The sequence below is a fragment of the Schistocerca piceifrons genome, unplaced genomic scaffold, assembly GCF_021461385.2.
Source record: "Schistocerca piceifrons isolate TAMUIC-IGC-003096 unplaced genomic scaffold, iqSchPice1.1 HiC_scaffold_2356, whole genome shotgun sequence".
NCBI lineage: Eukaryota > Metazoa > Arthropoda > Insecta > Orthoptera > Acrididae > Schistocerca > Schistocerca piceifrons.
The window spans coordinates 6,177,444-6,249,532 of record NW_025728290.1 but is presented as its reverse complement, the minus strand read 5'-3'; the positions used below and the strand labels follow the sequence as shown (position 1 = coordinate 6,249,532).

Sequence of the window (72,089 nt, the reverse complement as noted above, 5' to 3'; positions counted from 1 at the left end):
GCAGCGCCTTTAACCGCACGGCCACTTCGGCCGGCTAAAGCTGCTCTGGTCCCAGAGGTGGATTGAAGAAAGTCGCAGTCTTGCTGAGCCAGGCGAATCGACGCTGGAACGAGCTACTGCTGCAGCCCGCTCGGTTGCCACATCAAGCCAAAAACTACTAAAAATGTATACTATTTTCCCGAGGAAGGTAGCCCATTTTGTAGTGATTTAACAGGAACTCCAAGGTATAACTGCAATCAGTCACTTAATCTGTGTTGTTTTCCTGTAATTTTTATGCAGGCAATGAGACCGCTCTTTTTTTTTTTAATGTATGCCGACGGTAACAGTGTTGTTTGCTTTGGGGTTCTAAAAATCCTGTTGTTTGGCACTCATACTAAAAAAAAACACCCTTATATTCTTTAATCTTTGCTAGTGTACATTGTCGGAAGCCCTGACTTACCAAATAGATATGAAAACAAGTTTCCGTGAAATTAAAAGCGAGGGCAGTAATATAAAGAGTACAATGGGAATCCCACTGTTTGATGCAGCGGAGAGAACGGATGGGTCTCTATGACGTGAAGGACTTGTTTGATGACATGACAGAAGAAAAAAACAGGAGTTGATAGGAAAGAGACAGGGAATCAAATATTAAAATTTAAAAGAGCTTCCGAAGACTTAAGATCCGCACAGTTCCGAAGATAGCAAGGGCCGTCAAGTGCAACACTTACCGCAAAGTTAGCGCAACGGCTCATGCAACCAATTTGCTGGTAAGACTGATATAGGGGAGAATGTACAAACAAAATTGGGGATGTATTAGATGACAGTTAGTTGGGCTTTAGCGATGGTAAAAGCACCAGAGAGGGACTTCTGAGGCCGCATTTGATAATGGAAGCAGGGGTGAAAAAAATGAAGAGAAGTTCATAGGATATGTCGACCTGGTAAAAGCGTTCCACAGTGTCAAATGGAACAAGATGTTCGAAATCAATAGAGAAATACGGATAAACTATATGGAAAGACGGTACCATATACATCAGAACCTAGAGGGAACCATAAGAGGAGGGAGCCAAGAACGAAGTGCTCGGATTAAAAAGGGTGTATGATTCAATGCCGGAAATGAAAGAGAGGTTCAAGAGTGGGATTAAAATTCAGGGTGAAAGGATATCAATGATAATATTCACATTGCTATCCCCAGTTAAAGTGAAAAAGAATTACAGAATTTGTTGAATGGAATGAACAACCTAATGTGTATAGAAGATGTAGAACATGGATTCAGGGTAAATCAAAGACAAGAGAATACCGATAAATTGGTGATCACGAAGTAGACGAAGTAAAGGAATTCTCCTGTCTACGCAGTAAAATAAACCAAGACGGACTGAGATGTGGTGCTACATAAGAATTTTGCAAATTAGGTGGACGGATAAGGTAAGGAACGGGGAGGCTCTGTGCAGAATAAGAGAGGAAAGGAATATATGGAAAACACTGACAAGGAGAAAGGACAGGATGATAGAACACCTGTGAAGACATCAGGGAAAGACTTACATGTTACTAGAGTGAGCTGCAGAGGGCAAAAACTGTATAGGAAGACAGAGATTGGAATAGATCCAGCAAATGGCGCAAATGGCTCTGAGCACTGTGGGACTTAACATCTGTGGTCATCAGTCCCCTAGAACTTAGAACTACTTAAACCTAACTATCCTAAAGACATCACACACATCCATGCCTTAGGCACGAATCGAACCTGCGACCGTAGCGGTCACGCGGTTCCAGACTGTAGCGCCCAGACCCGCACGGCCACTCCGGCCGGCAGATCCAGCAAATAGTTGAGGACATAGGCTGCAAGAGCTACTCTGAGATGAAGCGGTTAGCAAAGCAGAGGAATTCGTGGTGGGCCGCATCAAACCAGTCAGAAGACTTATGACTCAAAAAAAAGTTAAATAAAGAATTTTTAAATGTAATACGGAATAACGACCCGCAAAACTGGTGGAAAAATCTCTAAATCCCTCTATACCAATGTATCGTCACTAGCTATTTGGTATCTTTTATCAGCCCTCATACCGCACATAAAATTAATAATGAAAACTAAAGATTAATTAACAAATTCAATTTTCTAGGTTATTTCCTGCCTCCTTGGTTTCCTATGTTTTAAGTACCGTAATTATTTTGATGTAATGATTTCCGTTACACCTAGATATTTTGGAATCACAGTGGCACATTTTTAAAATGCGGTGAAGTGCCTTTTAGCAGGATCGGAATAGCAAACCTAGATGCTCATAAAAGAGCTACCATAGCAGCAACCAACCAGATGACACTCTTAGTCCTGTTTCCTGTTTTGTTCATCGTTGTCATACCGCTCTGTCAGCGGCAATTACGACAGTATCCGTTAATGGCAGGATTGTAGCACTTCCATTTAGACCAGAGACTTTAACACACTCGAAAGTGACGTCTTAATGACGTATCACTCGATGCGGCAGACGCCATTTTTACTTTGACGTATTCAGCTCTCTTCCATTACAACTTAAACAGTGTACTATTTGAAGGCAACGACGCACTGAAGATTTATCGCAAACGTATCGCCCTTATAATTAAATATAAGTTAAGTGTGTATCAAGGATCTAATCCTAGAAGAGATACTAAGACACAAAAGTCAAAATCGCATGTCTTTGGCGTAATGTAGGGGATAAAGACGTGGATAAAGACGTGAATTACAGAGTGGAGGGTAGCAGGTTCGCGTCCCACTATAAGTGCTAATAGCTAAGGAATCCAGCGTTACCTGGGTCAGAATATATGGCATGGGAGAAGGCTTGAATCTGGTTCTAGATATGAGATGCGTACCGACGTACATCTCATTAAGGATATTGTGAATGCAGTTATTCTTCTAATACAACAGTCTGGTCGCGGTGAGTGGCATTGGGTGAGTGTGGTGGGCAAAAATCCGACAAAGATGGAGCAATAAGTGCTCTTGCATAAAGCTAATTAATAGATGGTTAGGAACTTAACCATACATGTGAAAGATTTTTTATTTTTGTTGGCAGATATCTCAGTACAATGTGAATGAATCAGTCAGTTCTCTTAGAAGCAGCTGTTCTCGTTAAGTGTCGCTCCTATTTCCTTTCTCATTTCGCTACTTCGTGCTAGTTTTCTTCGTTGCGTATTCACATAAGAGTGTGTAAACATAGTTTTACGCTTCGCCATCTTGTGTGCAAACGAAATTATGTAATTAGTAATTTTAAATCATCCACTGTATCTAATAGAAGTATGGCGAGGACACTATTTACGAAGAATAACGCAAAAGAGGAATAATCTAAGTGATTGGAGGAAACGCGCCAAATTATGAAACGAACTATACTCACGAAGACTAAGCGAAATGTTTATCGGAAATCACTGTAGTCTACCGTTAGATTATTCATTTGTTCGTTACGAGTATTTTTATCTTTAAGTCTATTTGGATTTTAAACTGCAACTCTCACAATGTTTATCTATACACTGTACAAAAGCGCATTAATTACAGATTCGAGACCACGACCAGAGATGTCGTGGAAGACATGACTTTTAAAATTATGTCGTGTGCTTTCTTGCGGAACTGACTGTATATAGACGTAGATAATTTTCGCAATAGGAAGATTCTTCAGGTATCACCTCAGCTGCTTATAAGAAGTGGCCAGACGCGTGTTAATGAGGCTTCAAAGAGGCCTCAACGTAATTGAGGAAGCAATCAAAACGTTCATTATTTGATGGGATTCCTGTAGAATTTTGTGTAAAACACTTAAGTATTGTAAGGAACATTTACTGGGTATTCCTAATGAAATCCGTAATGGTGTCAACATACCAGAACAACTTTTAAGAGCTTGCATCACGCCAATATTGGTAAATAAACACCAAAGTTACAGAAAATACGCCCAGTCACATTATTAACCACTGACTATCTACTAAGAGCTCGGTGCTTTTCTGGGTGATTAAAGCAAATAATAAAATCAGTCACTAATCACAGTAACATGTGCGCCAATCCGGAGAGAAACATATATGACGCATTACAGATGTGTATTCTTAAGGTACCAAACTGCTGATGCCATCGGTCCCTAAGCCTACACACGACTTAACCTAACTTAAACTATCTTACGACAAGAACAGCACACACACACCCATGCCCGTGGGAGAACTCGAAGCACCGACGGGAGGAGCCGCCAGGACCGTGTAAGACGCTTCAGACCGCGCGGCTATCCCTCGCGGCTAACGTATTACTAGTGTACAGAAATGGTGTTTCGTACGCAAAAACCGGAATAAAGAAGAGGTTTTATCAGCAGACTTTGAAAATGCATTCAAAAGGGTTAGTCATGAATCTGTGAAAAACGTCATGACTAAAATTAGCTTTGGCAACATGTTCACGAATGCTGTACAGGATATTTTTGGCAATACTGTGTCACAAGTCATTATTAATGGTAGATGAAGTGAGAAAATCTCGATCAACAGATAAGTCATACAACGTTGCCCATAATCTATGACGTTATAGAGGGTGTTCGGAAATCCCCCTAACAAGCCTCTTGGACTTGTAGAGAGGAGTGAGTACATAATAGTTTGAAAAGGAAATAATGTCCGGAAACGTACCGTTTCTGTGTTACTGCCGTTTCAAAACAAGTTCTCTAGGTAGATTTGGTACAGGTAGACATAGTGGAGAGTGCTTACGGCAGACTGGCTGACGTCATCTAACGTCTATCCTTCCACTCTCACCTAGTCCAGCCTCATTCACGCGTCTGTGTGGGTTAGAAGTGGTATGGAGCGTTGGAGGTGGTCTCGATGTATTTATTGCTCATCCACAACACACCAGACGGTGCTAGGAGCAACATCCATTGCACACGTAACTGCTCGTGCACTCACTGACGTGTTCTCTTCAGCACAATGCAGTACGGCCTCTTCTAATTCGTGTGTGCGATGTCTTGTCGGAACACCCAGTCATGCCTGTCGACGGTGAAGGTACCCTATTTTTGAAGCCGTTGCGTAATTGTGGCGAAAAAGGTCTGCGATGGAGTCGGATGTTGTGTATAACTATCTTGATAAAGGCGAGTAGCAGCTCTTCTATTACAGTAATCCCCAAATTTCAGAAGGATCATGTTAGTGGGTTCTACAAACGTGTACTCAATCATGTTGCTCTCACACTCACAGACACCTGAACGAGGCTCGTACCTGGTCAGAGAGGTGAGACAGACGTAAAACGACATCAGCCAAACCAACATAAGAACCCCCCAACCGTGACTATTATGTTGCAAAGCTGTCTGCCAACTATGTTTTCAAACGGCTGTAGCACGGAAACGTTTCGCGATATGCTCCTATTCAAAATATTATATAGTCACTCCCATTTACAAGTGATAGGAATTTGTAACGGGAATTTCTGAGCACCCTGTATGCATTAAGTTTAGATCCTCTCCTCTGTTCCATATGTTGTAAGAGGCAAGAAATTTCTAGAAGAAATGAATAGTGATGTGTAGAGCTTATGTAGACGACTCAGGTGTTTCCATAGAGATTTGGAAATATGTTGACATCTTACATAACATACTACAACGGTATGGAAAAGCTACAGGTGCCATTGTTAATAACAAAAAGATTGTATTGCTGCCAACTGCAAATAATAAGTGGATATGCAGAGGAACTGGTTCACTCCCAAAGATCAACATCAAATGTTAGGCGTCGTTATTTCAAATAACACTCAATGCATGGAGGCTCTCACCCTGACGCATGACGCTACGTAAAATAAAAGCGGCGGTAAAAATCCATGCGGACGCAGATTTAGCTGTGACAGAAAATGTCAATATAACCAGTATGCAAATACTTCGAAAAGCGTAGTATTTAGCTCGGGTGCTCCCGACGCCGAAAAAAAAAAAAAGGTTCAAATGGCTCTGAGCACTATGGGACTTAACGTCTGAGGTCATTAGTCCCCTAGAACTTAGAACGACTTAAACCTAACGAACCTAAGGACATCACACACATCCATGCCCGAGGCAGGAATCGAAGCTGCGACCGTAGCGGTCGCGCAGGTTCCAGACTGAAGCGCCTAGAGCCGCTCGGCCTCACCGGCCGGCAATATCACCAACACAAAAATTTCTCTACCCAGTTGGAAATGTCAGCTGCTTGTGAACACTGTAATTCAAAGGACGCAATCGCACAACATTTGCCCTGATGTGGATCTCAGCTATGGACACGGTTCGTCTGGTTAATAGAACTGGCGTGCACAATATGCAAATCCTAACGCCGTGATATCTGAAAAGAAACATGCAACAGTATGGATCATGGAGGACACAATACATACAATATTTGAACTGGCGTATTTATGGTATGAACATGAGCAAGGAAGTCGTCATCGAAAATGCAGGATTATACACGCGAATTCTCTCAAGATTCCAGTATGTAAGCATAAGGAAAATATTTTGACTGTAATGTGAATTCTGCAACTGTGTCGCCAAAGAAATAACACAATGTAAAATTTCTTACAAATTTCCGTATTGAAGGCTGAAATTTAACGTGTTGTAGGGCGTACATTCACATGATAAGAGTCATGGAATACCTCGTAACATCGTATCGGACCCCCTTTTGGCCCGGCTTAGTGCAGCAAGTCGAAGGAATAGGTGCTCAACAATTCGCTGGAAGTTCCCTGCACTTCCCTTTAGCCATGCTTACCTCTATAGCCGTCCATAACTGCGAAATTGCTGCCGGTGCAAGATTATTTCGATGAAATTACTTCTTGCTTATGTCCCAAAAATATTAAATAGGTGGCCAAAACGTTCGCTCCAACTATCCAGAATGTTCTTCAAACCAGTCATGAACAACTGCGGCCCACAGATATGGCGTACTGTCATCCACAAAATATCCGTCGTTGTTTGGGAACATGAATGGCTGCATAGATTCTTCAGGTAGGCGAACATAGCCATTTCCAGTCAACAACACTAGTTAAAAGATTTTAACATTTTTTTCTGCGTCTGGTTTGTAAATTGGTGGATTTACCTAATTTTTGGGTGCGGAATAAACGGGTAAAATTAGTTTTTCTCTATGATGTCACATTTCCTAGATATACAGCAGAATAAAAAATCGTAACTGCGAAAATTAACACAAATAAGTCAAACAAAAATACACATTCAGAACGTTCGAAATCAATACTATTTTGTATGTAAATGTGGGCTTGATGCCAAGAAAAGGTTCAAATTACTTCAGAAAGTAGTTTCACCTTCATCGAATTTGGTTTTTTAAAAATGCGACGATGGAACTCTTCTTTTGTTTGTCGTTTCACTACTCTCTCAACAAGTCCTCAGCAGTAGTCACCCACCATCGAAGGGTTCCAATGCCCGTGGTGTGTCATGGTAAGAATGTCTTGGTGAAAGCGTTCACCATGTTCATGGCTCACGGCTCCCAAGTTTTCCGGGAAGAAATCAAGGTGAAAATGTAAAAAGTGAATTTTCAGCGACATTATACACCCCTTGTTCTTATAGTTGTCCAACAGATCATTCACAGTGATAACATAGTTTTTGTCTTTTCTGTTACCCAAAAAGCCGTTCACAACTTCTTTGAAAGAAGACCAAGCAGCTAATTGGATATTTCTGAGTTTAGTATCAAAGATTGCGTCTTTCAGCAATTTTCTTATTTGTGGTCCAACAAATATACTCTCTTTCAGCTTTGCCTCAATTTGGGAAACTTTTCTTTTAAGTGATTGAAGGCCTCACCTTCTTTATCCAGACTTTTCACAAAGTTCTTGATACGGCCCAACTTGTAATGAATAGAAGGCAAAATGATTTTATCGGTCTCAAACAATGGGGTATTGTTCACATTTACGTTTCCCAGGAACATATGACTTCCTTATAAGCCATTCCTTGACTATATAGTGATTCTGGGTGTCACGGCTGTCCAAAAGACACAAAAAAAGCAGTATTTCGTGAATCCAGCCTGTAAACCTGTACAGAGTGCAACAACGTTTAAATCACAGCAAATCTACCATTCATGATCCTTATATTTGATTGCCTCTAGCAGCAAACCCATGGTTTCATATGTTTCTCTCACGTCTACTGCAAAAGCCAAAGGAACCGATGGAAATGCATTGCAATTATGTAGTAGCATTGCTTTCAAGCTGGCTTTACAGGAGTCTTTAAATAGTCGCCACTCCTGTGGCTTATGTTGTAAACCTAGCTGTATCATCACATCGAAGTACTGAGTGAAGGAGGCACCTCTTGATCTGAAACAGGACTTTTTGTCCCTGGAGCTAGAGGATTCCGTTGTTGCAGTACGGACCCCAAGAGGTGAGCTTGCGGTTTCGAAAGTTTTAAATCGCGAACCAAATCGTTCAGTTCCTTTTGATTAAAGAGCTGAGGCGAAGTGTCGTGATATTGAGGGCAGTACTCTTCTATATGTTCAATACTTTCTGATTCACTTGACATGGTATCTGGTTCGGTGGCTTTCAAGCTACAGACGGGAATAGACAGCCGCTCATCATGGTGCACAGGCAAAGGCACTGAAGATTCATTTGGATACTTTATTTTATGTCTAGTTATGCTTGAATGTTCCGAAATATTTCTAAGACAGAAGTAACAGTCTCAATGATGGTCTTTAAGCTCACTCCACACCATCCGAACAGCGAATGGAATGGCTCGAAGTTTTCCTTTAAACCACTCGGTTAAGGTTGTGGTACAGGATATGCAGGCAATATGAGCTGGAAAAGTTTTATGTTGATCGCTAACAGAACAATCAAAATACAATTTGTATACCTTCTTAACCAAATCAGTGACTGGCTTTCTTTAAGCATTTGGAGTGAATTTCCCAAACACGTAACAAAAGTTGTCGGGGTGGTTTGGACAGCAACGAGTTTTACTAGTTGCCATATTTCTTAGTGTAAGTTTTAAACACAAAAATGTTGGCACTGTCTTTCACAGGAGAAACTCACTGAGGATATATTTCACACCACTTGAGTACCACACCAACAATTTACTGACGATTTGTGGATCATCTAGCTCTCCTCTGCAAATCAAAAACAAACAATTAAGCATCAAAACATAATAACAGCAAAAAACGAAATACTGAACACGAAAAATAAATGACCTTATAAAAACTCAAAAATGGTACCTTCTATAACATTTTGAAAGGTATATTCGGATTCTACACAACTAAATACATACTACTTGATGTATCACGTCCTACATGTAAAATGACTGTTGACTAATGTAATCGGTTCAGTTGGACGAGACTCCCAGTCCGTTCCATGTAAACTCAATTTACATAATTATGGAGCCAACACCAGTATGTATAGCGCCTTGTTGACGAATTATGTCTGTGGCACACTCGAACCCTACCATCAGATCGTATTAACTGAAAAATCGGGACACATCTGACCAGGACAGGTTTTCCAGTGATCTAAGGTTCAACCGATGTGCTTCTCATATTGATTTCTGCGGTCCTTTCACGCAGTGTAGCTTGTATTTTAGCACTGACAACACTACGTAAATGCCGCTGCTCTTGGTCGTTTAGTGAAGGTCGTCGGTGCCACTGCATTGTCCGTGGTGGCAATGAAATTTGGTATTCTCAGCAAACTCTTGACACTGTGGATATTGGAACATCTAATTCCCTAACGACTTCCGAAATGCAATGTCCCATGCGCCAAGCTGCAAATATCATTCCGCAAATCCGTTAATTTCCGTTGCGCGGCCGTAAACACAACGGAGACCTTTCCACGTGAACCACCTGAGCACTGACAACAGCCCCGCCAACGCACTGCCGTTCTGTGCTTTGTGTACGCGACACTACCGCCACCTGTATGTGTGCGTCTCGCTATAACCTGACTTTTGTCACTTCTGTGTATACCTACTTTTTTTTCAAATGAATGTTTCTCTAAGATTTTCTATTTATTTTTGTTGTAATTAGATGTTCTGAAAAAATCGCCACATTGTCTACAAGAGTTATGTCGTCTATCCCAATACTGGTCGTGCGATAGCGTTCTCGCTTCCCACGCCCGGGTTCCCGGGTTCGATTCCCGGCGGGGTCAGGGATTTTCTCTGCCTCGTGATGGCTGGGTGTTGTGTGCTGTCCTTAGGTTAGTTAGGTTTAAGTAGTTCTAAGTTCTAGGGGACTTATGACCACAGCAGTTGAGTCCCATATTGCTCAGAGCCATTTGACCCATTTGAACCCAATACTGGTTTTTTCTATTTTGATTTGTTCGTCTTTTTTAAACTCAGATTTCTGTTTCGCCACTCTTAGACTACTTTTCCTAGGAAACAAATGAAACGTTATGGAGAGATTCCAATACCTTGTGTAACTCCTGATTTAATTTCAACATATTTTGATATTTTTCTTCTGAATTACCTCAGATTTTGTACTATTTAGTCTGTCACTAGTAATATCAGCGGTTTTGAAGTTCAGATATTGTTCTTTCAGAATTTTCAAGAGAGAGACTGATGGTCCTCTCAATCATAGCCTGGAAAGGTTTAAACTGTTTTCTTATTATAAAATTTTTCAGGCGTGAGAATTACTTCAAGGACGAAAATTTGTTCTGGGCCAGAAAAGTTTTATCTGAAACCTGATTAGTATTAGCCAAGTTTACTTTCGAGTTGTTGCTGTTCTCAGCACAGGATAGATTATTTCATCTGAGACAGGAAGTAAGGAAATTCCTGTGTTATCACTAACTATTTCTGCCTCCCTCCCACATACTGAACTGCAGTTATCGAGTCATTCGGAATTTTTCCAGGTAGACTTAAGTTTCCCATCATCAGTGTAGTTTCTCTTCAAGTTTTTGGGCAGCTGATTTCAGGAGTTCTGCAGAAATTCAGTCTTCATAAATGCTTCTTATTTTTCCACTTGTAATCTGATAGAAATTTGATTTTAATATCTGCTTGTGTAAGAGGATTTGTATTCAGAGGCATTTCTGATGGTGATCGTTCTGTAGGCTCGAAGCAAATTAAAGTTTTTGAAACTGCAGAGAATTTTACAGTTTTTTTGGTTGTTAAATGCCGATCGTCAATTCTTCTTCTTGAAGATGACCTAGTACCCATTTAGCTTAATTTTAAATGTTATACAAAGAAGCTGTGGTTTGGGTTTCTTGGATGCTTTATTCAGTTCCATATAACTGATATCTCATATTATCGTTTTGTTTGTCTGATTAATTTTACAGCTTCTTTTCTATATGTCATGAATGTCAGGCACGGTTTTTATATGTTAATGTTTCGTGTTTTGAATGCTTAGTGTTTCGATTTTACTGTGTGTTTAAAATCTTCGTTCCATCAAGGGTGTTCTTTCTGCTTTCGTAAAGGAATTTGGTTTTGGTACGTTTTGATAAACTCGCATTTCAGCTGTTTCCAGTCTTCATCTTAAGTTTTCTCGAGTTCGCTTGCTAACAGTAGTGGTTGGGTTTTACCAGCATCAGATTTAAAAATTTCTAACGTATACTTGATGGATTTTTGGAAATTTAAATTCAGTTTTAAGATGGTAATGTGGTGATGTGTGTCAACATGTTTTACTCCCTTTGCGTGCGTGAAGGTTTACAGTCTCCTTGCAAATTCTGCTATATTTCTGCCAGGAGGTCGATGGATTTAATTTAATGGATTGATAGTTTTTATGTTGAAACTTCTACACAAAAGAAGTTTTACTTTAATTAAAAAACTGGCTTCGAGAATTTGGCAGGAGTGAATTTTCTATAACTGTACCTATAGGTCCCAATGATTAATGGCATGCGATTACGTGGGAAACTGAATTTACGGTCTTCATTTTGTTAATGGAAGTAACAGATAAAAGAGCATAGATCGTTTTACTGATACTGTTGTCACCTGATGGTGGTGTAACTCAGCTAAATAGGAGAGCTCGTATGGTGAAACATGGTGCGTTAAGCTAGAGCGTTCTAGTATTATGGCTCGCATGACGGTGGAGGTAAGGCTCTCGGACGCATTTCGTATACCTGTTTCTCTATTCAGTCGTACAGCACAACGGTATTATAACAATGGCCTCCATCCACGATCCTGAACTCCACACATCCCTCCACTGCCATACTGGTGATTCTTTGATATGTCGTATCTATCTATTCCGTCATATAATTAAGTAGTGCTGTAAATATTTATACCAAATACGACTCAGTACCTCCTTGTTTGTTATTCGATCCACTTCTCTTATCTTCAGTGATAATGTGTAGCGTAATATTTCAATAGCTTCTGTTATCTACTTTTCTGAACAGTCAATCATCCACGTTTCACTTTCATGTAAGACTGTACTTCTCACAAACATCTCCATAAAAAGACTCCCTAACGCATAAATTTGTGTATAATTTAATGAAGTTTCCTTTTACTGAGGTGTTTTTCATGATACTGACAGCCGGCAGTTGATACCCTCTCTACTCTGAGCATCTGTTGCTTTGCAGCCTAAACAGCAAAACTCACCTACTACCTCTAGTGTCAAATTTCATAGTCTAATTCCTTCAGCATCGCCTGATTTAATTCAATTACACTGAATTACCCTTGTTTTACTTATGTTGTTATTCATCTCGTAGTCTCTTTTCGAGTCACTGCCCGTTCTGGTCAACGGCTCTTTCAGTCCTTTGCACTCTTTGACAGAATTACAATATAATCAGCAAATGTTAAAGTTTTTATTTTTTCATCCATGAACTTCAATTCGCTTTCCAAATTCGTTATTAAATTCCGTAAAAACTTGCTAAATATATAGGCTAAATAATATCGACGGTAGACTACAACTGTGTCTCATTGCGTCCTCAGCTACTCCCTATCATGCCCTTTGACATAACTGCAGTTTTGTTCTGTATAATTTTAAGATAACCCATTGCTGCCTTTATTTCTTCTCTGCGACCTTCAGAATCTCAAATAGGTTACTCCGGTCGACATTTTCAAAAGCTTTCCCCAAATATACAGAGGCTGTAAACGTAGAGTTGCCTTCCTTGATCCTGGCTTGTAAGATACGGCGTCGGATCTCTACTGCCTTTCGTGTCCGTACATTTCTTCGGAACCCAAACTGGTCTTCCCTAATCTCGACCTCTACCAGTTTTCCTTCCTCCTTTAAATAATTTTTGTTAGTACTTTCCAGCCATTACTTGATAAACTGAGCTTTTAAATTAACTAGGTGACTACTTTTTGAAATCATGAAATTCAGACGTAAATGAACCACCGACGTTTATTCACAATGTTAGGTCTATAGCAAACATGAGGTAAACGTAGGTCATATACGCTACTACACTTTAATGAAATGAGTATTAATCGCTTTTGCAGCATTCGCTATTTAACATTTTCTACACGAAATTGCCACGTAAAACTTGGTACACCACACCACTTGAAGAGAAACGCTAATCCATTCGCATCCAGAGCGCATGCGACTTTGCGCGTTGACGCACTATTTGAGACAAACATTACTCTAGTTGCCATGTACATTGATATAACTGCGCCCATGACAATGTCCTGTTTCAAACACATTTCATTCGAAATTTATCAGATCTCAGCATTATGAAAAGTGTTGTACGGCCCTTACTAAGGCTGGAGGCTTTGTTACTCGGTAGTAACGGGAAGTATCCTGCGGTGGGCTTGCTTTTTATTCGGTGTACTCATATTAGAACAATAATGTTTCGTCATATACACCAAAAAAAATTCCGTCTACTGCAGTTGATGTTTTATTTGTGTCTACCGAATATGTTGCGCCCATTCTTGCCAGACATCATCAGTCGTGTACAATATAAGGAATATCATTTAACGATACATACTTGACAGGAAATTTGTAGTTAACCTCGACAGCTCATTTCAGTTATCTAACTGTTTACATGTATCATGTTACAACACCCCGAGCTCAGGGGTTGTAATACGTCAGAACGACCGAGAGGTGTGGTTTAGGTGAGAGGGATGAGTGTGTCACTGACTCTATTACATCGGAGATATACTGCCGGCCTTGCCCGAACTCAGCGGTGGCGCAGTGCAGCATGCGTGAGTTAGCTCCATGCACATGCTGGAATCTGCATCATCGGCGTCCGACTACCCAGCCTTGCGAACCTAGCGATCCTACTTGGGCCACAGCGAAGCGCCCGCCGGATGCGTTAACAGTGCCCTTGGCCCAGAACACGGCTGACTGCTCCCTCAAGCGCGACTCGTGGACACCACGTAGAGGGCCGAAGAGAAACAGCCGACTGCCGTCGTTGTAGTGAGCCTTGGCAGCTCAGGCCGTCCGTCCAGGGCAGCTCGTTCAGTGTCCGCAGACAGCTCTGCATCCAGGAGGTCACACGTTCGTGCCCCGGCCCCGCCCCTGCAGACAGCACCTTACTGCGCGCCGGAGAGCGGACGCCAGCAGCCCTCTCGCTCCAAGGTTCGACGATCCCCGCCAAAGCAATGACTCGTCTGCGCAGCTGAGGTTGGAGGTGGTTTCAGCAGGCTGGTTGGCCACCGATATCCGTCACCACAAGGTCGTCGTGGTTAACCTGCAACTTGAGCAATCGTCATTCTCTCCGGTTCTAGACGCGGACAAAATGGCGACACGACTGCCTGCTTTGAGCCTCCTATGCCTCTGACGTATTTCCTCTGGAGGGGACAACTGGAGTGTTCTTTGATAATTCAACGTTATCCCACTTCAGCACTTACACACGGGTCACTAAACACTGTGTTGACTGCTACGTTATGGGTTCTTCACAGCACGTCAATGCCCTGTGGTGCCCTGATTACTTCACATTTGTACACAGTGCCCGCCGGGCCGTGCCTGCCAGCAGTGTTGTGAACCTGTCTCGCAGAATCGTTTGCAAAATGTCGACATTCCCAGCGCCTGCCATCCAATGTGCCAATCCGTCCCTTGCTTACTGCATTCCAGCAATTGCTGTTCGAAATTTACAAGAATTCCCCAAATCCACGTTTGCATTTATTCGTGACGCAGCAGTGAGGTAATGTACGTTTCATGTATCCATGTGTTCATCTGTAAGTATCAGATGCATAAAGTACAGGTTTCCAATTGACGGGCTATAAGTAAACATTTCACTGGACAAAAACGATACTGTAGTACGCTGCACATGGAGTTGCTCGCGTGATGTAGGGCTGACTCAAGAATCGCGGGAGCTGTAGAGGGTTGAGAGAAGAGTCATCAGAGATTGAGATATGGTGTGCAGACTGTAATAAGAATATATATATATATATATATATATATATATATATATATATATATATATATATATACGAATAGGACATAGAAATGAATGTATGCGTAAAATAACGATATATTTGGGCACTGATGTGCCAAAATATTATATAGCTTGTTAATCCATTTTGTTGGCAGGCATCTGGAGCTATGTAGTGTTGGTGCGTTCCTATGGGACTAATCTGCTGAGGTCATTGATCCCTAGGCTTACACACTACTTAATATAACTTACACAAACTCACACTAAGAACAACACGCGCACATTCATGCCTGAGGGAGGACTCGAACCTCCGCCAGGGGGAACCGCACGAAGAGTGGCAAGGCGCCGAGACCGCGCGGCTACCCAGCGCAACGAGAGCTATGTGGCATTAGATGTCTATTCACGTAACATGTAGTACACATAAGTAACAGGCCGCTGATTTGCATATGTGGTGATGGCGCCAGATAGCTGCCCAGATGTGTCCCTTAGGATTTACATCAATCGTGTTTCGTTCCCGAGACTTCAACGTGCGTTCAGTTCAAAGCTCCTCAAACTACTGTGGCACGGTTCTGTCTCCGAGACATGGACAGTTATACTGCTGAGAGATGACATCGCCTTCGGGGAAGACATCAAGCACTAAGGGGATGCAGGTGGTTCGCAGCTGTCAGCATGTCTGTAACATAACTGTAGTAGCAAGGGAGGAAAAATGGATGCTAATGTTAACGATATATGTAAAAAAATACCAAAACAAAAATTTCTGAAAACGCTGATTTTTCGTATTGAAATATGTACCTGAAATCAGTATTAACTAATTTGATAACTGTGTCTGATCGTTTTTCAGATGACGACAACAAATGGACTCGAGTTTCAAGCAACACAGCTCACTAAGAACTTACTCCTGGCGTGCAAACCATTCCACTTCGCGTGCAAGCTGTTTGGGCTCACGCCATTCACTATAGATGTGAGGACCACATCGCTCAAGCAGTCCAGATCGGATATTGCCATCCTAATACTCGCTATTATTCTGCAGCTGACATCTGCTTTCATATTTTTAGACTTTTTTTGTGGTATGATAAACACATTCTCTGCAGTAAATTATGTTGTAGTTATAGGTGCTTCACAATACCCAGTCTTATCTTTTACTGCAATAGTTACAGATATTTTATGCAATACACACAAATACATGGAAATATTACGGTTACTAACGTTATGTGACAGAGTTCTGATGGTCCATGTTGGGTCGGAAAAGACAAACCAGAAACGGTTCGTCAAACTGCAACTGTTTTTATTGTTTCTCTGGTTTTGTCTGTTTCTCACTGGCCCTTTTCGTGCTCGTGTTGGTTGGGGTGCTGTTGTAGGGGCAATATTTAGTCTGAACAGCTTGGGAGCTGGTATACTAGTTATTTTGAAATACATGGACTTGCAGCTCATTATCAGGCAAAGAGTTTCGCTCCTAAACATTTGCCTCCTCAACATGAGAGACGAGGTTTGTGGGACACCTTGCAAGAGAAGCTCGGTAACAAGACGGGCGTCACAAGTGAACAGCCAAAGCGCATGTTGCAAAGCGTCCTACTTGCGTTCGCTCAGGCGGGCCTATGCAGCACTCTGTGAATTGTCACTGCTGGTTACCTCCATCCATACCAGCGTGTTAGTGTTAAACTTTGCAATGCTCGCGCTGAAAATTGTAGTAAAGATTTATTTCATTCTTCGGAAACTGTCATCGCCAGGCACGACATTAAAGGAGATCATTAAGGAGTCGGGGATTGGACTGATATTCAAAGTGAGCGCGCTAGCCTTGCTGCTGCTGCCTGTCCACTGGACAGCGACCGAAGCCAGCGTCACACTGCGGCTCTGCTCGCAGCTGCTGTTGGGCGGGAGGCGTGTGGGCGGCGCCGCCCACCGCGAGCTGTGGCTGCTGGCGCGGCAGGTGTCCTCTGAACGCCCCGTGGTCAACCTGCTGGGCGTGCTCACGCTGGACCTGCGGCTCGTCGCAGGTTTCGTCTCCATCGTCACCACCTACAGCACCCTGTTCCTCACGTTCATGCCTTCAGGTAATCTAATCGTATCTTTCTGCCCTGTCATCGATTCATCAGTTTCTTTAGAGAGTGTGTCAGTAACACGCAGCTTTCGATTTGTCATGCATATTTACGTGTGGTGCGCGTACTGTAAGACTCTCAGTACACACACCATGAGATTATTTGACTTGTCGCTCTAACGACGTAGGCGAGTGTCAGCAATATGCCTCGTGGTCTTATCATGGCGTGTTTATCTTCTGCCGTTAGGTCAGACGATAGATATGCCACTTGCACGCTTAGAGTAGCAGATTGACAGTGACCAACTTTAAACAGAACTTGATTAATTTTCACACACATTTATTAAAATAATAACAAGCATAAAAATTACTTAACTTGGTTCTGGATGCTATTTGCAATTGACAATCTCAAGTTCCTTTGGTATTGGTACGTTAATCTTATTCTCACATATATCTCTGATACTCGGCAAAAGTGTCTATACATTTATCTTCATGGATATGTACAGGAATATGGTAATCTTATTAGGTGCAGACTGACACTTGACTATAGACTGGTAAAGACAAATGTAGAACTCGTACAGACTGTTGCAGACAAATGCAGACTGGTACAGACTAGTGCAGACAAATGCAGACTGACTAATCAGAGGTCTGTACACTCGTTATAATACCTCGCACGTTCATGTATCACTGCGCGAGTGTGATCCATGAGGAGAAAAGGTTCTACGTTAGCAGCAATCCCATTGGCTGCGTTACATTTTAATACGCAGATCAGCGGAAGCAGAATTTGGTCCGTCTCTATGGCAGCGCCATCTCGTAGTGTGGAGACGGACGAGCGCTGCGACTGCACTGTTGTGCTTAGCGGGGCGCGCTCTACTGGGAAAGTTGTGTACGCACTGACTACGCGGAACTGTGTACACAACATTATGCTATCAAATTTCAGCCTAAATTAAAATCGAAAATTTGGAGAAGTATTGGGTGCGGCAGCTACCAATGTGGCAAATTTTCTCATATATGCATGTAACTTTTAATGTTTATAGTTGCCAAATTATAACACCGACTTTTTCATGGAACTATGCATTTCTTCTGTAGCATGGACAGAGCCTTTTGAGAGGACTTCGATGGCCTAACATGCATGGTACTTGATCGAACAGTAATAAGTTAAAAGCGCCACAAATTCCTGTCCCATCGCCAGGAGGAAGTTGCAGAAACGTGTGCCATACTGCACCAAATGTATGTGGACACATAACTCGGTTCGGCTTTTGTGTTCGTTGTAAAGACTGTCATATAAAGTGCTCAGAATCTTGAGGCTGAGCATTGGTACTAGCGATAAAGCGGTTTCGGTCAGACAATGCTGCACACTGAATTTCATTTTCGTGTATCACAGCATAAGTGCGTGTTATACAAAATTTCATGCCTTCAGTAGTTGTATATGTTTACTTCTAGAATATAAGGGATCTGCAGTCATCAGTCAACTGAGGAGTAGTGTAATGGCGTAGCAAGATGGGGCTTATCGTATTGCTGAGCGTCTCTTTCTCTCACTCTCTCTCTCTCTCTCTCTCTCTCTCCCTCTCCCTCTCTTCCCCCTCCTCTCCCCACTGCCCATCGCCATGGACTGACACTCAGTAACACGTAAGAATTACACCGACTAACGCTGAAGTACATATTGTCAGAAAAAGTGATTGTAAAGATGGAATGCTGATGTTACGCATTCTCATGTACCACATCGACCAGTGGATTGCAGTGTGTATCATGTTTGCAGATTATAATAGTTCCGGCCGCTGTGGCAGAGCGATTATAGGCACGTCAGTCCGGATCTGCGCTGCTGCTACGGTCACAGGCTCGAAGCCTGCCTCGGGCATGCATGTGTGTCATGTCCTTAGGTTAGTTAAGATTAAGTAGTTGTAAGAATAGGAGACTGATGACCTCAGATGTTAAGTCCCATAGTGCTTACAGCCATTTGAACCATTATAACAGCGTGTGTCAGATTTCGGTGAATTTGACCTGTGCTTGGACATGAATAGACATGTATGATGAAGATGGTGACTGTCTACTATTCTATTTGATGGTAATATATTGCCTTATTTAGTGAAAACTTACATGAACTTCGTTACAGAAAACCTCTATTCCTTCAGTAAAATATTACTGACCATCCAAAATCCGACTGAAACAGATCCCCTAGCAGTTAAAACTGATCAGCTCTTATCCATTAGGTAACAGTCATCAAAATGAAAGGTTAAGCTCCTACATTATTCAATCACTAACAATAAAAAGTTTAAAATTATAAGGAATGTCAGCGTTGGTCGTAATATTGATGTTTATTGATACCATAATCGATTTTCGATCACATAGTGATCATCTTCAGTGCTGTACAAATTAAACTGAGATACTGGAATCAAGTTATCAATAACCAAAACTGAGAAACGATCACAATAACTCTATGCTATCAATAAAACATCAATACTATGACCAACGCTGACCTTCCTTTTAATTTAACATATATGGCCATTGTGCACACAGAACGCCATGGAGTTACCAATCAATAAAAAATTTAATCACAGGTGTTTCAGAAGCTCCAGTTTTAATTTTCGCCCCACACAAAAGTCCAGAGCTATTTGGTCTGGTGAGAGAGCAAGTCATTTTGTGTTTCTCAAATGACTGATCCAACGACCTCGAAACGTTTTGCTAAGAATGGCTGTCATTATCTGTGCTGATTGATCGGAACATCAGTCTTGCTGATACCATGTAGACTGCATTATGTCCAGCAGAAGGTCTTCCAATAATTACAGCAGCAGATCTCTAAGTATCCGTAGATAGTCGTGAATACTTGGAGTCCCTTCCTTAAAACAGGAATCATTGATGTCAGTCTTGGAAATCCCGTCCTGCACATTGACAGATCAAGGTTGTTTTCTATCCAGTTCTCACTGCCAGTGTGGATTTGTAAGTGGCTAGTAGTGCATACCGCGAAAATTGATGTGCATGGTTTGTAAAAGCTGCTTCATCTGTAAACAAAATCTGGCGCGCAAAAATCAACTCACCTACAGTCTCTGCAGAACTGTAACCGATTCTTAAAGTATTTTACAGGAAGCTGTAAATGATGCGAAATATGGAAAGAACGAAATGCGTTGAATTATAATATTCGCAGGTGTAGATTTTGTCATACTTCCACTACAAATTTAGCTGCATTTCTTTCATCAGCTGCTGACTCTTTTTGTGCGTGTATTTTGTTTTCCACAGTCTCAGTTTCTTTAATTTTTTGATAGAATTTGCAAAGGCAGGTTGTAAGGGCTTGGCAGGAGCAGAACACATTCTCGCTTACACCTTCACAACCCATCTAAAAGTTTGGTGACACTCGCCATAAACAAAAACCACATCCACTTCTTCAGCTGTTGAACCCGTTGAAAAGTCTGAGTAACCTCAAGGGCGGAGAAAATACTGGTGGGTTTCAAGTGCACAGGTAAATAAAGAAAGTGAACCTGAGTTAAATAGTTGGTCACATTTGAAACAGTAGGGAGATGTCTGTGGGACCTGTATTCCTCGAGGTGGATAGTATGCGGCGCTGTTATCCTCTTACTGTGTGATCAAGTTCCGTACATGTTATGTCGCTAAAGTCCTCTTCGCAGACCCTTGCTTCGGGAAAAAGGTATATAAATTCCTTTACAAAAAGGCAGTGTGATAATTTGACATTTATAAACGTTAAAGCAATGTTAAAAAATTGTCTGCATTGTTCGCCTTAGTTCAGTGAAAACAGCTGGTCTACAAAACTACTCATACCAGCCATGTTTTGAGTGACCTTTTTCCGGTGCGTCACACAGTGCATTGTGTGGCTAAAGGTCCCTGATCTTAGATCTATGGGGTGAAATTACGGTAATGGATATGAAAATGGAACCGATACAGGAACACAATGCAGGGTAAATCTACCTGTTTCAACGCATGCTGTTTGGAAATACTCGTGGCGGGGCACTGGACACACGTCCAGATCATCCGCTCTCAAAACTCCGCCATCTCTCTCCCCACATCCACCACTGCTGGCAGCTCACCTCCAACTGCGCAACGCTACGCGCTGTTAACAGCCAACTGCCCAACATTACAATAGCGAATATTACAACAATGCTGACCAGCCACAGACTGCTCACAGCACAGCCAGTGATTTTCTTACAGAGCGCTACGTGGCGTTACCAATAAAAAAACCTAAACAGCCTACTTACAGGATTCGCTGAAAGTGGTTGGAGGTGGCATTACTTCACACCATTGCCACCTATTGCAGTACTGGTCACTGCAGTTCGTGGACGACGGGTTGAAGAGATGTGAACGCCGAGTCGGACGTCTGGCCATCTCCACTCCGAGACATAACGACAATTTCGTCCAGCAAACAGGAGTCATCGGTTGGATGTCGACTGGTAGCCGTCGCCTACACATGCTGACCACCTGTATTGTGCTGCATTAAGCTACAGATGCTCAATCTGTAATCTAAAATTTCGGAGTGTTACACTCTGGCTGGAGGCAGCGACATAGGTGTGCCACGTTCATAATAAGTGAGTAAAGCGTCTATCGTCGGCGTAAAATTCGAGGTGCACTTGCTCTACCAATGGAAATTTTGAAGTGCAAAATTTGTGTAGCTGCGTCTCGAGCAAGTTTTCCTGTGGAATATCGGCTACAATTGAACAATTGAGTATACTGTAGACAAGCCATCGTAACCTCAGGGAGAGGGAGTTATTCAACAGCATGGCGCACAAGACCTTGTGGAGCACAGCACCACAGTAGCTAAAATGCGCGGCAGTAATGTAATGCGGCCAAGACCCACATAGCCAGCGACTCTCCCACGGACGAACACCAAATCTCGTGAGATGAATTTCTTAAAGAAAGTTCAAACACTATGATAAGGCTGCATTATCTTCTATCAGGTGTATCTATCGGGCATATAAGAGTATACACAGAAATGCAACCACAAGACTCTCATTAAAGTCAAAAAGATTGTATGTGTTTCTGCGTGTTCAGGTCCACGAGGAACTGACACAGCAGTACTTGGATACAGTAAAAAACGTTAGGACGCTGCGAAGGTTTTGGAAAACAGTCAAGATAGTCAAGAGACGGGTATAAAACTCTAAGCGCAGTGTTATACGTGTTTTAAAGAAAGAACTGTTTTAAAAAAGGGTAGCTTTGTATGTGCCAATACGGCGATCGTAACGACGCTATCTCACTTACCAACATACACCTTCATGCAATGAGCGTCGGGCCAATGTCTGGTATGTTACGGAAAACTTTGGTCCGTCCTCTGTCTCAGAGTTCTCAGAGTCGACCACGTACGTGCCTCACATAGGTTCCAAAATTGGTAGTGTTATTTGCGGTTGAAAGGATAAATAAATTTCTTTGGAGCAAATGATTAGTTTTAAATTATTTTCACTAACAAAAGCAACGTCAGCTTTTAGAGGTACACAGTTCTCCCATAAAATAGAAATAGTCAAGTTCTCCGAAACACTCCTCTGACAGGACAATCACTTCGTCATTTGAGCAGAGTTCGTTATCTGAAGCCATTTTATTTCTGGAACAAGAAGGAATCTCAGGAAGCTATATTTGGTGAATACGCCGATATAGCGGCAACCCATAATGCATTTCACGCAGTTTTGCAGTGACAGATCGATATAAATGTGTTGGTGCAGTGTCATACTGAAACACGACTTAACGTTATCCTTCGCCAAATGCGCCACGTTTCGTTCAGTTTCACGCAGCAGATGACAGATACCTCACTGTAGTGGTTTACAGCGATTGTTTCTGCTTTTTGTAAGAAGTGTATGAGTGCGACACAGTTTGCATCACAAAAAAAAAAATTGTTGCCACAAATTTGTGGCACTTATCTTTGGAGGAAATTGTTTCTATTACAGTTTGACTTCCTGGGTTTCAATTGTGATCTCACAGATGGTGACAACACGACGCAAAAAGTTCCTCGGATATAGTTACATTGCACCCAATTCCTTCGAAGTCAAAAGGCATACCCGGTTCTTGCTAGAAATCGCGGCAGTCATAGAGCCCGCAGCAGTTCATTATAAACTTGTCGTGTGAAATATTATTTGACGTTCCCATCAACATACTTACGGACTCCTACACCTCGCACTTTCGTTCTGGGACAGCGGAAACCATATAAACTTTTCAGCTGTTTCTTCGGCAACTACATTCGCGAACAAATGGAGCAATCCTCATCAAAAACAGATTTTCGATCACTTTCATCCAGTATCTAACCATCACCATTGATGACTTAAATTATACTGAAATTTTCTTTTATTTCCCTTGTCGTATGTTTTCCAAAAAGCGAATTGCTGAATAATAATGCACTTTTTCCACCTCAGTGAAAACCACATAAAACAAAGTACTGAATGGCTGCCAAATGCAAACTAAGCAATTGACCAGAGTCATTTTAGTTTCAGCGACGTCAAACAGTTGACGGTCACGTTGGTAACGCCAAGCTGCATTTGCAATGGCATCTGTCTTCAATTGCCGATACCAATCAAAACTAAGAAGAAATTTGTATTATACACGTTTTCACAGTGGTATCCAGCAGCAGGTAGTGGTACAGCATTAATTAGCCTTCTACTAGATTTCGCGCTATTCCTTTCTTCCATTTAAACCATCTACTCGTAATCATACCTCGCATGTGGGAAATCTCTTGTCTTCATAATCGGTAATCATGCACCAGCGTACCTACCCAATATGTTCCAAAACGCCGCGTATAAGAACAGGATTTTTCCGTCTCTCATACCTCGGAGCTCTGTTGGCGATAGAAAGATTGGATCAAGTGGTTTGGAAAGCCCTTGGGCTATGGTCCATTTGTACCCAAGAGAAATATCGTCTTACTCCAGCTTAACCAAATGGAGCAAATCGGTCTGATCTTCTTGGGTTGGATGTGCTCTACGGTGCACCTAGAGGGGCTTATGGGGATACCATTTGGTTCATGGGCGGTTCATAAGAAAACCCAAGAAACATGTTTTCTGGGTACAACATCTGAGCCACTGTTTCCATGACGGCAATATACAAAAAATTGCTATAATTTTTAAGATATATTCCTAAAATCCCAAACTCAAACTACCTTGAAATTTTTCTTGATTTCTTTACCTGTTTTTCGAGAGACTGAGGTTAAAAACTACCCCTTTTTTTACATAAAATACGCACGTAATATCCAACGTAAGGTGAAAACATAGTTTATAAAGCAACGTAACACTAAGAAATATGCTGAAAGTGTCTCCCTTATCGTGAGACTCTTCTGGGAAGAACATGCAGAATTTTTTGCACCCAAAATCCGGCCTGAGGTATGAAAGCATGTAGTTCTGCGTTGTTTCAATTCCCCATAAGTAAACTATAAAAATTTTGCTGATACGCAAGATTCTTTTGATATGAATGACATGCCCTACTGTAGCAGGGAAAAGAAGGGAAACAGCGGAAAAAGATTCCTATCAAAGCAGAAAAAAGGCGAATACGCTACAATTTATTGAAAGCTATCTCATAGTACCCTCCTCAGCACCTTTACAATTTTTCGCTAATATTTTGGATTGTGAACATAGTTGTGCCAGTGGTAGAAGGAAAGAGACAGAAAGGTGCCGAATACTGGAAGATAGCTTACAGGAGTTATGGTACAGAAAGAGCGAAGGAGACAATGACAGCGTTGGAGAAAGGGAGGGACACAGTGGCAGTTAAACATAGTTGACACTAACGGAAGAGTAGTAGGAAGAGTGAAGGAGACAGCGTCAATGGGAGACGATAAAAAGAAGAAGAAAGTGTATGGGGCTGAGAGCCATTGATAATGACGGACAGAATATATGTCAATGACAACGAGGAAGGCAGGGATAGTGACAGGTAGAAGAGACAGAAGCAGTGGAAAGGAATGAATGAGATAGAAGTAGTAAGAGAAGGGGGAGACAGTGAGAGTGAAATGGGACAGTATTAATAGGACTGAACGAAGGAGACAGTGGCTGTGAGATACGAGACAGTGGCAGAGAGACAGAAGGAGATAATGGCAATGAGTTAGGCTGAATGACTGAATGGGAATGGGCACTTGGAAGTGGATAGGTATGAGAGATTTACAACGATGGAGTAGTGGGTGTGAGCGAGATACAGTTAGTGGATGTTATAGAAGTGAGAGTTGAGTTGCATTTTAAAAAGAGTACGCATATTTTCTCATGCCAAAGTTTTGGGAAAAAATTTTAAGGTGCTGAGCAAGGAGGAATGAGGAAGCTGCTTCCACACTTTTCATCCAGAGTGTTTTAGTAAAGAGGAGAACATTCGTCTTTTTGTGCTCCGATGGCAGCATTTTTCCGCTGGTGATATTACACAGCACAGCAATAGCGACAAAGCATAAATTTATGTCTCTTATGCATCTCCTATGTGAAGCTTTATATTTATTAATAAACAGTATTTATTACCATCCTATTACGGTGTCACTATTGACTTCTAGCAGAAAATGCTAGTTTTATCCACAACTATACATTGTAGTCATGCATACGCAAAACGTCAATCACTGTTGTAGGCCTGCACTTCAGACAAAATTTCCCGTCCCAGGAATCAATTGAGTATATCCTTCTGCAGACACAGTTAGGATTTTTCTGGTACCTTTATTCTCATGATAGGGTCTGACATCTTCAACCTCCCAATCAAATGTTACAGGGATCATTTCACCAAGCAATTAAGTAACATTTGAGAATGAAACTCTCAAAATAGATTAACGAACACGTAAGTTCTAAGAGTGGTTGCAGAAGAAACATTCAACTATTTCAGCTATGAAACCTCAATTACTAACGTTCCTTGTACAAATGGTAACTGAAAGCGCTCCCAAGGACAAGAAATAAGTCAAACATCTGAAATACGTTTTAATTTAAAAGGTATTACCAAACTTCTCACAAACATGTAAATGTATAGGCACTGAAGTGCATAAGATGATGTCGATTTCTTGCGTAACAGGCGTGAGTTTATACATATTTGCCTGACACAATTTGCCGTAGTAATCTGATTTTACACTCATGCAGCTCTAAGACGTTTACGTGAACGTCTGATGCTCCCTTCGTGCTGCCCATGAACCCAATCCCCCTCCGCTGTCCTCCGCCTCAATCTCTAAATCTCCAACCACCATTTTTAGCATTTCTTCAAGGTCAAATCAGCGGCAGGTGTTCGCGGCAGAAAAATGTGCCTCGATGTTCCACACCTGTTGTCTCCTTCAGCAAATTAAGATGAATATCAGCGTCGTTCTTTGAAAGAGAGAGTATTGGCCTAGTTCGTCGATAGGTTATTAAACCCTAATTTTGTTATTCCTTCCTGATGACAATACGTAGTGTCTTCCAATAGTACACAGTGCAATAGTAACCTTCTTGCTCTCGCTCTTCCTTGCTGATTCAGTCTGTGTACTGGACTAGGTCACCGACCCATAACCGCGCCTCTGATGACAGGTAGTGATTCCTGCTTGGATAAGGAAGGGTTAAGCTTAATTTCACTAAAAGTATATATGCCAAGGAAATGATAACTTTCTGGTACCTACAAAAGACCAAATAATTTATATAATTTCTTTTAATATTTGTTGATTCATTTGACTATTAATTTTTTATTGGTACGCTCTAAGAGGAGATCATATAATGCGAACTACCAGGAAGGAAGTAAACAGGACCCACCACGCCAGAAACAACCAAACAACAAGAAAACCCGCAACTAACAGATACAGGTGCATCCTCACTGGGGATACAGTCTTCATTTGTGTCTCAAAAACAATAAATTGCTCTGGCTAAGAACACATGTCGTCTTCGAAGTAGCTGATTTGAAGAGATTTCTTAATCATGAGGTTCCGTAACACCGGTTGGCTACACCCAAATGCCCTATTTTTGAGGCAGTATATATATATATAATGAATCTTTCTTTGTTTCAGGTCTGGCTCGTCCTTTGCGTGCAGCAGGAACGAAAGTTTCTTCCCAGCTTTTGTCAACGTTTGACGCGTTATCGCTTTTTCATTGTCGCATGTCCAAGCGAAAATGTTGTCAGTTGACAGGAGAAGGCACATACTGTGCTTTGGTATGCGGAATTTAAACCCATTGTTATGGCCCAAAGGCAAGTTCGTTCTGTTTACAAGAAAGTGGTAACAGCCACCAAGAGGATAAAAGAATGGCGTAGGTAGCTTCTGGCCACTGGCAACGTTCTGAAGTGGCATACTAGGGGTCGATGTGTCTCTAAAGAGTAAGTTGATGTTGTCCCTCGAAACGAAGTCTACGCAGATTAATTCGTCAGGTTTCGTAGGAACTTCAGATGCCACGTGTAACTATTCCCAAGGTCTTCAAAAAGCGGTTGTATCTGCATTACACTAGGTGCAGATTCTGCAACCGGTAATGCCAGACGAGAAGCAACGGCGACATGGCTTTGCATGTGAAATGCTTAAACGAACCAACTGGAATCCTGCTTTCTTGTTAAGTGTAATAGTTCTTGATCACTCCACACTCCATTTGCCTGGAACTGAAAATGCACGTAACGTACGCATGTGAGAATCACAGGCTCTGCAAAGTATCAAGGAAAACGTGCGCGGTTGGCCTCAGGTATTGTTTTGTGTGGTCTCACATGCGACAAGGTAACTGGACCGTTCACCTTCCTGAAGAGACCGACACAGGAACGATGTTGGAGATATTTGCTTTTCCCCAGGCTGAGGACCTGCAACCAAAATTTGTTTTCAAAGAGATGGAACTCAGCGTCACCGATTGTGGGATGTTCGGACAGCTCTGAATCAAACATTCTGAAGTCGTTGGATTGGACGAGAGGCACCCGTGAATGGCATCTACGTTCTTGTGATATCACGCCATTAATATATATTTCTCTTTGGGACTACAGAAGGACAGAGTATTCACTATTGCAGTGAGGGAGCTTTAAGACTTCTGTACCTGGGTTGTGGCAGTCACTGTTACCATCCCTCCGGACATGTTGTAGCAGATCTGGATGGGTGTTGAATGCAGGTTACATTCTTCGCGACACCTCAGAGGCCCACATGGAAGTTATTTGAATTGACCTTGTAGCTTTATTTTGAAACCTTAACTTGACATACAAATTATTTTTGAGAAGAAAATAAATTTATTTCAATTAATTTTGTTTTGGAAGCAAACTGAAAAGAGGGTTTTTCTCTGTGGACAGCCTCTAAATTAGTTTCTATAATTTTTATTCTGTATTCGTTATTTGTTACTGTTTATCAGATATTCACTTGTACCTCAATAGTACGTGTTAGAAAGGGCAGATTTCATACTCTGTAAAGACATGTAAAAGCTGAATGAACAACAAGTGACAAACTGAAGCAAAATATTAGCTCTACCGCTAATGTCAGATATCCACGTAAACATGTGATGCTATGAGAATTTAACATTATAATTAAATTAAGCGATTGGCGATATCGAAATTTCCCTGAAACGTGTCTGGGTGTTCGACAAGAAGAATTTGTGTTTGCTCCAGGCAGAACAAGATTTCCATAATTATATATTCTGAACCAAACGTGGATAGACAGAGAGCTTCAATCACGAATATAACAACACAGCTCGCAGCACCTGAATAGGGCAACTGGGTTGTTCAACAAAATATCCTGCTCAAAAATGGAATCAATAAAACCTGATATCACACCATTTCCACTTAGTAACTGACAGGTTGTCATTGAGACAAAACGTTTCTGTTACAGGGAATCGAAATTGTGACAGAGGGTTTAAGTGGTCGCAGTTTCACTGTAATCGTTGGGAATTCAGTGTCTCGAATCGACTTATTTCTTGACCATGGGATGTTGATTATCGTATCTCCTATTATTATTTTGTGTTCCAACCCATCGCGATAACATCCGACGTAACGCATAGGTACATTTTATAAGAGCAAGAGTGGAAAATTTAGCGACGAAAAATTCGGAGGTATCCAGCATAATTGAAACACTGGTTCACACCACACAGAGAGTACAAGTATTAAGCGCGGTAATGGCGACGTAAAACAAAGCTATTCCAAAAGAAATACGGTGAAATGTTTGCTATATATATTGGACTCACTGAAACATGAACAAGGTAACCAGGAATCCTACTCTAGTAAACATACCAGATACGCCTTGAATATAGCCAAGTACGAAGTAACATTCCTACAAAATTCTGGCCATTAAGAAATACACATCTCAAGACGTCGACGCTAGTCTTCACATCGCCATAGGCATTACTAACGAAGATAACTCATCCACATACATGTACTATAATTCAGACACACGAATAATACCTGTAACAACATTATAACTATTAACGTAAAAGTTGTTAATATAAAAGGTTTCTGGCTATGGAGCAGCATCATATTGGAAAATATTTATCTCTGGATAAATAAAACGGACGTTTCAGCCACTGCTGTCGTTGATGTAACGTTAATTGTTTTCCCCAGGGAGAGTTATTTTACAGTTTGGCGTGGAAGTTAATAGATCCAGCGGAATGCTACTGCAGTTGTGGTGAAAACGTCGGTTTTATTCATTCTGAATAGTTGATTTACAACATGGATTGGTTCTACATCCAGACACGGGCTGCGGAAACAGACAAATAACATACTAACGCTAACTCTGATTCACCGGTTGTGTGAAGCATAGTGCTGAACATTCAGGTTTAAATATGAATTTCTTCGTGCTGTTTAATTAAATTCAGCAGATCTTCCTTTCAGCGCAGCACCCTTTCATAAGATTTACACTGACGTTCAATAATCTAAATATATTTTTGCTTGTTTTATATCCAAACTGTTGCCTGTTAACTAACTACAAAACAAAATGAATTCTATAGGTATTTTCAACTGCAGTACTTGCACGTAAGCTTCAGTTTTCAAGAATTTTGTTGAAACAAAGGTATTAGAACGTTTAACGGAATTTACCGTAGAATGAAATTGAAAATTCATGCAGTGCCAAACCTGATAAGTACATTATCTGATCGAAAGCATCCAGTCTCTTCCATGTAACGGGGAATTGACTACTTGATGTCACGAGAGGCCAACCCACCAGTATAAAATAAGGTAGGGAGCATTGTGTTGTCAGAGTGAATCGGTCAAAATAGCTCAGCGACTTCGATTTAGGACAAGTACCGTCTGAGTAACGGATCCATCAGGGACATTTCAAGCCTTCTAAAGCTGGCCAAGTCGAATGTTGGTGATGCGACTGTGTTGCGGAAACCAAGACTAGGCGCACCTCCATACTAGCTGAAAATAGATCAGGCATAGCTCAGGCACTGACGGACAACGACCATTGTGCATTGCAATGGTTGCTGTAAAAAATCGCACGAAATAGGAGAAAGGAATCACTGGAGAGTTCCAAAGTGCTACCAGCAGTCTAGCTAGCACCATGAGTGTGCACAGGGATTTGGAAAGGAAGGGGAGCAATGTTCGAGGAGCTCGTCATATGACGCACATTTCTATAGTCATTGCTAAGAAACGCATCAGGTGATGTAAAGAGTGATGCCATCCACTGGATAGTGAGCGACTGGAAACGAGTGATTTGAAATGATGAATCACATTATACCACGCCCCCCCCCCCCTAATCCGACGAGAGTGCTTTGACAAAATGGTAATGCCAACGGTGAAGCATAGAGGAGACGCTGTTGTGCTATGTGGGTATTTTTCGCGGCTAGTGTAAGGTCTCTTTATTGAGCTTAAGAAAGAGCTAAAAGCGGAACAATAGCAACACATTTACAGCATTGTGTATTGCATACAGTAGAGAACAGGTCTGGAGACGATGAATCTCTACGTCAGTATGGCAATGCACCCTGAAATATAGCAGCATCTGAGAGGCAATGGTTTGTGGATAACAACATTTTTGTTATGGACTGGCCTGTCCAGAGTCCCGACCTGAACCCAAAGGAACACATTACGGATGGCTTAGAACGTCGGCTTCACTCCAGACCCCAGCGTCCACCATCGCTACCATCTGTGGTTTTTGCTCTTGAAAATGAATTATCTTCGCAGACACCCAGAGTCATCATTGACAGTGCACCCGGAAGGACGAAGCTGCCACAAAGGCGAAGGGTGGGCACACCTCATACTGTGTCCAGATGCTTTTCATCAGATAGTGTACTGTCGACAACGATAGGTTACGATTTGAATAAATCAGTTCTTCAAAAATTTATTTTTAATTTTTAATTTATGGTTTGCCATAAAAACGGGAGTAACATTTCCTGTACTCACCTACTTGTGGTGAGTGGGCAAACTTCCACGTGGAGTGTCTAAAGAGCGGCCAGATGCGGAGGAAGGTGTGGTCCAGTATCTCACTATTATCGTCGGGCAACAGTCTGTCTCAAAGTTCTCCACTACCGACATTTCTAAACTGATATCGAAAATTCTTTCCTACTCTAACAGAGACCCTTTCTTTTGCAATTAACACTTCCTTTAGCACTTTTATTGCCATTTAAGTTTATAAACTATTTAATCACAGTAACGAAAATCAGGTTGTTGAAAGAGAAAGGATAATTTAAACAAAAATAGTATATCGGCGACACGAAGTTCTTTTATTATAGGAAAATGTTTATTTTACATCAGGTTGTGTTAGCTTATTGAGTTGTTGCATGCTGTGGACTGACACAGGATAAACTGATTTACTTACATTATAAATAATTTATTAATCTGGAGTAACATAAGAGTATCACATCAGTAAACTCAAGTGCGGTGTTTCTTCCTTGCAGATCCTGCAGATCTTGCGGTGGTGTGAGACAGTGCTATCAACAGCACGCTGGTTTTTGTTCAAAGCACGATGTTTTGCCATCAGATTTCACCAGCAAAAACCAACATATATCATCCCGTCTTTCAATCAGCCTTCAGTCAACAAAATGCTGCAATACTATTCCATTTCCCTTAAATGTCTAAAATTTCACGATGGTTCCATTCTGATTTGTTCGTCATTACGCATATACCTTAGGTATCATTAGTGAATCAGCAAAGAACATAGTGACAATTTATACATGCAAATTTGAGACGAGTGGTAATTAGTCATAGATTATAATTCATTTGTTGTTAATTTATACACAGTAAGTGGCGATAATGATTTCAGGAACTGCTCTAAGCGATACAATTTGTTTGCATGTCCTGACACGAAGTTATGGACACAAGCGATCTGTAATAGTTCACTATAAATTTATTTGTCTTGATCGCAATACAAAGAAGCAGTTACACAACCGTTTGCGATAGCTAAACACCGATCAAGACAAATAAATTCGTATGCAATATAATTTTTGCTTACGCTAAATGAAAAACAATGCACTAATTATACGGCAGACCTCTTCGCCACAATTTATTTGTCAGTTGCTTCAAAAAAAAAAAAATAATTTCTCCATATTGGCCGTTTGCATTTGTAGCCGCCTCTCTTTTGACGTGTCTTACTGTCTCACGGAAAAAGTTAATCTATGAATCTATTTTTCCCAAATTGAACACATAAACGTAAATCTGGAAAGTGTTCAACACCTTAAGGGTGACCCACGTCACTAAAATACCGTATGTTGTGTTAGTAACTCTGAGGCACTGTTTTTCTCAGATGGATCGTTCTCTATGGTTAAATGATTAGAGCTTTTCGTTTGGCCTTATTGCACAAACTATGGTCGTGATATTTTCTGTGTGGTCCTCGATATCTTAATACAAGAAAGTAAGTATGGTATATTTAACTGGCGGTTTGTACAAAGTGAGGAATTTGCTTGTTTCAGATTCTATGTAATGTATACTTAATTTTATAATGTTTTTATCTTTCAAATGAGTCTCACAATTTGTATTATTGGAAGATTTCTTTTTGGTCTCTAATACTATTTCATTACAGTTGTAATAATTAAAGTGAAAACAGCATTTTCTACTGGCTGATACACTCATAAAATATTTCTTCAATATAAAGAATTAATGTATATACTAACAATGACTTAAACTTAATTGGATATTAACTTACGCATAATCGTGAGAATATTATTTGGTATTAAAGGTTTCGTTTGTAGTTCCACATTGTAAATATAATGAATGATTATAACACCTGTTAACCAGAAAAGAAATAAATGCTACAACTGCAGGAATACAATACAGCGCATTTCTTTCGGAGCAAAGTGAGATTTGTTTTCTTTACCATTTAGAAACCTTATACTCACACATTTAATGCACTTCCATCAGAAATCGTAATTTAAATACGGAAACAGTAATATGCCCATTGTGTTAATAATTAGGTCAGGATCACTTTCACGGAATTTAGTTACGTGCAGACAAGTGGAACACAGCAAGCTGCACTTTTAGTGGATTTTTAGTGCGTATTATTACTAAGTGGTGATCGGTCTGCTGTCGCTGTTGGACAACTCTCACTCTACACAAAAAATGCCAGGTAGCACATCCATAGCATATCCATGGGGAACGGGTTGCGTGAATTCTGCAGTAATTAGCTGGAGTTCAGCCAGGTGCCCACTGGCAGTGTGTATGTTATTGCTTCAGTACACAGTTAGTCTTGTGGAATATCGCAGCAGAAATCAAATTGTCTGCCCTGAGGTCTTGCAGCAAAGAGTGTCACTCCAGGAGCACCTCGCCTTTGGCATTCTGGGAAACTGGCCGTACTCTGTGTGGCGCTGGAGACAGTTGGGTAGTGGATTGTGTTGGTGGAAAACCGTAACAGGTTTTAAATGCGTTTATTAATCAAACTGAACAAATGACAGCACGCGCACAAGATGATCATACGAAAATAATCCAGACGTCAATTTACAAAATACCAACCTAGTATCTAGCACAATAAAACACACGATGAAATCCACTGCTTTCTAAGTGTCTTCAGTTTTACGATAGGAGGGCACAAATGAATTTACCACAAATAATAGAGCATCCGAAAAGGATGACAAGAACAACCACAATAATCAAATCTGTACCCTGACTACAACTTATAAAATACACTTCACCAAAAGCAGACACTCAACCTAAAATAATTAATTAACAGGAAAAAAGAGTATAATTAGTAAATCACAGCAACCAGGTTACCACTGCTGACCACAGCCCAGAATAAATGAAAGAGTAATTGACTCATCTGCAGAAGTGAAACTACGAAAACACAGTAAACGATAAAGGCAGAAGATGAAGAAACGAATCAAAATTTGTGGCAAGACCAGGACTCGAATGCAGGTCTCCGACTTACTAGGTAGATATACTATCCACTAAGTTGTGGCTAGCACAGCTGCACGGACTACCCTAATCAAACACCCTCCCTAACACAAACTTCAATTCACTCTTCAGCTCATCTTTACTTTCCCCTTCTTAAATCGCCAATAAGTAAAAAAATTCAGACTCGCAGGGTTAAACACTCTATTTCCTTCAGCAGTGTAGCCACAAACACAGTCAACTGCGTGACTAAGGTCTGAACTGGTTACCAAGGGGGGGGGGGTGTCTAGACATGGGGGGGATGGAGTACCTTTAATACTTTGGAAGATGAATGGCAGCCAGAAAAAGTTCCACTTACGACCCTGTTATAAACCTGCACAGTAACAAGTTCTAAACTATTTTCTTGAAAGCAAACACCTGACTACATCTTTTTTTTTTCCTTTTCAGAGAGCTAGGGGTTGGGGAGGGGAGCGGTCCCCCTTGTCCCTAGTATGGGCACCATTGCTGCATACAACCTTCACAACCTGCTTTAACTATAGTAGGCAAGAATACACCAGAGCTAAAAACAACTTGTAGCTGGACGGCACCAGGATCCCTGTATGAACGGAGCCCAGCACAGTGCTCTCAACTAGGTGGGAACCGATGCCCCGTGTAGACAGCAGGCCATCACAAGCCCAGTCCAAGACTTTGCCCGGCTGCCTCCGCTGCCTTGTTGCATCAACGTCTGGTCCCCCTTTCCCCACCAGCTGCCCCATTAGATAATCGCTAGCTGTCTTGCCTTCTTCGTGGCAGTCTTTGTACTGCCGCCTCTCCTGTGAGGGTCCAACTGGTGACGACATTAGCCACCCTATCGTCCAAAACCAGGGCACACCTCAACCGGCTAACTCCACGAGCAAGTCGCACCAGAACATAAACACTTCCCTCGTAACCATCTATCCTCCCACTTCTACCAGCTCAATTACCATAGGCTTAGTTATGCCAGTCTCAGCAACGCAAGATCCACGAGTGCAGTGTGTATATTCTCATGCTTTGCTTCAGCTTCTTTTGATATTGTATATATTCACACAAGGATTAAAAGGTCAAAGGGTGCTGCAAATGAATCTGTCATTTCATCCCTTAACGGCGAACTAAAATAAACAAACAACAAGTACACCATCAATTAATCAAGTCGTGCGATGTACAAGCTAAACGTATACGATGCGCACTGTCTCTGCACTTGACATCACTGTTGAATCCATACCATTGTACTTGAACTCTGTCAGTCGCTTCAGAGTTCTTACCGTCACAATCACTGTGTTCACTTTTCCACCAAGCAGTTGTCAGTGTCGATCTCAAGCTATACGCAGTGCGAATAACATATTTTTTTTCTATTGTTTATTTGTTCTAACTACTTAGCAAAACCACATTTTTCCTGGTTGAATTTCTTCTATTCGTTTCCATATTTTTTGTGTTTTAAGAAAATGTACAAGATTTTATGAAGAAACGAGATGGCTCCATGGCTAATTCACATTCTGGAGAACTGGGGGTTAGAAATACCTGCTAGCCATCCACATGTAGACTGACCATGATTCCTGTAGTTCAGCTGAGGCGACTGCTGAGACGACCCTTTTCGATAGCCAATGATCAACTTCCTGTCGCATTCTTGTCCAATCCGCACTCCATCCCCGAGAACATCACCAGCAGTGGGGCACTGACATACGAGGCCAAAACGCAGACTCAGCAGCTGCCAGCAAATGTTTTATTTGCGGTGTCATATTTCAGCTGAGACAACTGTGCACGTCACATCAGCATCAGAAATTCCTTATCTTCAGTGACATCCCAGGAATCATTACATCACCATCATCACATCTGGGCACGTGCCAAGGCCTTACACTACACTCGGCAGCTGGATACATAAAACTGCAGCCAGTCAAACATGCATCCAACCAGAAATCTGTCAAATTTGCACCCAGTAACCTGGACACTACCAGCTCAGTACGTTACGGCCTACCTGCATCGGTAGTCGTCGCTCGCCCGCTCCCTGCTCCTGCTGTGGAGTGCTGTGTGGCCCTGCTCGAGCCGTGTCGACGCCGCCTTGCAGATGACCAACGCAAACAAAATATGCTACTGCCGGAAGAAGATCATGAGTGCCACGAATTGTCTGCATATCGTTCTGCGATATTACTGCTTAAATCGGCATATGGCACTGATTCTACTCTTTTTTTCGTTTGTATCCTACACTTCCTCCTTTTACGATGCATACGTACATCTACCTCTACGTCACTACTCTGCAATTCAAACTGAACTGCCTGGCAAAGGGTTCATCGAGTTACTTTCACAATAATTCTCTACTTGGTACAAACTTGAGCAGCGCGCAGGAAACGTGAACACCTGAACCTTTCCGTGCAAACACCGATTTCTCCTATTTTATCACAATCTTCTTTCTCCCTATGCAGCTATGAGTCAGCAAAATATTTTAGCTTTCAAGGTAGGAACTTGGACATTGAAATATCGTGAAAAATCCCGCCGCAACGAGAAACGCCTTAAAAAAATAAAAAATAAATAAACAATAACAAAGGGGGGCATTCCACACCATCTTACCCGCGATACTCTCATACCTATTTCGCGATAATATAAAACGTGCTGCCCTTCTTTGAACTTTTTCGATGTCCTCCGCAAATTCTATCTGGTAAGAATCCCAAGCGCACAGCAATACTCTAGCAGAAGACGTATAATCGTTATGCACGCAGTCTCTTTGGTGAATTTGTTGCATCTTTTAAGTATTCTTCCAATAAAATGAAATATTTAGTTCTCTTCCTGGATCCAGGCGACATTATCTATTGGAACACCAATTTAACTCTAGGACGCCCAAGCCTTTTTTTCTAACTTGGATGCCTAAAGGGGGCAGGGGGGGGGGGGGGGTTCGGCGAGCCCACGGGTATTAAATAAGTTTACTGACGAAAAATTACAACTTTCAAAATGGTTTATGTATCTTAACTAAGGCATCGGTTTATAAATGTTAATTGTTATAAATATTGGATTGAGTGAGTAAAAAGTTGACATATTACAATACAAAATACAGATGTGTTCATATACAATAGACTACCCTGAGTCCTCAACTTCAAGGCAAGAGACACACTTCACAATTTTTTCTGAATGTGTGTTACACACATGTTTATGACACTGTCCACAATACTGTTTTGGTTTACTTAGATTGTTCTACTTCTGCTTCTTTACTTTAGCTTCTCTTACACAAATATGACACCGATCTTTCCCTGCAGGAGGCTGACGTGCTTCTGTTGTCACTTCTTTGATTTTCTTTTGTAGAATAGTCTCCATTGATTGAACAATTTGGTTAGATAACCCTCTTGCATTGGAACTTCTTTCTTCTACCTCCAATTTCACTAGTTCCATCCCAGCTTGCGGAAGATAAAGTTTCCGTTTGTTGTGTTCCATTTCATTCCATCTTGGATGTTGCTGGATGAATATGGTGGTTGCACTGATAGCACAAATGTCGATGACAGAGTAAAATGCAGATAGAGGCCATCTCTTTGTTCCCCTCTTGCAGGTGTACATACGCGGTTTTATTTTTCTCTCCTCCTACAGTGCCTTTATTTTGGTGCATTCTTGACAACAACAGTAAAAAAAAAAAAAAAAAAAAAATTGTTCAAATGGCGCTGAGCACTATGGGACTTAACAGCTATGGTCATCAGTCCCCTAAAACTTAGAACTACTTAAACCTAACCAACTTAAGGACATCACACAACACCCAGTCATCGCGAGGCAGAGAATATCCCTGACCCCGCCGGGAATCGAACCCGGGCGCGGGAAGCGTGAACGCTACCGCACGACCACGAGCTTCGGACGACAACAAGAGTAAGTTTTTACTTGGTTTCGTTTTTGCTATGTAGGACACCAAAGTTACTAGAGGCCTACCTGTTGTTGGGTCTGTGAACAAGAACATTGATGAATATAGCTCTCGATTTGACGTGTTCTTCATTATCTCTGGAATATGCTTCCTGCTTGAGTGGAGAGTTCCTACTGTAGTAACTTTGTAGTCTTGGTATAACTCTTCCGCCAAATCCACCGATGAGTAGTATCGGTCTGTAGTAATATTGCGACCAGTATTTTTCACAGGTGCTACCAGATGTTTGACGACAGCTGCTGAACCTCATTCTTCTTTCGACAAATTCTGAACATTACCTGCGTAGGATTCCATATTCAAGGCGTATCTGTCAACTGCATCGGACATCATGCGTAAGAGGATGCCATACTTGCCTGGTTTATCCTTCATAAATACTTTGAAGGGGCAGCGCCCTCTAAAGAAGCTGAGCATCTCATCAATAGTGCAGTGGACCCCTGGTTTATACAGTAGTGGAAACCTATCGTTCACTTCGTTGAAAACATCACGGATTGCTGTGAACTCGTCTGCTTCCCTTCTTATCTGGCGGGTACTTTTGTCATTGCAATAAGTTCCTTGAAACGTTCTCTTGCCATAATACCCTTGTAAACTGGTCGACCGTTTAGGTCTGACCAAATATCGTGTACACTGACAGAATTGTCCTTATTTGCCTCCATAAGTATCAGGATTCCTGTAAAGGCATACAATTCTTTCTCGTTAGTCAAAGTAACATTTCACCTAACAGCCTCTTGATTTGAATGTTTTACTATAATATCCATGATGTCAAGTGTAAGAAGTAACTTCAAGGCTTCTCCAGGTGATTGGAAAACACCAGCTGGAGTTACTGCTGCCTGTTCTCTTACTATTTTAGCAACAGACCTCCGAGGAACTCTAGGCTGTGTGGTTACGTACCTGCTTCCAGACTTGGCTACAATAACGTCCTGATGGTTACTGCCTAAAGCTGCGCTATCTTCATCTTCTCTAACATCCACATCACTTTCCCGATCCACATCATACTCCATAACACCATCCTCATATTCACTTTCACTCCCCGAGTCAGAATCTTCATCTAAAATTTCATTCAGAACTCTTTGTAAAGACGAGTCACGTATTCTTTTAGTCATTTCTAAGTCTGGGTGTGAACAATAGGTAACTGCACTAACTCAATGCAAGTTTACAAGATAAATAACAGCTGAATGACATCAACAATCACTTCGTCTGAAAGTAAACCGATTGTTGTGAATACCAAGAATACCAACCAACAAGAAACTAACTTGCGTTGTTGTAGAGATGGGAAATACAAAATCCTACTAAGGGAAATTTTCTATAGCATGGAAACCTGATGGAGGTGTTTGTTGGACCCATAATAAGTTTATTAATTTTTTCTTTCAAAGCAGGAATTTTCTATAAAATATATTGACACTAACGTTTCATAGAATAGCCAACAAACAATAACTCAAAGGGAATATGTAGTATGAAAGTTACTTGGGCAAAAGCAGGGGACATTACAAAAATGTGGGTTCAGCGAACGCCTCCTCCCCACCTTAGGCATCCTAGGGTTCAGTTGTTCGTAACTCTTACCCCTGGATATATCCTTTACTGACAGGCTGTACATTTGTGTGATTTATCGTATAACCGATATTTAGCGAATTCCGTTCAGTAATCATATGGATGACATACATTTTTTATCATTTAGAATCAGTTGCCACTCTTTGCCCCATACAAACATTTTGTTTAAGTCATTTTGAAATTTATTTTGATCTGCCGATGACCTTATTAGACGGAAAATGTCAGCACCATCTGCAAACAATCTAAGATGCGTGCTCAAATTGTTTCCCAAATTATTTATGTAGAGTACGGATAGTAAAGAGCCTTCAACACTTCTTTCGGGAACTACCAATGTCATTTTTGTTTTAGTCAATGACTCTCCGTCGATTACTACGAACTGTGACCCTTCTGACAGGAACTCACAAATCCAGCCGCGCGACTGAGACGATGCCCCATTGGCTCACAGTTTGATTAGAAGTCTCTTATGAGGAACAGCATAAAAGGTCATCTGAAAATTTAGAAATATGGAATCAATTTCAGAAGTCCTGTCAATATCACTCACAGCTTCATGAGAATAAAGTGGTAGCTGTGTTTTACAAGACCGATTATTCTGAATTCGTGCTGACTCTGTGTAATAGATCGTTTTCTTGGAGGGAATTCATACTGTTCGAACACAGTATATGTTCCATAATCTTACGTCAAATCGACGTCAATGATACAAATCTGCAATTCAGTAGATTAGTTCTGTTTCCTTTCTTCAGCTCTAGTGTGACGTTTGAAACTTTCCTAGTCTTAAGGTGCTGATCCTAGGTCGAGAGAGGGGTTGCATATGTTTGCTAAATAAGGAGCTAATATATCAGCATACTCTGAAAGAAACCTAACTTTTATTCAGTCTAGACAAGAGGAGTTCCCTTCATTAAGTTACTTAAGGTGCTTCGCCACAATTATGATAGTTACTTCTATGCTATTCATGTTGGCAGCAGTGTATGAGTCGAATTCTGGAATATTTACTTCGTGTTTTTTTGGTGAGGGAATTTCGGAAAACCATATTTAATAACCCCGCTTTGTGGCCCTGTCATCGGTAACATTACCACGCTTATTCTTTCCTAACACGAAAAATCGTTATGCTTTGTCACCTTAATTTGATTTTGTTATGTAAGTTATTGTGTTATTTCAGTTGTGATGAATACTTTAATCTTTTAAAGTGTATCTCACTTAATATACATTTAATAACGTTCTTGTATCTCACACTTCGCAATAACGGCAGTTATAAGCTGAATTACCTAGGAATATGGCTCTTATATAATTCTCGCACCACAGCTGTCTGTGGTGTATGGAAACCTGAAATCGCTTAAATGTAACAAAGCTTTAGCACCCGAAAGAACTCCTACGAGATTTTATACCATATTTCCATCTAAGTTAGCCCCACTTCTAACCGTAATGTATCATAGATCCCTCGAACCAAAAACAGTGTCCAGGGGTTGGAAGAGAGTACCAATCCACTAGAAGCGTACCAGAAGTAAATCACAAAAATAGTATCCATTATCCTTTAGATCAATTTTTTTTGTAGAATCTTAGACTACATTCTGAACTCAATAGTAATGTGTTATCTCCTCCATGCAATACAACATGAATTCCAGAAATGTCGGTCATCTGAAAGCCAACTGCCAGTCTTCACACATGACAGACTGAAAGCCATGGGTCAAGGCAGTCAGGTAGATGCACTTTCTCTCGATTTCCGAAAAGCATTTGCCTCAGCACCTAATCAGCACTTACTGTCAAAATTACGATCGTATGGGATACCAAGCGAAATTTGTGACTGGACTGAGGTTCTTTAGCAGGAAGAACACAGCAATTCATTTTGCTTGGAATGTCATCAACAGAAATGGAAGTGACCCAGAGATACGAATGGAATCGATGACTTACGATCAGTCTTAGATATAGCAGGTGACAGACTTCAGTTCAGTGGTATGATACGTGAGAAATGTAATCAGTCTACAGAGAAGACTGCATACAAAAGAGTCGGGAGACTCATCCTGGAATGCTGCTCAAGTGTGTGGGACCCGCACCAAATAGGTCTAACAGGGGATATTCAGCGAAATAGAAAAAGGCAGCACTAACGTTCACAGGTTTGTTTGACCAGTGGAAGAGTGTCACGGAGATGCTTATGAAATTGAACTGGCAGATGTTTGACGATCGAAGCAAACTGTCTCGAGGAAGCCTAGTTAGCAAATTTCAAGAACTAGCTTGACCGCGATGACCAGCACTCCTATAATTCTGAAGCAGCAAAACGTAATAGCACCAAAGGATCCAGTTTTTCGTGGGTACCTATACACAGATGCAAAACTGCTGTGTTGGTTGCCGTTTCCTGTACTATATGCTGTTCCACGAGTATCGGCCATATTTTATATTATTCTTGTAGAGTAGAAAACACGATTTTTAAAATCCGTGTTAGTAATTCTGTTTTAATGTTTTCATGCTTGTTCGAGCATCTCCAGTTCTCTTCACCAGCTCACCACGTAAGGGGCCTGAACTCTTCTACCTGCCGGGCTAGTGGATTTGGGTCGGGGGCGAATAGTGCATCCTTCCTCGACCTTTCCAGGGTGCAGATATTACTGGATGCCAATTTCAGTGGGTGCCGTTTACAGGACACCCGGCAGCCAATGGTGTGCGTGTTCTCGGCACGAAACACCCGTTCCACCTTGAACACGCCCACTCTTGGCAGCCAGTGGCATACAATTTGCACGCATGGTGTCTTACGCTGCCCGGCGATAGCTTCAGCGCTGTGCTCACGCGTTCGAGAGAGCGAGAATCGATTGTAGTTCGCATACGTATCGTACTTTGCCAACATCAGCATCAGCGCTTTCTTACCGTTCCGGGAACCCAGACACTACACGCCCGCTCCCATGCCCTGCCTGCCCGCCAGCCGACGCCATCGTCGAACAATATGCTCTCCATACTAGCACAGTCCTCAAGTACTTGTTATAACAACAAATTGATTTACTATTGCCTAAAAGTATTTGAAGGATCTTATGATGTCACACACACTTCTGTGTAACAAAAGGACATCGTCGATAAGTAATTTAGTGCTCAAAAGCTACCATGTGCTGTTGCTCTCCATTCGAGGTGTCGCTGTGCAGTGAGGAGCAGAGTAAGATAATTTATCACTATGAAATAATGACATCAGTGAATACCCCGTAACAAAAAAAAAAAAAAAAAAACAAAAAAAAAGAAAAAAACGAAAAACCGGAATTCGTCGAATGGCACCAAAATTGGAAATTGGTGATATCAGCAGTTTGGTGTGACCTCAAATCCGGAATAAAAGTAAACAGGCTGTTGATGATTCCACCGCAACTGCTTTATGTACATCGAGCAATAGGGTCTTCATTCTATAAAAAATGTTCGAATGTGTGTGAAATCTTATAGGACTTAACTGCTAAGGTCATCAGTACCTAAGCTTACACACTAATTAACCTAAATTATCCTAAGGACAAACACACATACCCATCACCGAGGGAGGACTCGAACCTCCGCCGGGACCAGCCGCACACTCCACGACAGCAGTGCCCTAGACCGCTTGGCTAATCCAGAGCGGCTCTCCACTCTAGCTCACTGCTCGGGTATTTGTTACGACACCAAATTAATTTTATTTTGTCCATAAAATATACCAAAACGATAGGACGACATCTCACGCAAATCGGCGTAACGTCTCATCAACGTCCGAAAGTTCAAATGGCTCTAACTATGGGACTTAACATCTATGGGCATCAGTCCCCTAGACTTAGAACTACTTAAGCCTAATTAACCGACGGACATCACACACATCCATTCCGGAGGCAAGATTCGAAACTGCGACCGTAGCAGCAGCGCGGTTCCGGACTGAAGCGCCTAGAACCGCTCTTCCACAGAGGCCGGCCATCCGTAAGTACATTACTGGCTATTAAAATTGCTACACTAAGAAGAAATGCAGATGACAAAAGTGTATTCATTGGACAAATATATTATACTTGAACTGTAGAACTGACAATACATTTTCACGCAATTTTGGTGCATAGATCCTGAGAAATCAGTACCCAGAACAACCACCTCTGGACGTAATAACGGCCTTGATACGCCTGGGCATTGAGTCAAACAGAGCTTGGATGGAGTGTACAGGTACAGCTGCCCATGCAGCTTCAACACGATACCACAGTTTATCAACAGTAGTGACTGACGTATTGTGACGAGCCAGTTGCTCGGCCACCATTGACCAGACGTTTTCAATTGGTGAGAGATCTGGAGAATGTGCTGGCCAGGGCAGCAGTCGAACATTTTCCGTATCCAGGAAGACCCGTAAAGGACACGCAACATGCGGTCGTGCATTATCCTGCTGAAATGTAGGGTTTCGCAGGGATCGAATGAAAGGCAGAGCCACTGGTCGTAACTCATCTGAAATGTAACGTCCACTGTTCAAAGTGCTGTCAATGCAACAAGCGGTGACCGAGACGTGTAACCAATGGCACCCCATACCATTACGCCGAGTGATACGCCAGTATGGCGATGACGAATAGGCGCGTCCAATGTGCGTTCACCGCGATGTCGTCAAACACGGATGCGACCATCATGATGCTGTAAGCAGAACCTGGATTCATCCGAAAAAATGACGTTTTGCCATTCGTGCACTCAGGTTCGTCGTTGAGTACATCATCGCAGGCGCTCCTGCTCCTGCAGCGTCAAGGATAACCGTTGCCATGGTCTCCGAGCTGTCAGTCCCTGCTGCTGCAAACGTCGTCGAACTGTTCGTGCAGATGGTTGTTGTCTTGCAAACGTCCTCATCTGTTGACTCAGGGATCGAGACGTGGTTGCACGATCCGTTACAGCCATGTGGATTAGATGCCTGTCATCTCGACTGCTAGTGATACGAGGCCGTTGGGATCCAGCACGGCGATCCGTATTGCCCTCCTGAACCCACCGATTCCATATTCTGCTAATAGTCATTGAATATCGACCAACGCGAGCAGCAATGTCGCTAAACGATAAACCGTAATCGCGATAGGCTACAATCCGACCTTTATCAAAGTCGGAAAGCTGATGGTACGCATTTCTACTCCTTACACGAGGCATCACAACGTTTCACCAGGCAACGCCGGTCAACTGCTGTTTGTGTATGAGAAATCGGTTGGAAAGTTTCCTCATGTCAGCACGTTGTAGGTGTCGCCACCGGCGCCAACCTTCTGTGAATGCTCTGGAAAGCTAATCATTTGCATACCACTGCATCTTCTTCCTGCCGGTTAAATTTCGCGTCGGTAGCACGTCACCTTCGTGGTGTAGCAATTTTAATGGCCAGTAGTGTAATGTAGTGCTCAAAGTAACTCTAGCATTTATCAACCATTCGGGGCCTCTGCACTGTAGTGAGAAGCAGAATAAGATCCTCTGACAGTATAAAGCAATAACTTCATACAGGTAGGAAACGAGCCCTTCCCCCCCACATAGGAATGACACTGCAACGGCTAGAGAATATTTAAAATTACTTTAGAGAAAAAATGATACCCTGTAGCTGATAAACTGGAGACGAGTTTTGCGTTATTATTAGTACACACCATCAATACGAAGCAGCCTCCTACGAGAGAAGCAATGTTTTAAAAATGATTATAAATATTACGAGGTATGGTACTTCAAAACTGCAATGTGCGTGTGACATCATGGCAGTACTGGTTTTCAGAGAGACGATAGGTAATTTCGTCGAAATAATACACATAGACAGAGATGAAATAATGCAGGTACAGCAGCAATACTGCTAGGGAATTGATAATAATTGCTGATTAATGTAATTAAATTCCATAAGAAAGTTGTGAATTGACCCACCAATAGGCATTGTCTATGAAAATTTTTGCCGTAAGTATAACTGTCAGCTTCTAGCAGCTAAAACCCCTATAGAAGCAGGTGGGAGAAGTGTTTCAGTATGTACCTACATTAATAATAATAATAATTATTATTAAAAAACCTGTACGCAACCCAGCTCTGTGGCATTAACATTTACGTAATTCCGTGTCTCACAGTGTCTGTCTTAGAAGGATGCGAGGAATGCTGGCTGGTGGCACACTCAGTGCAGCACACATATGGAGAGAACACCCACACATGCTCAGCGACCGAAGGCAGGCGGACTGTTCTGTTGGACAATAGCTTCCCACAACATCTCTGTCACTGCTGGGAAATTATCCAGTTAGAACTAGTTCTTTCGGAGCTTTAATGCACTCCTCTTCACCTCACATAACCGCTAGTAATAATAATAATAATCGTGTTATATACATCACACGCTGATTATTTATTCGGTGTTTTATCCAAGTCCTCTTTGCTTCACTCACAGCAGTGAAACATCCCACATTATTCTATCACCACAAAGTAAAACACAAAGTGGGAGAGTAATGCAACAACCCTCAGACGTAAAGCGTACACGTCTAGCACAGTGTGCTCAATCTATTCTAACAGTGTACAGTAGTGCTTCTACACTCCGCACGCCAACCTAAAACTGACGAGCAGTTCACAAGAATGAATCTGACGAGCTTTCTGTAAGCTCCTCCTTCACTACTGAACTGTGTATCTTGGCAACTCTTCCAATGAATCTGTCTGTCGTCTGTCTTACCTGTGATTAGTTTTATGTCGCAGTTGCACCTTAAATCACTCCTTGAGCGTAAGCCTAGATAATTTTCGAACGTACCTGCTTCCACTGATTGTTCAGCAATCAGGTAATCATACGGTAATGGTCGATTCTCTTTATTTCTCACAATACATTCAATTTTTTTGCATTGGGGGTCAACTGACAAACCCCCCACCAACCGTTCACCCTCTGCTTGTCTTCCTGAATTTCGCCACAGTTTCCTACCGTTGCTTCTTGTCTGTATGCAACAACATTATCCGCGAATAACCTTCAGATATTACCTGCTCAGTCATTTATCTACTGAGAGGCCACAAAAGTCGTCGCTTACCACTTAATATCATGTCGAACCTCTTTCCGCACGGTGTAGCGCAGTAACTCGACGTGGCAGGAACTCAACAAGTCACTGGATGCCCCTGAAGAAATTCTGAGCTATGCTCCATCTAAAGCATATCATAAGTGCGAAGGTGTTGCCGGTGCAAGGTTTGTGCACGAAATGACCTCTCGATTATATCCCATAAATGTTCTATGGGATTTAAGTCGGACGATTTGGATGTCCAGATCATTCGTTCGAATTGTATAGAATGTTCTTCAAATCAGTCACGAACATTTGTGGCTCGGTGACATGGCGCATTGTCATCCAAAAAAATTCCATCGTTCTTTGGAAACAGAAGTCCCTGAATTGCTGCAAATGGTCCTCAAGCAGCTAAACCTAACGACTTCCAGTCAATGTAAACATACTCGTAGCAATACGGAGCCTCCACCAGCTTAAACAGCGCCTTGTCAACAGTCTGCCCTTATTGCTTTGTGGGATCTGTACCACAGCTCGAACCCTGCCCTCAGCTCTTACCAACTGAAATGAGGAATCACCTGATCAGGTCATGGTTTTCCAGTCGCCTAGGGTCCAACCGATATCATCACCAGGCCAACGGAGGACCTCCAAGCGACCTCGTGGCACTGACGTCGCTCGTCTACAGTGTGTGAGGTAACGAGCGAGTTGTGGCGCCCTGCAAATATTCTAAATTCGGAGTTGGTGTGGCCAAGGTGGGACCTCTCGACGGGCCGCGGCTCATCGCCGTCCACGTGGTGCCGAACGTTTGCCGGGGTCCAAGGAGCATGTGGCTGGGAATTCCTTGGTGGAGCCGTACCAGTGAAAGAGACTTGTATGCCGAGAGTGCCAAAGATGGCGGACTTTGTGAAACCATCATGGCAGACATTTCACAGTTAATGTAGAAATCAATAGTAGCCAGATGAATCATGATACCTCAAAAAGAAAGATGTACATTACCATTATTTGCACGAAAATACTGATGGTGTTATCAGATTTTCAATATCTTTTTTAGTTTAAAGCATAGTATCTGACTGTAAATTATACAAGTAACATCCAGCAACGAATTTCGAAAATCTAAAAGGTTCATTCGATTTCAACGATCGACATGTCTTAAGAAAGCTATTTGTGTAAACCTAAGTTGGCATGAATTGCAGGCATGTAACTTGAATAGTGCATGAGTTGTTAGAGGTCAAAGTGGCCGATTACTATCGATCGTGTCAGGCCATAAGTACTTCACATATACACGGAAAAACGGTAGCAGCATGTTTATCAACATATTTATTCATCTATGTCTTTCTTTATATCCGATATATACTATTCATGAAGAAATTGGTCAATTATTTACTGTGTTTTAGAAAGCACAGAGACATTAGGCTACTGGCCTACCTTTTGTTGCTATTCCTTTGATATATGTTTATTTAATTTGTTTATGTATTTAATAATGTGTTTTAGAGCATTACGGGAGACGACACGAGAATTAAGGAGAGTGCGGCCTGAGGGACAGTGGCAAAGGACGGAGAGGCTGTGACAGTATGGCGCGACAAATGCACGGTTGCGAGAGAGACTTGGAAAGTGTGGAGCGGTTTGCGTGTGGTCGCGAGTGATAGAAATACTTCGGAGTGCCGACTTCTGAACTTGTGAGATTTCCGAGGCTTCTACAGTGAAGACGTAGTATGCGTCTAAAAGTCAATATCTCGCGAGTTATGTTGTCGTTCATAACTAATTACGTGAAGTAGGAATCTATTGTTTCCCTGTTATTCAGCTTATATTTTATTTAACTGCTAGACCATCGACACCAATAAGTGTTTTGCAAAAATATACCGCGTTCTCAAAAGTACTTCTACTATCGTTCTCATCATTTAAAGTCGTTAAGATAGTACCTGCAATTTTATTTAATTGTAATCTGTTATTTATAAATTTCTATGTTACATTCGCAATTTCCAAGTGATGGGAAACTTCGACCATTCGATTCATGTGTAAATTCATATTCTATACTGTAGACTCATCAGTATTTGGCTTGTAATGCGGCAGCTACCTATCCCTGCCCCTAGAGAACGAAACCAGCAAAAACTTTTAATATCTCAACTCTGAGTCAGTGGGTACGTAGTTGAGGGCCACATCACACCACCCTCATTTTCTTTTGATAGCCCGCAAGCAATAGTCCTTTAAGGACGAATATCGCCTCATGCCCTATCAAATACGTTCATAGTACGTCTCACATTGATTTCTGCAGTTACTCGTATTTTGCACAGTGTCGTTCGTCTTTTAGCACTCACAATTCCACTCAAACGTCGCTGCTCTCAGTCATTATGTGAAGGCTGTCGGCCACTGAGTTGTCCCGTGGCGAGAGGTAATGCCTGGAATTTGATATTTTCGGTATACTCTTGACACTGTGGATCGCCGGAGTATTCAATTCCCTGACGATTTCCGAAATGGAATGTCTCGTGCATCTAGCTCCAACTTGCGTTCAACGTCTTTTAATTCACGTCGTGCTGCCATAAGCACATCGGAAACGTTTTCACATGAATTACCTGACTACAAATGACAGCGTCGCCAATGCACTGCTCTTTTACATCTCGTGTACGCCATACTCCTGCCATCTGTATACGTGCATATCGCTTTCCCACGACTTTTGTCGCTTCAGTGTATATTGTGAAATGTAATGGTTCAAATGGCTCTGAGCACTATGGGACTCAACTGCTGAGGTCATTAGTCCCCTAGAACTTAGAACTAGTTAAACTTAACTAACCTAAGGACATCACAAACATCCATGTCCGAGGCAGGATTCGAACCTGCGACCGTAGCGGTCTTGCGGTTCCAGACTGCAGCGCCTTTAACCGCACGGCCACTTCGGCCGGCGAAATGTAATAATTCCATAGCACGTAACATACGGAAAAGTTTTCTATTTACGGAAGAAGCTCAAAATGTCGACCTCCATGATCACTGTACAGTCTACAGTGATGTCTTACACGCTCAAAACTACCAGCAGTGCTGCTTTCGCGCCTGCGACAATTACGGCAACCGATGTTAACGTCTTTTGCCCCATTTGACAAGTAACAACTACTTTAATGTGTGGATGAACAGACACTGATGGCGATATACAGCCGTCTGAAATTAATTCAAAACAAATTTGCTGAATGCGAATAACATCGCGTATCTCTGACACAGCTGAGGCCAGGTTAATCGCGTTCAGCGAATTCATTTAGAACTACTTTCCGATTGCTGTATAATATCATCAATATCTGCTCATACAGACTTGCAGTAAATATTTCTTGTCAGCGTGTGAAACAGACGATAACGTGATAGGTGTTGATTCCTCAAAGTCTGCCTGACTTATGGAAGTTTAGATCGGTTCAGGAGGTGCGCACGGATAGCCTAATAGTTAAGGCTGCCGCTGGTGATAAGCGGAAAATCCGGGTTCGAGTACCGGTCCGACACAAATTTTAATATGAAACCAGTAGGTGGTACATCTATCGCTAACGCAGCTGAGGCGAAGTTATTCACGTTCAGAGAAGTATTTCAAATTGGTTTCAGAGGTCTGTGTATCATCATCAATACCTGTTAATCCTGACAGTAAAATAGATAATTCACTTCTGTTAAGAATCGAATTGATCTAATTCGTTCTGTTAAGGATACTGATACGATTTCGGAAATGGGAACAACTTGGTATGCCGCGTGGGATTAACCGAGCGGTCTAGACGCTGCAGTCATGGACTGTGCAGCTGCTCCCGGCGGAGGTTCGAGTCCTCCTTCGGGCCTGGGTGTGTGTGTTTGTGCTTAGGATAGTTTAGGTTACGTAGAGTGTAAGCTTAGGGAATAATGACCTTAGCAGTTAAGTCCCATAAGATTTCACACACAATTGAACAACTTGGCATAAGAACTGGATCACCGAAAGGCAGGTAAAGTCCAGCATTTGGTAATTATGAACAACGGATTAATTGACCTTTAAATCTTTTACCGCACAAATTCTTGTTTAGGCCGAAACGTGCCTGGTTTCATTTTGGAGAGTGTCCTTCGCCCTGTATTTGGTGCTTTAGTCAGCCGAGATCTGTTAGATGTTAAGGACAAAATGTTAGCTCCTCAACAGCAGTCTAGTACCAATTCAGTAAAACCCTCCAATGAAAAGATTGCATAATAATATTCAAATTACCGTTACTAAGCACACTGTTTTTATGGTTCTAATTATAAAGCAATTCATTACACATTTCAACACAATTCGTGGTGAAAGTAGTGTAGTACTCGCAAGTTGTTCGAAAGATTACATGCTGTGAGTGCCTACTTAGATTTGAGCATCGTATTGTTAGCAATTCATACCAGATTATCAAATGCTACAATTGATACTGCTCATTTAAGAGCAAATCTACCGAGAGAGGTGGCGCAATTGTTAGCAAGCTGAACTCGCACTCGGGAAGACGAAGGTTCAAACACGCATCCAGTCATCATGATATAGGTATTCCGGATTTCCCTGAATCGCTTCAGGCAAATGCTGGGGTGGGTCCTTCGAAAGGGCACGGCCGACTTCCTTTCCCATCCTTCCCCAATCCGGTGGGACCGATCCTGCTGTTTGGTCCCCACGCTACGCTAACCCCCCCCCCCCCCCCCCCCCCCACTGAATCAACCAATCAACCTAGAGCAGCCCCAGAAAGTATCTCAAATGACAGTAGCCTGCTATTGCGTTCAGACCAGTTCTTACAGATTACTTGAAGGTAAGCTAGATTCAATATCTGCTGTGACTTAACCGGTTAATTTTTACAAATTATACGTTTGCTATAATTTAGCTACCATATACGCTGTAAAGGATGAATATGAATTAACTGTTATGGTTTCTATACCCATCGCTAAATGGAAGAATAATTTTAAATGTATGAGATGTATACTTAACCTGTGAGGTGACAACAGGCTGGCATTCATGATGTCATGTATGGACTAAACGACTATCTACTGATCTATAACAATTGAAGGCATTTTGAATGAACATGATATTCATGTGTGAAAATTACTCCCAAGTTAATCTGCACAGAATCGGCAATACTCTTAGATCCAGCTGTGATACCGAATTGCGTATGAATGAAGCTCCAACAGATAACTGTCCGGGAATTTTAATGTTCATTTATAAGTCATTTCTTAAACGATGTTCTGAAGGAATAATTTAGTTTTACAACTACAGAGGGCTAAGTGGAGACACTTCTGTGTGAAGTCAGGATATATGTTGGGAACCTGTGTAGCATCAGTGTCTCCAGTGAAGCATTATTACAGTTCAGTTATTTATACACAATGTTTACAAGTTGTCGTTCTCCTGCAGCAGCCGTGGCTGTCGCCAATTCAGCAGCGTGTTGTATTCTAGCTGACGTCCGTCGAGTCAGCTCAGCGCTTGCACGGCCAGGTGTAACATCCCCTTAGGAAAATTAGTGAATTACTGTGCTGATAAACCACTTACGTTATTTGATTTTCAAACAGCTGAGCAGAACTGAACGTACTGACATTTCTCTCTTTTTTCTTATTATGATCAACACTAAACTATTTTTACCGCAACGCAGTCTGACTTTCAATAATCCTTACAAAAGAATGGCCCTGACTAACAATAACCTATACCTTTCATGAATCACTTACCTCGCAAAAATCTTCGTTACTAGAACTACTGCAATACAGCGATCGCCAATACCGCCAGCTAAATAAAAGACTACTGAAGGCACTAACTACTGATAGGGATAGTTAGCAAATGAAAGATTTTGATAGAGAACGAACAATGTATTTACCTTAATAATATCCAAAAGTCATCATATATATATCAGTTCATGATATACAGTATTATAATTTTACTCTTTCTGATGGACACACGTCCAGATCGTCCGCTCTCAAAATTCTGCCATCTCTTTCCCCACATCCACCACTGCTGGCGGCTCACCTCCAACTGCGCTGTTCACATCCAACTGCTCAACACTACAATACCAAAAATTCCAACAATGCAAACCAGCCACAGACTGCACACAACGCAGTTAGTGATTTTCATACACAGCGCTACGTGGCGTTACCAACATAAAAACCTAAACAGCCTTCTTACACAGGAGGTGATGTCAGCGGCTATGGCGGTGCGAAGGCTGCCATCGTGTTGCAGCAAACTACCCAGCGCGAAGTGGTTCTCGCGCTGGCTGCCAAGTATCGGTAGCTGGCAGTCGTGTGGTCAGTTGATAACCTCCCTACCACTGGTAGGTTTCGGCATCTGAAGACAACTCACAGTCGAACAGGAACGTGAATCCCAACAAGCCGTATTACTGACTTTGTTGTCGGAAGACAGTTTCTCCAATCAGTAGGTGGTAGGCGGCCAGCAGCATGAAATTCATCCTCTAGAGGCCATTATCTTGAGTACAAATTTGACTATTATACACTATTGTTGAGCAGTGCCGTCGTTAAGGTCGTCGCCTGCATCTAAATTCTCCATACAAAATTAAATCTAATACTAATCTTCCAAAGTTACGGGAACTGAGATCCATGGTACCGAAATTCAGGAAATCATATTTTCCATAAATTCTTTCATTATATAACACAATTTCACTTTAAAACTACACAACACGTCTTATCACCAGACATGAGAAAAACGAAAGGTAACTAATACTAAAACTAATAAACGAAGAGCGTAAAACTTTCTTTGTTAGCCGGTGTTAAATACTTTCCAAGTGTATCTTTGGTGCGACAGTCGATTAATTATCTATACATTTATCAATAAGAAAAATTATAAAGTTCCTTTATAGTCTCCTGCGGTTTTCCACAGCCACGCACAGTCGACCTTTTCCCATACACTACAGCGTCATCAGGAATCAGTCGCAGACTGGTATCAGATCGCTTGTGTACGTAACGAATAAGAGAGATGTGTCACACTTCCGAAGGTCACTTTTGACGATACCTTTATCTTCAATCAAAACTCGCCGTCCAGGACAAGATGCTATATATGGCTGACAGATTTCACCACGCCAAAATAGGATAACTGTAAACTAAATCTATATAATTATATTGTGTTTTCTTCCGTATGACAACGTAGTTCGACTGTCAAATTTCTTCCAATGAACTGGATTACAGGCGTAATTCTCATAGTTGTTACATGAAAAGAAATTCCAGTTATTTCCTAAGTGCCACAGTAGCTGTCACTTAAATTAAAGACCTTGGATATTTCGTTCTCTTAGCGCTCTGCTGGCAACAGCCGCTCCAACCTCTGCCTACGACGCCACTGCTCGGTAAAACTGGGTTGCAAACAACTCACCAGTGATTTGCCAGCCATCAACGTCGGCACCGAAATCGGAACTGCTACTTCTCCGTTAGGTAGCACATCAGTTGTCAGCTGGTGACTGGAATGACTCATATCTAGTCTTCCACCACGGAATATTGACGTGACAGATACTTAATCCTGTCTATGGCCGGGGGGTACTCTAACCTCTCAATCACTGAAGCAGAAAATTCGCATTTGTGAATTATAGTCCACTTCAAGCAGTTGTTATGCATATAACAAATAAAAACACATTTAATTTGTGTGTGCGCAAATAAAGGTGCTTTCAGCAGAGACTTTTTTTTTAAGTTTGCTTCTCCGAGATCCATTACATTGCTTGATACGACAGTGATTAACAGTAATGTCGGCCCTACTGTTAGATGCTCTGTAGTAGCCACCTTTGCAATCCAAACTAATCGCCTTCTGGCCACATGTGAATGTAAATCGCCAGCGAGATTAATGAATTTTTATATTCTTTCTCATAAATAATAAATTCACATTCCTTGACACATGTTGCAGAATGGTGGTTGGCACTTGTTTGTTTTTGAAATACGCGTAACAATTTTTCTTTATGAAAGGACACATTACAGTCTTGAAAAATGCTATCTCATTATGGGAACAATGCTTGTGTCACTGAAGGAACGTAATCATCAATATTAATTTCTTAAACCTAAAGAAAAGTAGACTGACTGGGACATACTAAGTGTTCATTCGTCGGATACCTGTTGTATACGTTTCTTCTAATAAGAACTCTTCTTTGCGTTTACCTTGTATACAAGAATTTTCGACAATAACAGCTCCACTACAAATCTTTCACGTGTTATGTACATGTCATTCTAAGCCTCAGCTACAGTAGTATCTCACCTAAAGATGACGGCCAGGTGAACCGTGGATATATTGTGTCGACCTGACTTATAAATACGGCTGCATGCCGATGAATCACAAGTTATTCTAACGAGAAAGTTCACGAATTCACATAGTTTGTTTCCAGCTATTTTCCAGAGAGTTACTAGAACGACTTACAGTTTCTTAAACAGAATCAATTTAAATTACTGTCATTGTATTAACAGAGCTTGGAGGTTTAACGCTAATACTGCGAAACTCGTGTTTTTATTTGTTGAAACTCGTGTTTGCATTTGTCTGGTTGGTGTCCGAGAAACTGGTAGAAACTTAATCTAACACTGAAACATGTAAATCTCAGTGCAGAGAAACAGAATTTTATTAAAATAAATTTTGAACGAAAGTATGAGAAGCTCACGCTACACGATGTGAAATTCACAATAGCTGGTAATCCGCTTTCAATGAGATTTATATATTCTATTCGACTGAAAAAAAGAAAAAAAATGATTCGGATTTAAATGTTGGCACAGAATGTTGCTAATCTTTGTCTTTAGTCGTGCTAACAATCACTGTATCAGAACTGTTGATGTCATTACACAGTAAATGACCATATAAATTAGCCGGCCGGGGTGACCGAGCGGTTCTAGGTGCTACTGTCTGGATCCCCGCGACCGCTACGGTCGCAGGCTCGAATCCTGCCTCGGTCATGGCTGTATGTGATGTCCTTAGGTTAGTTAGGTTTAAGTAGTTCTAAGTTCTAGGGGACTGATGGCCTCAGAAGTTAAGTCCCATAGTGCTCAGAGCCATTTGAACCATATAAATTAACACATCTGACTTCATGATAAACTACTTGAAAACTTACGAGATAGCACTTTTTTGAAACCTTTTACTGATTTTAAACCTCTGAAATCATGTGATATCTTCCAAAATACATTTTGACAATCACTATAACTTACAATGGACATGAACTTGGAAGATAATAAATTTTTGGCGTGCCTGTGAGCACGGAACGCTCATCTGTTCTGCAACCTATTACTACTAAGATAATGACGCACCTGTCAAAAATCTAATTTCATTTACTTTACTTGATATGAGCAATGCAAGACGGCATCTTATCACTATTCATACAAATACTTGTGCAGTACACAACTCGCTATGTGCAACGCGACTATAAAAACACATTCATAAAGTTAAAGAATGAAAAAGGGGGAACTGAAATTAACGACTGGTAAATGAGAACAAAGAATCCAAGTATATCTATACATAATTAAGCATAACCACAATATATCTTTTCATAAAGTTCTCTTAACTGGGGAAGTTAGCAAAATATTTCTTAATAACTCTCTTGTTCAGAGTTACTTTCCTCAATACTTGTTACAACTTCAAGACAAAGCCGTACCTCACCTTATAAAATTTCTACTACAGCCATGCGAACGTCCTAACAATAAGAAAATAAACAGTTATAAATATGAGAAAACTGAATTACATTAACACTTGCGTTTGTTATGCTTCCATTAATATTTGCTCAATATCTTCAATATTCCTGAAAAACATCATACTACAAAATCCTTTTTTTAATAATGCTGCCTCCACAACACGGCATGCCAGCCTCCGCCCTTTTCAAATCAAGTTCGCCACCAGACTGTCCAACACACACTGACTGCTACTCTCTTCAAAAGAAGTAATCTCTCCGACCGACATTTGAGGTCTCAAGAACAGATGTACGAAGAAGTGGTGACATCGATACGAGAGAGGTGGAGTAAATTTATCAAATTCACAAATTCATTTGCATTTATAGTCAAAACTTCTTGAAAATAGTATTTGCAAATAAGAGGGCTACCTTTCAAGCCAGAAACGTTCAAACTTTTAGTGGTGGACCAAGCATACAGTACATAACTTGCTGTGTCCAGAAGATTTTCTGCTGGCGGAATTTCCATTTATGTGAAGTGTTCAAACGAGCGCCCATTTCCCTAAAGCAAACTGAAGCCACCTTTTATTAAACGATCTGCTGACCAAATGTGAAGTCATTGGTGTCACGGAGTGACAAGCTTACTCTATGAGCTGTTAGAAGTCATCAAGTGATGTGTGTTTGGTGACATAAGCAGGATATCCCCGTTAAAATAGGCGACTGTGCAGGCCTTAGGACCTTGGTAATGTAAACACTGCCATTATACCTACTGTTCAGTCATTGCACAAGATGACATGCAGATTGGACTGGATGACCACCATTCTGCATTTTCATACGACCTCCAATATCCAGACTAACATTTTCAGAGAGCGCATCTAAATTTTCGATGACAAAAGCTCGATACATCTCTCGGTCAGACGAACGATTTTATCTCGAAGGATTCCTGGATTCCATACTAGGCGTTAAGAAATAACCTCTATTGAACATGTATATCACACACACACCTAGGATGTCCTATGGCCCAGTAAGGCAAGTTATGAATTTGTGAATATAGATCCATCAGAGATCATAACTTCTTGTCAGACGTCCAGAGTGAAATTATGCACGGACCATTCGCAGAAAGCAACTCTCTGACTGCAATACAAGATCTTCCCAAGCAGCTACTGTGGCAGTGACAGGTGGTACAGGTGGAAATTGTGACCGTGTACTGTTCGCCACACACATCTATGGCTGTTACCAGTGACTGAAGCGACTTCTCATAAACTGATGTGAGGGCAGAAACTCTTGGAAATTTAATGAGAGAATCACGTTTCTTACATTTACCCAACATAATAAATGTTACTTCCACCTATTAATTTGGGATCTACAGAGAACAAATGGTTCAAATGGCTCTGAGCACTATGCGACTTAACTTCTGAGGTCATCAGTCGCCTAGAACTTAGAACTAATTAAACCTAACCAACCTAAGGACATCACACACATCCATGCCCGAGGCAGGATTCGAACCTGCGAACGGAGCGCTCGCTCAACTCCAGACTGTAGCGCCTAGAACCGCACGGCCACTCCGGCCGGCTACAGAGAACATCATTTTGTCTTAAACACCGTGTATAACTGACCGTACTCCCTCTTAGACCTTCCACGTCATTCCATCGACTGTCAGGGGCTACTGCTAAATGTATGTAAAGCTTTGGATTTGCCTGATAGAAGTCATTGTGCTACCAGATGACTAACCATCAACTTCATTTCAGAACAGAGTATTTGATTTGCACTAATCTTTACCTCCCCCCCCCCTCCAACAGTTTAATATATGTTTTTTCCAGTTAACATGGTAAATTATTGTGGTCTCACATCAAGACATTCAAAAATCTCAAAATAAGAAAGTGCTGCATGTGAAGCAGCGAAAGGCAACACAAATGTCTAAAAAATTAGATTGATGGACAGACCAAACTGTTTAAGTAAGAATGGCTACAGAACAAGGGCAAGGTATCTGCATAAGTAAGGGAAAGACAGATGTTACGAATACAACAATTAAAGAGAATTTTGGAGAAGAGAGAAACACCAGCATGAATACCAAGAGCTCAATGAGTGAACCAATATTAAGCAAAGAAAGGAAAACCGAAAAGTGGAAGGAATATATAGAGAGGCTGTACAGTGGAAATGTACATGAAGACAGTATTACAGAAGCTGAAGAGCAGTAAATTTAAAGACTTCAGTTGAATCAAGGAATCTGGAGTACACGACATTCCATCAGAATTATATAGATACGTGGGAGAAGCAGTCACAACAAAACTTTTCCACCTGATGTGCAAAATGTATGAGACAGGCGAAATTCCCTCATTCCGTAAATATAACGTAAAAATTCGAATTTCAAAGGAAGTCAGCGCCGATAGGTGTGAATGCTGCTAGTAATTAATGGTTGCAAAACACTTATACAAATTATTTACTGAAGAATGGAAAAACTACTTGCAGAGAGAAGTAGGAAAACACTAGGCAATAATGACTTTACAACTCAGTTTGGAAGACAGGTTACGGAAAGGAAAGTTGTTTAAAAGCATTTGTATATTTGGAGAAGCCTTTTGAAAATCTTGATTGAAATACTTTCTTTGAAATTGTGAATGCAACAAGGATAAAACACAGGGAGCGATAGGAGGTGTACAACTTGCACCGAAACCAGACTGCAATTATGAGAATAGGATATGAAGGGGAAGAAAAGTAGTTGAAAATGGAGCAAGACAGGGTTGTAGCCTTTCCGTGGTCCTATTTGATCGGTACTTAGAGCAACTATGGATGAATTAGGAAAGGTGATTAAAGATGAGGGAGAAGAAATAAAAACTAGGAAGTTTGCCATTGACAATTTAATTCTGTCAGAGACAGCAAAAAACTAATGAGAGCTGTTGGGTATGGCAGGTAGTGTCTACAAAAGAGTTTATGGGGTGAATAGCCACATAAGTAAAACTAGAATAGAGAAATGTAGTCAAATAAGGTCAGGCAATGCTGAGAGAATTAGAGTAGGAAATGAGACATTAAAAGTAGTTGATGATGGTCAAAGTAGAGAGAATATAAAATGCCGACTGGCGATAACAAGGAAAGCAAGTCTCAACAAGAGAAATATGTTAGCATAGAATACAAATTTAAGTTTGTTTGTTTTCATGATAATTTTGTCTGATGGGAAAACCAATAATAACTGATAAATTTAAGTATTAGTGAGGCTTTTCTGAAAGGTTTTGTCCGGGGTGTAGCCTTGCAGCGAAGTGAAACGTGGATGCTAAGCAATTCAGACAATTAGAGAATAGAAACTTTTGAAATGTGGTAATGCAGAAAAATGCTAAATATTACACGGATATATCGAGTAACTAATAAAGAGGTCTGAAACCAGCTTGCGAAAAAAGAACTTTTATGGCTATTCAAAGACGAACAAACTTGTCCAGGACAGACTATGGTGGAGAATTGCCCAAACCAGTCTTCGTGGCACTTTATTTTTAAACATCATTTGTAGTGCTTAGTTGATAAAGTATTGGCTGCATGGTATGAATGTTGAAAGTCAGTGAAAACAAATTATAAAAATTAAATATTCTGTCAATGCACTGCTTTTGGTAGAACGTAAGAAAACATATGACCGTGTAATACAGCAACTCCAGAGTGATCACAGACATATGGCAGCTGTGAATGCTTCCAGAGTATTGTTTTACAAGTGAAAACAAAAAGGTATCAGAATTTTGCAGATAAATCAGATAATAAGCTGTGAAGATGAGGTGTTTAAACCAGTGTTCACATTATTTTGTTCAACTCGTGCTCTAACTCATTCTAATAACCTCCTCATATGACCGCTCCAACAGCTAGGTTGCTTGGAGTGGATCTGTCTTGAATGATTAGAAATTGTACCTTTCCACTTTTTCAACTCACAGCTTAATAAACAAAAAAGTTAGTTATCCTAAAGAGCAACGGTGCTCATTACTTAAAAGAAATGAAATGTGAAAAACTGAAGAACAACTAATAGCTGAATGATGATGCAGTTCCTGAAAATTCGTATTTACCAGAACGATCTTCATTGTTTGCATTCCACTGCAAACTTTTTCAGTTCCTTTTCCCCCAATAATAAGTGTGTTCCAAACAACAATCTTCAAATGCCTTTCTCACAATGTTGAACTTCATATACAGAGTGGTTTTTAATTAAACTTATGTTAGTTGAGGCAGTATACACGGAAAACTATTTACCCTTTGGGTACCCAATTTCATAGGAGTGATGTTCTGACTGTGCACTGCAGGATTTAGGTCGACGGTATTGTTATTGGCATTTATTGCCGTTAGGCTTCGGTGTTGGTACAACGACGTAGTGTTAAACACAAATGCAAGTCTGCATTATGATTGCCAACAGTCAACATGGACCTGAACAATGTGAACATGACTTTTCTCATAAAACTGATTTATTAAAACAGCAGCAGTAGTGCAAGAGTTGACCTATTACAGGAACACAGAGAGGTCTTTCCACACCCGGGTTGAAGAACGTGATTCGGAAGTTAGAATAAAGCATTCTTGGAATTGCTCCTGGAAGAGGTCGACAGCCAGTTGCACCGTAAATTGTTGAAGAAGTTTCTGTTGCCTTGGATGAGAATGCTGGACGCAAAGTGCGACATTCAAACAGTGCACGAGCTATGACCAGACAACTGAACATTCCATGGCACACCGTCCGAAAAGTGCTGTAAACAAGTATGAAACAGTGTTTCAATTACGGTTGCAGGCTGTTATGGACGCACATGGTCAGCATTTTGAGCGACGTTTGTAACCTGGAACGTAAAAATTGTACGAAATCAACAAACGTGGAATATAAAAGTAGTTTATTCAGGTTTATTCATTATTTCTCTTTCCCATGTACTTACAATTGTTTCCACAAAGTTTCATTGTCTTATGATCACTAGTATTTCATGGGGGCATTATTAAGTAGCAGAGGTTTAATTATAACTATTATGCACATGGTACAGTAAATTCGAGACTATTCTCCACATTGTACCTGCTCTCCATGAGGTGTCCCAAGGAATTTTCTTTCTCAGTGAGGTCTTACAGACTACTACTACTTCGCAAAGCATTCGGCTGCCAAACATAGCACCAGAAACATAAACAATAGGTACACAACAGTATTAACTTTCTCAATATGACCATTTTGTCATTGTTATATATTCATGAACTTAAAAAGATTGTATAGTTATGTATAATTATAAATCATGTTTCCATAAGGCTTCTGTTTAATTTTCAAAGTATTGATTCGATCATTGTTTATCATCTTTGGTCATAATTACAGCATAGATTTTTATATAATATCAACACGCAAACGTGTACACATTTATCTAATGAAAATGGCTAAAATATATAAGAAAATGTCTAATATCACGAACATATTTTATGAAGTATTTATCATAAAACATTAATTTCGAAAGAAATCAAAATGTGAATTACACCATAGCCTACTGCACTAAAGAGCCAAAGAAACTGGTACACCTACTTAATAATATCATGTAGGACCCCTGCGAGCACGCAGAAGTGCCGCAGCACGACCTGGCATGGACTCAAGTAATGTCTGAAGTGGTGCTGGAGGGAAATGACACCATGAATCCTGCAGGACTGTCCATAAATCCGTAAGAGTACGAGGAGATAGAGATCTCTTCTGAACAGGACGTTACAAGGCTTCTGAAGTGGTGCTGGAGGGAAATGACACCATGAATCCTGCAGGGCTGTCTATAAATCCGTAAGAGTACGAGGAGATAGAGATCTCTTCTGAACAGGACGTTACAAGGCTTCCCAGATAACAAAAATGTTCGTGTCTGGGGAGTTTAGTGGACAGCAGAAGTGTTTAAACGCAGAAGAGTGTTTCTGGAGCAGTTATGAAACTGTGGGGTGTTACATTGTTCTGCTGGAATTACCCAAGTCCGTCGGAACGCGCAATGGACATGAAGGGATTCAGGTGATCAGACATGATGCTTACGTACGTGTCATCTGTCAGAGTCGTATCTAAACGTATCAGGGGTCCCATATCACTCCAACTGCACACTCCCCACACTATTACAGAGCGTCCACAGCTTGAACAGTCCCCTGCTGACAAGCAGTATCCATGGAGCCATGAGGTTGTCTCCATACCCGCACACATCCATCCGCTAAATGCAATCTGAAACGAGACTCACCCGACCAGGAAACATGTTTCCAGTCATTATCAGTCTAATGTCGGCGCTGACGGGCCCAGGCGAGGCGTAAAGCTTTGTGTCGTGCAGATATCAATGGTACACGAGTGGGCCTTCAGCTACGAAACACCATATGGATGATGTTTCGTTGAATGGCTCGCACGCTGACACTTGTTGATGGCCGAGACTTGAAATCTGCAGAAATTTTTGGAACGGTTGCACTTCTGTCACTTTGAACGATTCTCTTCGGTCGTTGTTGGTCCCGTTCTTGCAGAATCTTTTCCCGGTCGCAGCAATGTCGGAGATTTGATGTTTTACTGGATTCCTGATATTCGCGGTACACCTATGAAAGGTCCGTACGGGAAAATCACCACTTCATCGCTACCTCGGAGATTCTTTGTCCCATCGCTCGTGCCCCGATTATAAAACCTCGTTCAAACCCACTTCAGTCTTTATAACCTGCCATTGTAGCAGAAGTAACTGATCTAACAACTGCGTCAGATACTTCTTGTCTTATATAGGCACTGCCGACGACAGCGCCGTATTCTGGCTGTTTACATATCTCTCTGTTTCAATACACATGCCTATACCAGTTTCTTTAGTGCCTCAGTGTGTATTATCTTCACACGAAGTTAAACGTGCCAGAAATACGAGCAGAACATTAAAAAAGCACGTCTGAAGCTAATTAATTTTTTATTTAGGAACTTTATACTGCGTTGATATACGAAAGTTATTTTTTGTCACATCTACTCGTATTTACTAAAACGCCCATTTCTTCTGAAATTACGAAGGTGCCCTACCTAACCTTTCATTCTGAAGCGCAGTGAACGACCAAGTACTTCTCCACATTCTCTGCAGTCAGAAATATAGCGTTTTAGAAAGAATGTCTTTATAGGAGGAATATCGCAGGACGTGCGCATTTTAGGAAATGAAATATTCCTGGAGAGGTGGCTGCTGCAGTACCTTCCCCCACGTTGAGGATGCTTCAGATAGCAGTAAAAATTAAGTAACGAAGACTTCTGGCCAAAACAACGTGAAACTTATCACTACCCTCCACCTAATATCACTTCTTGTGTCAGTCCGCTTCCCTTTGACATTCTCGACATTTTCTAACGAATTCTGCAAAGGTAACGCAATAGAGTCTAATTGATTAATGCTGCTAGCAAGGAAGCCAATGTTTCTATGGGTTTACCGCAGACAATTTTCGATTTTAGCATTTTGTGCTTCTCGTACTGAAACTGAAGATTCTCTCGAAATGAATCAGTCACACTTACCACAACTTAAAAATGTTCGTGTCAAAAGCCAACAGCTTTAACCCATGTATCACACCTCGTCAGCACAGGCTCGGACAGCAACGTTTCGGTAGCAGTTCGATGTAGAACGACACACGATACTTGGCTGTGAGAAACACTTTCTTGGTGTATGAAATTGTTTTATTTTGTTCTGGGTATCCCGAAGTGATATTCTTATACACTACGACACGTTGCACTATACGGGCAACCGATGAAGAGGATTAAATGCCCATACAATACGTGTTTGGTAGTTACCGTCTTCAGCAAGTACACTGCAACATCCGGAAACATAACAAGAACGTTTTCTTCTTGAATTCTCTCAAGCTATAGTACTTTATGACTGTCGTTCACAAATTGTGCTACTGATGATTGTTTTGACTCTGCAAAAAATCGAGTATGGCAACAATAATACTGCCAATTAAACGTGCACATACGGTTGCTGTTTCGTAGACGGGTATCTATATGTGGTGGTTACGTATATAGAGCCATACACGTTTCAGAACTTCTGGTAATAAAAATCTAAATAGTTTTCCTTTCTTGTTGATTCCACAAGAATCTGTTACCTGCAGACTTCGCTAGAAATGGGTGATATTTGGGCACTTGAATTTTAAACCATGGAATGTTAGCCGCAATCGCAGTGGAGCAGATACCAACAAACAAACAAACAAAAAAATCATTTGTGGAACTCAGAGCCTTATGTATCTGTGTCAATGACATCTGCTCCTTTGACGATTGCACTGCTTTGTTCATTTGTGCACATCACTATACGTATGTTCCGGAAGTTCGGACCTCGTAGAGCACCCAATCTGTTTATTCTGCACGATATACGACGATCTTCCCGTCTGTTGTGGAAGTATCATTCATCGTAACCCAATATCTTAATTTAAATGATAACTTTGATGCAACAGGAGTCATCATGAAACAAAACTGTTGACAGTTTCTAAGAAGAACTGTTTGACAAACTTTCTTTAGTGTACACTCTACCCAGTTCTAAACCTGCGGAAGTCGCTAGTAGTCGGAAAAAGAGTGCCGACAGCTCTTTGTTTTATCCCCTGACAATCTCGACAGCACTCAAAGCATTTTACTACCCGTGATAATGCCTACTACAATGCTATATAGAGTTTTCTTATGCTTTGCTTTTGAGAAATGAATTTTCATATCTTATAATATTAATCACAAGAACGTCCTTCATAACCCAATTAAAAGCGCAATTTACCACGTTTTATTGCACTAGAATACGATTTTGTCGGTTTTCAACTTTTACGATAGGTCAGATTAGGATATTTTTCTAACTGAATGGCTTGCTCAAGGTTTGGAGTAATATGAATATGGTAAAGAAGCAATAATACATACTATGAAGTTAAAATATTTAGAAATATATCACGATTAAATGAAATAGCCTATATATTAAAACTGGCAACGTCATTCCTGAACATTCATAGTTTGCATGTCTGTAGGAGCAGAGGAAAAATATTTAATTCCAGAAAAATCTGTCCTGTAGCCTTAAGCATTCATACAGTTTACAAATTTTCTAAAAAAAAAAATAACGAAAAATTTACACTTCATTGATTACTGAAATTTTACTAAGCTTACTCTGGTTGAGAGAGTCATAATCATATGTGAAATAGGTGATACGTTACTTCAGTCCGGACTCCCCCCCCCAGTACCCCTGATCCCTTTACAGTATTATTTGAGTTTTTCCCAGTTATCGTGTATTTCACTTTCATTTACGAACATTGGGGTGATAAAATATAAATTAATGAGCAATAATTAACATTGTTACAAGAATAGCTGTTTTAATATTTCTCGTAATGTTATGGTATTTCAGTGGCACCACTAAATAAATATCTTGAACTGCTGTTAACGTCTCATTATTAACAATTCTTTTTTATCAATTAGTGTTGTTGTTTACTTGGTTATAGAATCTTATTCTCAAAGTAGCTTTCATTATGCAGGAGCTTACACCTTATTTTGTGAGTTATGAAAAGTAAAATGGTGAAAAATATTAGTTAATGGTCACTGTACGAAGTCAAATTTAAAAATTGGTGTATCTCATGTTTCAGGTTGCACTGACAAATGAACAAGACAGGTCAACTCCACAAACTGCTGTGCGAACCTCTCTGGCCAGCAAGTCGTCCTGTTCGTATACACGCTGTTCGGCATGATACCCTTTACTGTGAACTCTGAGGAGATCTGTAACAGGTACTGTTATTGTCAGCATCGGTGGCACTGTACACAAGGCGTCTGCCTTTGCTACACTCTATTTCTGTAATCGGATAATGCCACAATTTTCTTAAAAAAATGGTTTGCGTTTAAGCGTTATGCAGTGCCCATTATTGTATGTGGTGTCTATAGTTTCGGATCAGCTTTATAATACTATAAAATATGAAAGATTTCTCATGTTGCTTTCATTGAGTGACAGAATGTTATTGGAGCACAAAGGGCAACATGTTGTGTCAGTTCTTAAGGCTGTGCATATATACTTGCTACTATTGCTTTGCGTTTGTTCTGTGCAATACATTTTGGTCTTTAGTTTAAAATCTAGCTACCACTTAGTACTGTGCGGCTTTTGTGTTACGAACTGTTTCGTGGCATTATGTTAACAAAATTAAAACATGTCAATCTGCAACTGCAGATAAAGCAAAGGCTTTCGGTCTTTAATGTTTGTTTACTTAACATGCTGATAAATGGGTTCCATAAGTTTCATAGGAAGAGAGTTATAGACTGAAACTTAATATTGCAGGATATACCTGTCAATCCTTTTCAGAACTCGCTCCACCAACCAGCGTGTGTGCGCTCACTCAAGCTGCTGTATGAGGCCTTGTGCGAGACATCAGAAAGTGTTGCGTCAGCTCACGAGTGGTTCCTTGTGACTTCCTTAGTGACTGTGGCCACAAACACAGTGCAAGCGATTCACTTCATCGCCAGTGGGGCGAACATGTTGGACGTACAGAGCGCCACGATCCGACGGCACAAGTGGTTCTCGGTGCTGGTCAGAGAGACATTATGGTTTGTCCATCCAAGTTTCTTCATCTCTACGTAAGTAGTGCAAAATTCATCGAGTTGAAACTATTAAGTACAGACAGGCCTTGACTACCTCTTTAATTTAAAGACTTCATACTGCATTACCCAATTACCCCCTCTTTAAAGCCTCAGGATGCGACCCATCTGTCTACCCTTTCTTTTGGTCGAACTATGCCATAAAGCTCATTTCTCCCTAATTCGACGCAGTATCTCTTCATTATCTAATGTTCAGCATTCTTTTTCAAGATCTCATCTCATTCCTATTCTCCCTTTGCTGTTCTGCTTATAATCTACATTTAACTCCCGTATTAACGGCTACACTATTGCCATATACTTTCATAACAAAATCTTACTCGCACTTCAGTTTACATTCTTTGCCAACAAGTGCTTTTTTTTTTTTTTTTGTAACAGTCTGTAAAGTGTCCTATTAGCGCGTCGCAGTTTGGTTTATAATAGCATAATTCTTCCAACACAAGTACTCCTGCAGACACGTTTATTTGATTTCCAATTGGGATCGAAGGTTAAAGTCAACTCGTCCAATCTTGCATCGTTTTGTACCTTGAACGCCAGGCGGAGGTCTTCGAGATAGCGTCGGATATGGTCTCAGTTCCACTAAAAAACGTAAGAGCAGCCATATGCTGTAATTAGTTACCTTTATTTAGAACACAACTTTTCCTTTCATTTTACAAAATGTCATATACACTACGCGCTTTCTTTATTTGCGAGAATTTCTTCTTCCTACAGCCAGCTACATTTTATGTACCTTTTAGTTCAATTATTAACAGGTTTGTCGCTGACCAAATTATAGACTTCGTCTACTACTTTTATTGTTTAATGTTTTAATGTAATTCCCTCTTCAGTGCCCGATCTAATTTGGAAGCGACTCACAAATTGCTAGCATGTCTTCAAGCTGACTGCAGTTACCTCTGCAATAGCTGATCTAATTTGAAAGTGACCTCATAAAATGCTGGCATGTCTTCAATGGTGATTGTAGTCGTGCTGTGTTTCCCAGAGAGTGCATGATGACGACATGTTCTCACGATGGATGAATGGATAGATGCAATCCCAAAGAGTTCCTGTTTTTGTTAATATTCCCTCGACCATGCTGTTCCAATTACTTGCAGAGGCTTGAAGGCCCTTCAGAAATGTAAATACAGTCGCGAAGAGTGTATATACAACCAGATCGCCAGAGTTTTCATGGCAGAAAACAAATACTGCTTTTCCTTTCTTTTTCTACCCGAACAGCTATATTTATTGAGTTCCACTATAACTGCGATATATTTCAAACCCACAAGGTTCCATCTTGAGGTACAAATCGCACAGCTCATTGTACAGTACAGATTCCCGCATTATAAGCCTAAAGATGGAATCGTGTGTCTTCGAAAACTGTTACAATTGTTATGTAATGGAAATAAATATCTGGTTGGGTTCAGGGATAAAGGAAATAAGTAGTATTTACTTTTTGCCATCAAAGTGTTAGCTTCTGACGTTCCAACATCTTCCTTTACAACGAAAACAAAAAGAAAAAAAAAAGTCGTTCAAGCTCATAAGCCTAACCCCTCCGCCTGACAGGCCACCCAATGAGCAGACAGCTATGCCACGGACTAGGGATGTTGATATCCATATAATGCCGCCAATGAAGTAAAATTCATTAAGGCAGTCAATGTTAACTTATTAATCTCTCATGGAAAATTAACGTGCATGCCAGTGGTACTTGTGGCACCAAATGCGTCTCCCTACTGCTGCTGTTCCCATATACGGTGTGAGGATCTCTTTAGTTAGAAAATGATATGAGGAAAAATACAGTCCTGGAAGCATGCTCAGATTTTGTAATGCTTAAAGCGTCTACTCCTCATAAAGTCGTAGCTCCAAAATTGAACAGCAACCTAGTTCAATCGCCACGATAGGCAAATAATATCACAGAGAAAGAAATGATTTCATTGATTTATTTCATTTAACAGTTTACTTTTCCATTCGTCTCTGCAGAATGATTTCACTGTTGCTTCACTCGTTTTCCATGGGTGAGCAACTGCAATTGATGAAATTTATGGTTATAAGATCTTGATGTAAGGGAAAATCGAAATCATCTTTAACTTCTTCGACTCTTTGACTAACTTCATTGCTCATGTAACCTCAGAAGGATCGATCAACAGTACGAGTGAAAGCAAGGTTCATCACGTGATGTCTTTTCTGTCGTAGTCGAATAGGTCCTCCAGTGGTTACTCTACTTCAGTAGGAGAAAACAGTATAATAAAAAAAGACATATTTGAAGCTACAAAGGTAAGGCAAGTGCATAAATCACAGGTAATGCTTGCAATAGGGCAACAAAACAACGAGAGAAGAGATAAAAGAAGGGGAAAGATAAGATGAGGGACCAACAGCACAGGTTACTTAGATCTGCTTCTATACTCCGCATACCACTTTACAGTGTGCTGCGGAGGATACCTCTGATAGGACTATCATTTTTCCACTTTGTTGTTCAATTAGCGAATGGTGCGTGGGAAAAAGTACTGTCGATAAACTACTCTGATTTTCTCGTCGTGATTCTTTTCACAAGTGATCCGTGCGCCCCCTCCCCCTTCCTTCCCCTACCCACCTTACCCCCATGGATCTTGTCAAGGTGTTTTTGACTGCGTATCTCAACGATACAGGTAGCTGTAACGCAGATGTCACCTCAACGGAGAGGTGACTATGCAGATCTCAGACTAACTTATCGTTCCTGAATAGGAGCAACAGGCTTTTCAGTTGTTGCGGGGGTAGAGTCTACATGTTTTATTTTTATTGGTTTCCCCTTGCAACATTAGCTACCATGACCTTACTGCACTGGTACTCCAAACAGCTGAAAGCAAAGCAAAACTCCCGCCATTGATTTTCCCGAGGGCATGTATGGTTAAATTACGATGGCATCCCCTGGGGTAAAATATTTGGGAGATGACGTAGTCCCCCATACAGATCTCCTGATGGGGACTACTCAGTAGGATGTTATCATTAGGTTGGCTGGTTTGATGGTTGATTTGGTGGGAGAGGATGGGAAAGGAAATCGGCCGTGCCCTTTCAAAGGAACCATCCCAGAATTTGCCTGAAGTCCAGTGTGCTAACCACTGCGCCACCTCGCTAGGGCCCCTAATCGCTTAGGCAAGTTAGAGGGTTTATGAGAGGAAAGGGGTAGGGTAAAGTGAATTAAGTGACAACTAGAGAATTTCGATAGCAGAAGAACAGGACTTCTGGTCAAGTGAATGATAACAAAATCAAATACGGGTAGTGCTGGAGTAGGTCCAGTGCTGAGTAAGAAATGAGGAACGTGGGTAAACTATCAACAGCATAGTGAATGCATAATCATAGTCAAGATAGAGACAAAGCCTAAATTCAACACAGCAGCACGAGGTTTTATGCGAACTAGCACAGCAGGTGATGAAGAAATTGAAAAAATTATAGAAAACAGAGGCACCTTTACGAATATCGAGAGCTAAGATGGGAAGCCGGTGCCAAGCAAAAATGGATAGCTGAAAAGTGGAAGGAATATATAGAATGGCTACATAAATGAAATCAACTTGAAGACGATGTTACAGAAACAAATGAAATTAATAAGGGTGGTCATTACGGTATATACGATACTGCGACAAGAATTTTGACAGAGCACTGAAAGACGTACTTTAAAAATGGCCCGTGGACTAAACGAAATTCCTTCAGAATTATTGAGTTACTGGTGAGAGGCAGCACTGACAAACTACTCCATCTGGTGTATAAGATATATGAGACAGACGAAATACCCTTAGACGACAACAAGACTGTTGTAATTCTAAATCCAAGGAAGGTAGGAGCGGACATGCCGAATTATGAACTGCAAAATACTGACAGGGTTTATTTACCGAAGAATGGAAAAAATGGTAGAAGTCCACTTCCTGGAGGATCAGCTTGGGCTCCGGAAAAATTTTGTAACATTTTAAGCAATACTGACTCTTTCCAAAATTACCTTCACATCTGTTGATTTCATCCCGTAAACAGTCTGAAAGAGACAGAAGAGTTTCTAACTGAAGACGACAGGGTAAAAGGATAACACGGTACCACATGCGTGAAGATGAAATACGATATATAAGGTGAAATATAATATTTAAATATTTAATTTAAAAAATCGAAATTGAAATAAACAGGTCTATGTGTAGTGTTGGCAGAAGAGCCAACACTGTTTTTCTAGAGGAGGCCGAAGTGCACGCGTTTAATTACACGCTGACTGGCGTGAGGTCTGGAACAGGACAATATCTTGAGAATTGTAAATAAAGTACGTAGATGATGTAATACTTAACTTTAATCCACAATTGTAGAACATCTCTCGTTACGGTACATGCTTCATAATATTAATTATCAATTGAATACGGCGCCTTGCTAGGTCCTAGCAAATGTAGCTGAAGGCTATACTAACTATCGTCTCGGCAAATGAGAGCGTATTTGTCAGTGAATCATTGCTATGAACGTCGGCTGTACAACTGGGGCGAGTGCTAGTACGTCTCTCTAGACCTGCCGTGTGGGGGTGCTCGGTCTGCTATCACTGACAGTGGCGACACGCGGGTCCGGCTTATACTAATGGACCGCGGCCGATTTAAAGGCTACCACCTAGCAAGTGTGGCGTCTGGCGGTGATGGCGGTGACACCACACCATGTACTTATAAAGAAATTGAAGACCTTACTTTTGAGGTTACCCTCGTACTTATGCAGCAAAAGACGTATCAGGTATGAAGAAGAAAATAAATCCTCAAAACACGAAGTCCAGTATTGAACAGCAGTACTGTTTCAAAGAAGCAATAAGAGAAGATATAAAGAAAAAAATTCGATGATATTCAAAAGGATGTGAGAAGTGATGATGAAAATTTGTTAAGAGAAACAACTGAAAAAATATAAATGTGAAGAAAACAAAACAGAAACTTATCTTAGGTAGGCATCACGCTCTGCAAAACTGAGATGGCAGATATCACAGTAATTAACAACAGAGAGATCATTACTCAATCTTCAAAGGTTTCGTTAAATATTTGCATAATTCAAGAAATCAGTGATAATGGAGGTAATTAATAATGAAATCTAGGAAATTACGGGATTATATAAAGGAATTACATAAAGCCATGTAAAGGCGACAGGAGATGGCGATAACTGCACAGAAATAGTTAAAGCAGCACGCAAGATAATAAAAAGTAACTTGCCAGATTATTTACAGAGTATATGCAGAGGAAGTCAGTTTATTAAAAGTAGAATAAAACTAGCAAAAAAGATTCTCGATCACATAATCATGTATTAAAAATATGAGCAGTTCCGGCCTACTACTAGGGGCCGAAACCGAAATTTTTTTTTTAAATTAACAGTTATGAGATCGAGACTCTTTTTTTGGTGACTTTACTTAACTGTCACATCACTGTTTTACAATAATGTTATCTAAAGGCGGAGCAATTTTTCAGTTCTTCTACTTCACCGGAAAGGAAACCAACAAGAGATTAAAAAAAAAAAAAAAAAAACCAT

General features: G+C 41.1%; 1 long non-coding RNA gene across 1 annotated transcript; it reads left to right on the top strand.

The window, feature by feature from the left end:
- Window positions 1-17,019: 17,019 nt before the first annotated feature.
- On the top strand, window positions 17,020-66,537 carry LOC124742894. Its single transcript, XR_007010273.1, has 3 exons — window positions 17,020-17,130; window positions 65,624-65,762; window positions 66,328-66,537. It is a non-coding gene; the product is annotated as an uncharacterized LOC124742894 (long non-coding RNA).
- The last annotated feature ends 5,552 nt before the right edge of the window (window positions 66,538-72,089 follow it).